Below are 69,232 nucleotides of genomic sequence, written 5' to 3'. Positions count from 1 at the left end.
ATATATATATATATAAACACCACCATGATAGATTTTAATTATCTGTCAGGTACCGTTTCATAAAATTTTATCGATTTAACACCTTTTGTGGAATGGGTGTTAAATCTATAAATGTGTTTGAATCTATGCCTGAAAAGTAATTAATTTCTATTAGAATGATTTTTGTGTAAAAACGTCACGAAATATTAAGGAAATAGTTGTGTTTTGTTTGTTGGAAAAAAAGATAAAATTTAATTAGCTAATTATTTTTATTTCCTGTCTTCTGAAAATTAAGTCATATGACAATAAAGAAAATCACGTGCCTTTCACACTTATTATTTTCTTCAAATAATTGTTTTTCTTTTTTAAATAAATTTTTTCATTAAATCATGGAAATAAGATAATAAAATATATCTTTTCTTCAATAATAATAATAATAATGAAAAATAATGTCAATTGTCTAATCTCTGGATTTTATCATTATTTAACCAACATTTTTGTGTTGAATACATTTTTAAATTTAATTGAGCTTCAAAGTTATTCTTAGATACGTTGAGATTATATATATATATATATATATATATATATATATATATATATATATATATATATATATATATATATATCGAGTATAAAATTATTATAAATATATATATTTTAATATGTTTCTGATACGCTGATTGAATGTATAATTAGTGAATTCTTATAAACCACTGCTGGTTTAAGGGGATACATTGTTTAAGAGGATGACACACATTTCATTGTTCACTAGCATGAGCTCATTAAATTTTTATTAATGTGTGATGTCAGTAAAAGAATACAAATTAATGACTCAATTATCAAAATAAAACGAATTATAATAAATTTTTGAAAAATCAATGATGAAAATAAGAATTATTTTTATTAGTGTCAAATATATTTTATTTTCATCATTGATTTTTCAAAAAAATATTTTTTATTATTATATTTTTAATTCGTTTTATTTTGATAATTGAGTCATTAATTTGTATTCTTTTACTGACATCACACATTAATAAAAAAATTAAAGAGTTCATGCTAGTGAACCTTTAAATGTGTGTCATCCCCTTAAACAATGTATCCCCTTAAACCAGCAGTGGTTTATAAGAATTCACTAATTATCCATTCAATCAGTGTATCAAAAACATATTAAAATATAGATTTATAAGAATTTTATACTCGATATATATATATTATCTCAACGTATATAAGAATAAATTTGAAGCTCAATTAAATTTTAAAACGTATTCAACACAAAAAGGTTTGTTAAATAATTACAAAATCAAGAGACGAGACAAATTTTATTGACACTATTTTTCATTATTATTATTATTATTATTGAAGAAAAAATATTTTATTATATTATTTTCAGAATTTAATGAAAAATTTTATTAAAAAAAGAAAAAATAATTATTTGAAGAAAATAATAAGTATGAGAGTCACATGATTTTTTTTATTGTGATAGGACTTAATTTTTCAGAAGATAGGAAATGATATTTTTTTTGTTAATTAAATTTTATATTTTTCCAACAAACAAAACACTACTACTTCTTTAATATTTCGTGGCGTTTTTACACAAAAATCACCATAACAGAAATTAATTACTTATCAGACACTATTTCAATTTTTTTTATTAAATCAACATAAGGCGTGATCATCATCGGCGTCTTTCTGCAAAAGGTACTAGATCAATAATTTTTTTTGAAATAATGTCTGACAGGTAATTAAAACATGTCAAGGCTATTTTTGAGTAAAAAAACCGATCAAGAAGCTTCTTTTAATGTAAATAATATATGAACAATTTTTAGTAAAAAATTTAAAAATTATTATTAAAATCCAAAAAGTGTTGAAGAATCGGGAAAAGTAAACGAAAGAATACAAGCATTTTAACGAGGTTAGGCAATGTGCTTACATCATCGGTGTCTAGGCGGCGCTAAAAATTTTATTCAATGTCTCATAGGTTTATGTTACATCTCTATTTATAATAGAAAACTCTGGTACATAATTACAAAATTAACCCTGTACCATATCGCGGGGGCTGCGCCAACGCACCCCCAACCCACATAATCGTAACCCCCACTAAGAGACTTTCTTTGTAAGGATAGTTGATGTTCGCTTCGCTCACTCCGCTCCATCCCCTGTCCTCTTTACCGGTATATTTATGAGCCATTCCTTACAAAAAGTAAAGAAAAAAACCTTGGAAAATAGATAAGAAAAAATTGTCCCAATATTTTACTCAATGTATTCAAGTATAAATAATATTATTAACTATTAATTGGTATAATGGAACGAGGTGTTAAAATTTTAAATTAAAGTTTTTTAATAGTCTAGAGTGACAATCTTTTTTTAACTAACGATAATGGACATATCTTATAAGTATAGTTATTCGAACAATACTCTTTTTAACCACTGAAATTATTGAATGGGTTCTTAAATACAGTGCTGTTAATGAAGAAATATAGTTAAGATTTTATTGTCAATATACTAATAAATCAATGAGGGAGGAGAAAGAAGAATTCTTCTTAGAATATGACCTGAGTGATGCCGTCATCACCGACAAATGAACTGAATTCTTGGAACGACACACAGACCTCGTAGGAGTGCGTTTTGTTGTAGTTTGAATTATGTGGTAGACATGAAATGTGGTTTAAGAGGATGACTGAGAAAATTTATTGTCGAGTTCAAAGAAAAATTATAAGAGACAGAGAAATGGGAACAAAGAGTACGGAAGCGGCAGCGACGACGAGAAAGGTACCTAAATTTGTTTGTTATTGATGATGTTGTTTGGTTGTAAGAGTAAAGTATACAGATGGACTCCAACTATATAATATTGTTTTATTAAGTTTCTCGACTATTAAAAGTTATAAAATAGTCTATGACTATAGAATGTTATTTTGTTGAGTTCCTAGATTACTAAAAGTTAAAAAAAAATGGTCATCCGACTATTCATTATATTCTAAACTCGTCCTTTTCCGTTAAAAAATATATGGTATTTTGAGCTGAAAGTTAACATGTTGATTGTTATATGATGAAATCTAATCCTAGAATCTCAAGTTTCTCAACTATCAAAAGTTACAAAATGATCCTTTGACTATAGAGTGTTGCTTTGTTGAGTTACTAGACTACTAAAAGATACAAAATTGTCACCCGACTATCAATGGAGGATCCATAAATTTAAGAATGGGGGTCTAAAATTTTAATTATCATTTCTTAAAAATAATGGGTATGCAAAAATTTTATTGTTTTTCTTTTTTCCTTAACACTTTAAGCTAAATTTAACCACTTTTCCAAAATAATGGGATGCACTTGGCCCCTATGGGGGCTTAGTATATCCGCCACTGCCGACTATTCATTATGTTATAAACTCATCATTTTTTGTTAAAAAATAGTCGGTATTTTGATCTGAAAGTTAACATGTTGACTGTGATATGATAAACTTAATCGTAGAATCTCAAACGACTATTATATCCCAATCATCATGTTGATCTCCAGCTTAAACAACCGCCAATTTTTTAATGAAAGTACGAGTTTGGAACAAAATGAATAGTCAAGTGAGCATTTTGTAACTTTTAATAGTCAAGGGACTTAACAAAACAATATTCTATAGCTAGAGGGACATTTTGTAACTTTTAATAGTCAAAAGACTTCATAAAGCAAGACCCTATAGTCAAGGGACCATTTTTGTACTTTACCCTAGTTGTAATTGGTATTATTTTCAAGTTTAATATGTGTTTTCCAGTTTAAAACTTGTGGAAGAGGATTCTAAACATTTAAGGTTAAAAAATTTGGAAAGCTTAAAGGTGAAATATGAGGGTTTTTTTTACAGGTGAAATATGAGTTTGAAGGAGATTCGGAAATCTTGTTTGTAAATAAGAATTGGTTTAAATTAGTTATTATTTAATTAAGTTTAAATATAATATTTTAAATGTTATTTTAAAAAATATATAAAAAAAGTATAGATGATAAAATGACACAACTTTCCCACCAATTTAATAGGTTTTATTTTATTTTATAGAAAAACATAAATGAGACAAAATACAAGTTTTAGTTAGAGGGTAATGTATAATTAAGTACATACATGGTGGCTTCACCATTCCCTGAACAAATTTTAGTTTAGAAGATCAAAATGCTCCACAAAAACAATCGATGTTAATTCACTAAAGATGCAACAGAGGGGACTGGGTCTGCTGGCACCTCCTTTTTGCTACCTCATCTACCTGTATTTAGTTTACGGTTCGGCTTGCCAGAGCTTCTTCATGCAGTTGTGTATGCCCAATTGTCCATCGAGTGAGACCTCTTACCGCTAACCGACCGGTAATACTCTTCCACTCCGTAAACTTTCCTGAACAATGGGAGCAGTAATACATGTCAGACACACCCAAAAGCAAATTACTTAGGCTGAAAGAGGTGAATGTAAAGTCGGGCCTACGCTAGATCTGCCAAATTTTCCTACTTGATCACAGCTTTTCCTTCTGGGCGTTCAAGGCAGGAGTAATGCACTATCATCTCCTTTAGCGTGTGCTTCGTGCTTTTAACATCATTATCCCATGATATGCTCTGAAATAACAAGTCCAAGAAACTTGTAAACTTGGTAACTCGGGAAAGTCCGATCCAATACCAGGATACGAAACTTGAGCAGCACGCTAGAAACCACAGATACAATATAAATTGACAAAACCTTAAGTGATGACCATTACTCTCAATCTCAAAAAGCATATGTTTATTTTTCGATTTCATATCATGTTTCAAGAGGAACTACAAAGCAAAATTTTAAGCTGTCTTACAGTTGAAGCTAAGAGAGACCTACCTTCCTAACGTACTCTCTGTTCACATCTTCCCAATCTGCTTTACCTTCAGGAGAGAAAATTGAAGCATAAGAGCACCTCTAGCTAGCAGCCATAACCGATGAAGCACCTTAAAGAAAAATATTATGAAATTGCACATATACACAGTACAAAAGCAAATTAAGAAACATTATGCGTTCTGCAACTGCCTTAAAGTTCAAAGAGCTTGGAATACAGTAGGAAACCATGCATTTGAAGATCTTTGCATAAAAGGCTGAAATAATTTGGCAGTGGATCGGGCAAGGAGGATATTAGACTGAGCTTCAGCCACTTAGAAAACCAGAAAAATATATACAATTCTCGATCAAAACTGCTTATCGGCTTCGAAATGGTCCCTCGATTTCAGTAGATCCTCGAGTTTGGAAATTGATTCATGGGTATAAGGGACTTCAAAAAAAATAAAATTTTCCTTTGTCGTGCTTGTTCTGAAAAACTCATGACCAATGCACAGCGTGTCTATCGTCACCTCACTGAGGATGCAAGCTGTCCAATTTGTGGTAATGTGTTGGAAACGACTTCTCATGTTTTCCGGGAGTGTCCGAGAACAAAAATAATATGGGCAGTTTATGTTCGAGCTGATCGTTTAGACGAATTATTGTCTATGGATTGGAAAGCATGGTTCGTCATGAATTTATCGGATGCATCGAGGTTTGTCACTAACGTTGTTGATTGGGATCTATTTTTTGGGGCGATTCTTTGGCACCTTTGGGTGGATAAGAATGGTTGGGTTTTCAATGGTGTGCTGAATGATCAAAGTAATGTACTAGTTCGGAGTGCTCGTCTACATAGAATCTGCTGTGATGCATAGCAGGAAGTGGAACGAATGAAAATAGCGTGTAATCCGCCTGCAGTGATGAATACCAGGGGGGAGCGATGGACTAAACCACCTCAAGGTTGGTTTAAATTAAATTCTGATGGAAGCAGAAATCTGAATGATGGGACATTCGGGATGATAATGGTTTATGGATATTGGGTTACTACAAATTTCTTGGTATTTGTTCGCTGGTTGAAGCGAAACTTTGGGGAGTTTTTATGTGATTAATAGCGGCTTTGGAACGGAGCTTTCGTAGGATTGAGGCAGAAGAGGATATCCTTCATGGTGCGTTTGGATCGGGGAATGTGAGATTTTCTCGGGAATGGAATCTACATTCACCGTTTGATTGGCCGTGAATATTTTATTACCAATAGTAAATTTTTTGGGGTATATTACCGAGAATGTCATTACCTCCATTCTCTTAGTTATTGTAACATTACCGGTGTTTTGGACTAAAATGTCCTTAAATTTTTATTTTTTTCAAAAACTATTCTTCTTCTGTCATTGAATAATAAAAATTCTACGAAGGTTCAATTACAAATTTATCCTTAAACTATTTTAGATTACAAAAAAAATCTATAATTAAAATTTTATATTAAGTTCAGGGGTTAAAATAAAATTTTACCATTTCATTAAACATTTTTTATATTTTTAATTTTGTAAAAAAATATATATAAATTTTATGAATTTAAATTTTTTAAAGAAAATATATAAATATTTTCCGACTTGTAATATTATACAAATATATAATAAGGACAATTTGATCAAATGTACATTCTAATAATCTTTTATTCCTTTAACCAAACACGGTAATCTTACATTCCTGCTAAACCAATCAAACATAAAATACAACATTCCCAGTAATCATATTTCCTGGTAATCTTTTATTCCCACTGATAATCTTACATTCCGTGAACCAAACACACCCTCATGTGTTTCGGCTTCTCCAACCTGATAGGATCGGGCAAGGAAATATGCCCATTCTAACGCATATTCATATTATGGTACAACGAAACTGTGGTGTCCGATTCTGTCATATCTCACGTCATGGTAACGAGGTTGCAGATTGATGATGATCTTGGAGTTCACTATTTGGAGAGGCCTCTACAAGAAGTCATGTATTTACTGCGGATTGACGATGCTAGATCGTCTAGTTGATTTGTTTTTTGTTGATTGTATTTGATTTTTTAAGGATTCAGATGTACTTTTTTCCTCTAATTCGGATTAGAGAGATTTTTAACGAGGCATCCACAATCCTTTCTGTGTATGATCTTCCTTGATCATACCGTTTTCACCAAAAATATATTTTAATCAAATTTCTACAAAATTATAAAATTTTTTCTGAATGGAAAATAAACTAACAAAAATACGAGCATTGTCGGCAACTAAAATAAATTATGAATATTTATTACTTTTAATCACTATACACTAATAAATAAATAAAAACAATTTGAAATTTGCATGATCAGGACTATTCAGATAAAAAAAAGGTTAATATATATCTTCCTCCAAGTTTGGAACGAATTGGTCCATCCATCATTAATTTGTATTTTATTTCCCCCACAAGTTGCAGAAACCACCTTCCTCTGAAGCAAACTCTCTTATTTCATTTGTATAAACCTAACAGTGTCTAGGAATCAGCTTATTTTCGATCATATCTTTTATACCTAACAAAAAAAAAAGAATAATTATATGAATATAAATTGAAAAAAGTAAATTTAAAGTTATGAATATAATAAAAAAATACACGATTCGACCGAACATGATATCATAAATAAATCTACAAATGTTCCATCAGTCTCAACCAAAAAGGAATGGCAATGCGTGCTTCCAAGTCTCTCTCACATATCGCCTCCCCTGGTTTCAATTATCCCAATCCTATTTATTATGTCAATATATGCGCCTCCTGTATTTTTTTTATTTTTTTAATATTCTAAAATGATTATAAAATATTATTTATTAATAATTTTTAATTAGAGAAAATTACATATTTTCTCACCGAATTTTATTCTATCTCATATTTTACTCATCATACTTTTAATTTTTCTATTTTGCTCACTAAACTTTTACAGATTGAATCATTTTACTCACTTTGCCGTTAACTTTCGAATCTTCTTCTTTCACCACCGTCGGCCACCGTTGACCATCGTAAATGATGGTCACTTAGTCTTAAAATTCATGGATCAGCTCGTCTTGACCCCTTAAGTCTGAATTCGGTGTATCTCAAAATCTGTGAATCTCGACTAAAATGTTTCGGCTTCCTCACTTTCAATCTCCAATTCATGGACTTCAGAGCAAGTTCCGACAAAATAAAGGTCGGATTTAGACTCAATGTGTCAAGGCGAAGCGATTCATGGAATTTGAGACCGAATGGTCACCATGGCCAACAGTGGCATCTAGCCACATTCTGTTTTTTCATAATTGAGTGAGCAAAATAAGAGAGAGAATAAAGTTCAGTGAAGAATGGTGTAATTTTTCCTTTATATTTTTAATTATTTTATATTAAATAATAATAAAAAATGATACATCATCACAAGAGAGATAATGGCAGATTGAGCAAAATGATTCAATTTATAAAGTTCAGTGAGCAAAATAAAAAATTTAAAAGTACAGTGAGTAAAATAGGAAAGTAAATTTCAACTAGAAATGGTTGTAATTTATTATTTTAATTATCGACAATGTATACATACCTTACATACGTATTACTCAAATTTAAGACTTTTATAAAGAACAATACATTTTTTAATAAGTGGACCACTTGATAAGTTTTATTTTTGGATATTTTATTTTCATTCATCACCTAAAATATGTATACATAATCTATATTAATAAGTGTATCGAATTTTTTAAACAAAATACCATACGTGCACGCAATTATTGTATATATGACAAATATTTATTTATATTGAGTGTAAATTTTTGTGTCTATCTACAAACTTGAAGCATTTTTCTTGGTTTAAATACTCATTTTGTACATGAATTATTCATAATATCTTAATATCATATAAATATATTTTTCACTATCAATTTCATACATGAATTTTTTCACTATTATTTATACGACATCGAGAAATTGAATATAATTCATGCATAAAAGAATCACTTTTTCGTCCATTTGTTCTTTTTAATTTCTGTTTCTCCTTTTTATATGTTTTTATTTAATTTACAATTTTTATTTTTATTTTTTGCACCCATTTATTGATCATAATGATCTGATCGACTCTGACAAATTAATCAACCACCACCAACATATATATTATATGTACTTTTTGTTTAACAGTAAAAGTTTTATCTTATATCGTATAAGTTTTGGTATTGTTTTTTTGTAAGATTTTATTTTTTATTTTAGGGTTAAATTTGTCGTCATTCTTCTAATTCATGAATGTTCGATTCTTATTTTATATATATGGATTTGGTGGGATGCTAATAAAATGATTCATTGTATTGCTAGAATAATCGTATCTCAAGCATATTACTTTAATTACAGAGTGAACTTCACCATTTATTAATGAGTTTTACTCTTTCTCCTATTTTACTAATTTTATTTTTAGTTTTTTTTAATTTAATTACTGAACTTTCAAATTGTTTATATTTTAATCATTCATAATTATTTTATCATTATTTTGATATGATATAACATTTATTATTACTATTTAATATAAAATACTTTAAAATATAAAATTAAATCTAGATAGTGGTTGATGTTGACAAAAAGGGACAATGATTATTTTAAATCATTTTAAATTTAATAATAATAAAAAATATTATTTTGTTATTTATTTTTTAAATTATTTTTATATGTAATAATATATAAAAAATGTCATGTCATAGAAGAATAATAATAAAATAATTTATAGTGACTAAAATAGAAGCAATTCGAAAGTCTAGTCAGTAAATTGAAAAAATTAAAAATATAATGAGTGAAATAGGAGAGAGGGTAAAGTTCAATGATGGCTGGTGTAGTTTACCCTTAATTAAAAAAATCTTTAAAAAGTAGATTTAGATATATTGGATAAGCTTAATAACTATGTATACACAAATAGGAGAGAGGGTAAAGTAGATTTGAAAATTTGATTCTATGCTTCCCCCCTACCCTAAGAATCTTAATTAACAAAAATAAATCACTCTGATACGATTAAAAAACAAAATTCCGTTGGCAAAAGGGCTTGACAATGATGGTTATGGATGATGAAGGATGTTGGCAAAATGTTTTGGATATTTATTTAAATTTTTTGAAAGATTTAGAAGTTTAAATCCATTTTTTTAATTTTTGAAACTTAATGAGATTTTTAAAAAAAAATTAAAAATCCAAAGAAATGAAAAATGAAAAATTTAAAATATATGAAGGAACTAGATTAAAATTTTTGAAAATTGAGATGTGAAATACTAATTTCCATTTTTCTGGGGGCACGGCACCTTGGGCCCATTAACGCCCGCCTCTGGTTATGGATGTGCTCAGCAGCTGTGGATACTTTTTTTTTTTCAGGTTAGTGCATGGATTTAGTTAGCCCCTTCCTCTATGTCATCTTTATTGTGTTCTTCCACAAATCAAGCATAACCGAAGTATGTTCATGTGAAGGGGGAAAAAAGGAAATTTATAGTGGGGGAAAATTTTGATTTATTTATTAATAAGTTAGGGTGATTATCAAGGATAAATGCATAATTTTATCTTAAGGGTGACGGAATTATAAAACTTTAAGGGGAGGCAAGCTTATAAAATTCCAGGGAACAAATTTTTAATAAAAAAATATCTAAAATATATAAAAATTTAAAATTTTTAGAGGAGACAACTGTCACCACCTGCCCCACATAGGTCCATCCCTTATGATTATAATGTATCTATTCAGAATTTTTAATCAATTAATAATAAACACACATTTTACAGATATAAAAGTTTAAATACAAGACTTCTAGAAAGAATATTATTTTCTTTTACCATTAAAACCACTTGAAGAGTTTAAAAACTCTTATTTAATTAAAATGTTATAGTAATCTATAAATTGTTAGGAAAAATGGATTAGTCGCTCTAATAATAGACGTATACAAAATTAAATTTAAATTAATCAATAAATTAAATAGTATATTTATTACATAATAACAAGATAAATTTTTATTTAATTTCTCTAAATTTTTATTTTGACCCTACGGAAATGTGTGACTTCACATAATGAATTTGAAATACTTTTGGTATAAACTTTATTAATTACTTTTTAACTTTATTTTATCTATTTTTCTTTTTTAACCAATCAAAGACGTGCATACTTTTATTATTGATTTAATCTTATCATTTTATGATTATAAGAAATAAAATTATAATAAAATCATTACAATATTTAATATAAATTATAAATATAAATAGTTTTTAATTATACATATTATACTTTTTTAAACACATATATTATGATATTTCAGTAATATTAACTATTTTACTTAGAATAATTTTTTTTTATTTCAATTCCAAAAAAAAAATCAATTTTTGACAAGACTTTAATTCTTATTAATTTTTGGCAGATATATTCAAACTGTTATTAATGGAAAGCGACGTGGAGCCTAGTGGCCACGTTCTTCTAGGAATTTTACCAAATATTGAAAGAAAAAAATAGTTCTTTTAACCCATTTTTTTCAATCACAATTTTTACGTGAGAATGAAGTAAATTCTGAATCGGTCGAACGGGAGAAAATGCAAATTAATTCCACAATTGCATAGAAACTTGAATACCATTAAAATATAGGATAAAGTATATAAATAATTTGTTAATATTTAATAACATTCATTGAAAGTTGTAACTGTTAGTGGGTTTGAGTGAGTCTTTAGAAATTAGTTATTTAATTGGTAGTGGAGTTAGTGGCTTAGTTGTGATGATAGAGTCGTGGGTGGTTAATATGTTATGATGTAAAGCCCATTTATAGGCTTCTTTTCTTTTATCAATATGAAGAAATAGTGAACTTTCTTACACTACACGTTTCAAGTTTTTCCACTTTGTAGCAGTTCTTTTCTTGACTTTTCTCTACTTTATTTCCATCAGTGGTATCAGAGCCAGGTTAAAAGCAAGAGAGAGAATTTTCAAATAGCATTGATGGCTTCAGACTCAAATTTTGTGCAGGCTGCGATCCCACGTTTTGATGGTCACTATGATCATTGGAGTATGCTAATGGAGAATTTTCTACGGTCCAAAGAGTATTGGCCGATTGAGAGCCAGGTTAAAAGCAAGAGAGAGAATTTCAAATAGCATTGATGGCTTCAGACTCAAATTTTGTGCAGGCTGCGATCCCACGTTTTGATGGTCACTATGATCATTGGAGTAGCTAATGGGAGAATTTTTACGGTCCAAAGAGTATTGGCCGATTGTTGAATCTGGAATTCAAGCAACAACACCTAATGCAGTCTTGACAGATGCCCAGAAAACAGAGTTGGAAGGGAGAAAACTCAAGGATTTGAAGGCAAAAAACTACCTCTTCCAGGCAATTGATCGTCCCATCTTGGAAACAATTCTTAGAAAAGAAACTTCCAAAGATATTTGGGATTCCATGAAGAAAAAATATGAAGGCTCTGCTAGAATGAAGCGTGCACAGCTTCAAACTTTGAGAAGAGATTTTGAGACTCTACAAATGAAGGATGGAGAATCGTCACAGCTACTGTGCCAGGACTATGGAGATTAGCAACAAAATGCGCTTTCATGGTGAGAAGATGGAAGATGTCACCATTGTTGAAAAGATATTGCGTTCCCTGACACCAAAGTTTGATTATGTCGTATGTTCGATTGAAGAATCGAAAGACATAGATACATTTTCTCTTGATGAATTACAGAGCTCCTTACTGGTCCATGAACCGAAGTTTAATTTCAGAGGAGCAAGCTTTGAAGGCTTCCACCTTTACTCATTTCTCAAACTCAAGAGGAAGGGGTAAAGGTAGAGGTCGAGGAGGCAGAAACAACAATGAACGTGGGAACCAACAACAAAGTCATCATCAGGAGAGTAAATTTCAAAGAAGAGGCAGAGGACGTGGAGGCCACCACTCGACAACTTATCGATCAAAGTCAGCAGATAAGTCCAATGTTGAATGTTTCAAATGCCATAGGTATGGCCATTATAAATCAGAATGCCAAATTGATTTGAATAAACAAAGTGGAGATCAAACTAATTTTGTAGAAAATGAAGAAGAGGTGTCTCTTTTAATGGTGTGTCACGTGAAAGAAGAAACTCAACAACAAATGTGGTTTTTAAACACTGGCTGCAGCAATCACATGTGTGGAGAGAAGGATTCATTTTCTGACTTGGATGAATCTTTTCGTAGCTCTGTTAAGTTTGGTGACAACTCCAAAATTTCTGTTATGGGAAAAGGAAAAGTAACAATTCAAACCAAAGGAAATTCCACTCACACTATAACTAATGTTTATTTTGTGCCAGATCTAAACCACTTGCTTAGTGTGGGTCAGTTACAAGAAAAGGATACGAGATTGTATCAAAGAGGAGTATGTCAAATTCAAGATACAAAGTTGGGGTTAATTGCTGAAGCTAACATGACGGCGAATCGTTTGTTCCCACTATATCTCCACAATACAACTCATACGTGCTTCTCAGCAAAATTAAAAGATGAGGCGTGGCTATGGCACTTTCGCTATGGGCATCTGAATTTTGGCGGATTGAAAATACTACAACAAAAGAACATGGTGACAGGGCTTCCTCAAATACAGTATCCTCTCAAGTTTGTGAAGAATGTGTTGTTAGCAAACAACACCGCAATCAATTCCCACAAGGAAAATCTTGGAGAGCGAAGAAAGCATTGGAGCTTGTTCATTCCGACATTTGTGGGCCAATAACACCACATTCTAATGGAGGTAAAAGATATATAATTAATTTCATTGATGATTATAGTCGTAAGATATGGTTTTATTTTTTGCAAGAAAAATCTGAAGCATTTGTAGCTTTTAAAAGCTATAAAGCACTTGTTGAGAAAGAAGTTGGCTGCCCAATAAAAGTTCTTCGCACAGATCGTGGTGCAAAATATAACTCACATGAATTTGCAAATTTTTGTGAGAACCATGGAATCAAGAGACAACTTACAGCAGCCTATACACCCCAACAGAATGGTGTATGCGAGAGGAAAAACCGTACTATTATGAATATGGTGCGAAGCCTTTTGACAACAAGTGGCATTCCAAAAAGTTTCTGGCCTGAAGCAGTGAATTGGAGCATTCATATATTGAACAGAAGTCCTACATTTGCTGTTCAAAATATGACACCAGAGGAAGCATGGAGCGAATGGAAACCTGCTGTAGATCATTTTCGGATTTTTGGGTGTATTGTCTATGCCCATATTCCAGATGAGAAGAGGAAGAAACTAGATAATAAGGGAGAAAAATGAATTTTTCTTGGTGTTAGTGATAAGTCAAAAACTTATAAATTATACAATCCTAACACCATGAAAATTGTCATTAGCCGTGATGTGATATTTGATGAAGAAGTCACTTGGTCATGGAATCAAAATGGTGTTAAAGAAAGTATTCCAGCAGATTTTGATGATGAGGAGAAAGGGCAGCAGCCTATGGAGGATGGGCAAGAAGCGAAAGTCACTCAAAATATTCCAATAGCTGAACAAAGCCCACTTGCAGCTGAATCACAAAGGTCTCAACATGTTCGAAGAAGACCAGCATGGATGCATGATTATGAGGTAGCTGGAATTGATCAATCTGAAAACCCACTCACCCACTTTTCCTTGTTTTCAGATTGTGATCCTACTAGTTTTGAAGTGGCTGTCACATAACCAAAATGGAGAAAGGCTATGGATGCTGAAATTGCAGCCATTGAAATAAATGATACATGGGAGCTATGTGATCTTCCAAATGGGCAGAAGACTATTGGCGTAAAGTGGGTATACAAGACAAAGCTGAAGGAGAATGGTGAGATTGACAAGCACAAGGCACGCTTGGTAGCTAAGGGTTACAAGCAGGAGTTTGGTGTTGATTATAAAGAATTTTTTGCTCCAGTTGCAAGGCATGATACAATCAGGTTGGTGATTGCTATGGCAGCTCAAAACTCATGGCCTATCTTTCAGTTGGACGTGAAATCAGCCTTCCTCCATGGAGATTTGAAAGAAGAGGTATTTATCGATCAACCTCCTGGTTATGAAAAAATTGGCAATGAACATAAAGTGTATAAGTTAAAGAAAGCTCTATATGGATTAAAACAAGCTCCACGGGCTTGGTATAATCGTATAGAAACTTATTTTTTAAAGGAAGGATTTCAAAAAATGTCCTCATGAATATACACTTTTTATAAAAATTGAAGATGGAGGGAAGATGTTCATTGTTTGCTTATATGTGGATGATTTAATCTATACTGGAAGTAATACAGTCATGTTTGAAAGCTTTAAGAAATCCATGATGGCTGAATTTGAAATGTCTGATCTTGGCATGATGCATTACTTTCTTGGCATAGAAGTGTTGCAATCCTCTGCTGGCATTTTTATTTCTCAAAAGAAGTATGTGGGAGAAATCTTGGACAAGTTTCAGATGAAGGATTGTAATCCTGTGAATACACCATCTGAGTTTGGTTTGAAGCTAAACAAGGATGAGGGAGGAAACGAGGTTAACAATACACTTTACAAGCAGATTGTGGGGAGCTTAATGTATTTGACTGCAACAAGGCCTGATATAATGCATGCTATAAGTGTCATTAGTAGATACATGGAGTGTCCAACAGAGATTCATCTTTTGGCTGCAAAAAGAATTCTTAGGTACTTGCAAGGTACTAAGGAGTTTGGGCTATTCTTTAAAAAGGGAGAAAAGTCAGATTTGTTTGGCTTTACAGATAATGATTATGCAGGAGATACTGATGATCGAAAAAAACACATCCGGGTATGTTTTCATGTTGGGAACAGGAGCTGTTTCATGGTCATCAAAGAAGCAGCCAATCATCACATTGTCAACCACTGAAGCTGAATTTGTTGCAACAACAACTTGTGCTTGTCAAGCTATTTGGCTAAAGAAGATTCTTGAAGAACTGCAGTTCAAAGAAGATGGGCCTACTCTTATTTACTGTGATAACAGTTCAGCAATAAAGCTCTCAAAGAATCCTGTTCTACATGGTCGAAGCAAGCATATAAATGTGAAGTATCATTTCTTAACGGATCTCACGAATGATGGAGTTATTAATTTGGTTTACTGCAGAAGTGAAGATCAGATTGCTGATATTCTAACAAAACCTCTTAAATTTCCAGCATTTCAAAAGCTCAGGGAGCTACTTGGAGTTTGTTCACGTGCTGCTCTAAAGGAGGATTTTGCAGACGATTAATTCTTCCTTGTTAAACTGATATATGCAGATTTCAGTTTAAGGGAGGGTGTTAATATTTAATAACATTCATTGAAAGTTGTAACTGTTAGTGGGTTTGAGTGAGTATTTAGAAATTAGTTATTTAATTGGTAGTGGAGTTAGTGGCTTAGTTGTGATAATAGAGTCGTGGGTGGTTAATATGTTATGATGTAAAGCCTATTTATAGGCTTCTTTTCTTTTATCAATATAAAGAAATAGTGAACTTTCCTACACTACACGTTTCAAGTTTTTCCACTTTGTAACAATTCTTTTCTTGACTTTTCTCTACTTTATTTCCATCATATTTTTCTTATTATAAGACGCTATTTTATTAAGTCTTTTAAATATTAAAAATTATTATAAAATTATACCTCGATTATATAATGATGTTTTGTTGAGCCTCTAATTAACAAAAGTTATAAAATTTTCACTCGATTATTCATATATTTTAAACTCGTTCTTTTTCGATTAAAAAATGATAGTTGTATATGCTGAACATTAACCTGTTGACTAAGATGTGACAAAATTATATTTTAAAAATATCTGCTGGCACCACCATTGCTTTCAGGTACTAACTCGACGACAAGATATTTACGTATTGACTCGATGACATAATCTAAACGGATATTTTGAAAATAACGTGAAGAGTAGTATATTTTTATTAAGGCACTGCTAGTACAATTTATAGGAAAGACTAAAACCTTAACATCACGCAAACTAAGCCAACTCACGTAACCAGCCCATAACAAATGATAACCACCCCGTACGTCATCAATTACACTTTCCTGATATATGTTAACATTCTCCCTATCAAGTCTAACTTTTAAGTTTCACAGAGCTTAACACATTAACCTACTGCCGAAAAATTGAACAATACGACTTGGTAAGGGGTTTTGTAAAACCATTTGTCACTTGACACGAGCCAGGAACATAGTTAACACACAACGAACCATCAGTAACATTTTCCATAACGAAGTGAATATCAAGCTCAATATATTTATATTGAGCGTGAAAAACTTAATTAGCACTCATAATCATTGTACTCATATTATCACACAACACAATAGGAATTGAATCACACATTACTCCTATCTCCGAAAGAAGAGAATGTAATCACATTAATTCAAACACAATATCGACGACACCATGATATTCAACTTCATTGATGGATCGAGAGACTAACTTCTATTTCTGTAAGCACCGTAAAATCATATTATCACCAAGATAAACACAATAACCATAACCATAAACAAATATTCTATCATCATAATTGCTTACCCAGTCAACATCCGAAAAGGTACGAAGAGCTAAAGAACTAGTAGAAGTATGAAATACTAAGTCAAAGTCCAACTTGCCACTTAAATGTATTTCACATCAAGCCAATGTAACTCATACGGTTGGTGCATCGTGTGTAGAAAAAGGCTATATTTAGGGCATTTTCATTTAAGTTATTGGATGTCCTAAGGTGTATGTAGGTTCATTTAGATGCATATAGGAGTATATAACTGCATTTGGTGGTTTGGTTTTGTTGTGGCATTTTAATTTGTAAATGGTGTTATTTTACGGGGAATGTTGTGCTTTTGCTAGTGATGTGCAGATCGATGAAGCATATGGTGAGCATAGAGAATTGTGGGAACATTATTTGATGACGAGCAAAGAGAATTGTTGAGGAAAATTGGGATAATTCCTTATGTAGAAAAAGACAAACATGAAGAAGATATTTTAATAGGAGTTGCCAACTGTCCAACACTCACGTGTTTTCTGTTGTTAACCACCTTGGAGGGGATCATTATCACATTTGCACTCTTATTCACGTGAAGGGAATGTACCTTAGGATACTATGGGAATTTGTGCACTAAAACCTAGGACATTCCCCTAGTATAAATAGAAAAGGTGGCCACACAATTAAGGAAATAATTATTGGAGGGAAATAGTGAGCTTAACAAGGCAGCTAGAAAGCTTCCAACTTTCTTTTCCCTTTCATATTTTCAAGGGTTTCCTCCATAGTCATGCTCAAGGGAGTGGAGAGCTAGGCCCCCAAGAGGAGTAAACTCGCTAAGGTACCATTCAAGGTGGTCCGAGGAGCAATCGACAGTGTGTGTTGGGAATGTCTTCCACCCTTATACTTTATTTTCCTTTTGATTTATTGTGTTGTATGGTTTGGAATATTTTCATGGATATTCTGAACCCCATCATAAACTAAACCTTATATGGTGTGGGTTTATATGGATGATTGAGTACTTACTTTAATGAGTGATTTGAGTTTTTATGTTTACCTATTTGCTTTGCTCATTGTGCTAAATTACTTAAGAGGAGAAATGAGAGTGTCCATTTCTTAAGTATATTGCTTAGTGTTAAAGAGAAACTAGGTTAAGGATCCTTAGTATTGGAGAGAAACTAAGGGATGATCTACGTGAGCAATGGGTTTTAACTGCTAACTAGAACCTAATCCACCTTAGAGATAAGGATAAGATTTCAATGACTAAAAAAAGTAGTGTTTATTCGATAGGTTCGATGTTACTGTTCACACCGAGAGGTATTACCGTGGCATTTGCATCTGTTAGGTTTCTTGACTTGAGAGAGCGTAAGGACACTCTTAGTAAACATTGTCGAGCAAATATACCATAGAAGCTTAAATCATTCTGAGAGGCAAGGGTTAGGATTCCTAGTAACTCCACAATTCTTTCCCATAGTAGCTTGTTGTGTGAGGATTATCAAGTCTGCTTACTTATTTTCGACTTGTCCACTCGCTTTGGATTGACATTTTCAGTTGTTTACATTTTAAGTATATCTTAATTTGCCACGACATTTTCATCTGCCTTATTGCCATCACATCTCATTTTGCCATCACATTTCCACAATACCATTGACATTCACTCCATTTTACCACTACACTCTCACTTGTAAATATCATCACTAATTATACTTAGATAATTTAGTGTTCGTGCTTTAACTTAACTTGTAATTCCCTCAAATCCTCGTGGGAACGATATTCTCTCACTCTTTATTACTTGTGTGATTGTGTATACTTGTACATAATTTACGTCCAATTTATAGTACTTACAGCAAGCAACAAGTTTTTGGCGCTGTTACCAAGATTGTAATTGGAAGTTTTACAGTTTTGCTGTATCATTTTTCTTTTACTTCTTTATTTTTAGTATAATTTTACCTGTTATTTTATTTCTTTTTCTTTTTCAGGCTTTGCCAGTGCATGACCAGAAGGTCTGTTGAGGAACCTCTTTATCCTTTAGTACCTGAGATTGAACGTTATTTTCATAAAAGAATATATGCTCAATGTGCAAATAGAGTCATGAACATCGGTCAAACCAAGGAATATTGTAACTACAAGATCTTGCAGATCCAAATGTTGCGGTAAATCGAAATGCTGGAATTGTACCCCAACCGAGAGCTATTAGAGATCACTTAACTCCTATATTGGATGATCTAATCCTGGGATTATAACTCCCGAGATTTAGGCAGCTCATTTTAAGCTTAAACTAGTCATGTTCAATATGTTGAACTCGATAGGACAATTTAGTGGCATGCCTCATGAAGATGCCAGGCAAAACATTCGTGCTTTCTTGGAAGTTTGTGATTCATTTAAGCAAGAAGGAGTGCATGAAGATGTGTTGAAGCTTAAATTATTTTCATATTCTGTGTGACTGAGTGAGGGCTTAGTTGAGTGAGATCTCATCCGGCTCGATGGATTCATGGGTTGATCTATGTAAAAGCTTTTTACTGCGGTATAATCCTCTTAACATGAAAACTCAACTCATAAATGACATAACATCTTTCTGTCAAACTGATGACGTGTCTATGTATGAGTGTTGGGATTGTTATAAGGGATTGCTTCGCAAATGTACCAATCACAGATTTCAAGATTGGACTCAAGTGGTAATGTTCTACAATGGAGTCAATGCACCCACTAGGATGATGCTAGATGCCTCGACAAATTACACTTTGCTAGATAAATCTCCCGAAGAGACTTTTGATATTCTCGACAGGATTGTCAACAATGACTACCAATTTTCTTCTTCAATGCTTGGAACAGGGAAAAGGCACAAGAGACATTCGATGTAACATCCCAAGTTATGGGTTAGTGATCAAATTGTAAAGTTTCAGAATTTGGTGACTAAATTAGAAGAATGGAGTAGTTCAGTGATTTATTTGAAAGTATTTCCTAAAAGTTGTTAGTAATTATTAAAGGAGCTAAAGGGTAAAATGGTCATTTGATCATTTAAGGAATTAAAAATGTGATAGTGGGGGATATATATTTACACGTGGGAGTGTAGGAAACCAAAAACAATGTTTCCAAAATTCTCTTCTCCTCTTTTCTTCTTTGTGTGTGAAGCCCCTGCTCAAAGGTGAGTTTCTTAATTAGTTGGTTAATTGTTGAATTAAAAGTTGGGTTATGATTCTTAGGTGATACTTAAGCTTAAGGAAAACTTAAGTTATCTTAAAATCAAAAGATAAATGAGTTAGGGAAGATTAAAGATTTGGAGTTCTTGAGTGAAATCTTGAAATGGAGTTGATAAGTTGAATTTGAAGTTAAATTTGACTTGTCATCAGCTTAATTAAGAAGTATTAAGTGTTAGACTTGAATTTCAAACATGTGGAAAATAGGGTATGATTCTTGAAGTTCCTAAAGAGGAGAGGATATTAAGGTTAAAGATGAGTAAATGAATATAAATGAGTTTAAACATGTGTATGAGAGTTAGATATATTAAATGAGGTAAAAGATGAAGAGTTGAGATGAAGAAATAGTGAATTTCGTGCTTGCAATGGAATTTCTGGGTTGTGTACATCGATGCATCTTCAATGTGCATCGATGCACTCACAATTAAACAAACATCAAATGTCATTTATGCATTGATGCACAGGTAGTGCATCGATGCACCGATAGGGAATGCATCGATACACTGTATAGTGCATCGATGCATACCTTTATTAAAGATGAAAATAGCTTTCTTTTAGCCTAAGAAGTGACAATTTAGAAGATATCAATTAGTATACTGATATGTATCAATGTATTATTATGATGTAGATATAGAATGAAGCTTGTTCCATAACAATCTAAGGATTAAGATTGATTCAAAGCAAACAAGGCTAAGGTGAGTGCACATTATTTAGTATACGAGGTTCAATGGAAAATAAGACTTGCGATAAGTCTATTTCCAATAGTGAAAAGCATGAATTCATAGAAGTATGTGTTTGTTATGATTTATATGTGTGCATGAGTATATGTGTTATCGATATGAATATGGTAAGTAAAAGGGATTAATGATGACGATAAGAATAATAATAATAAGGATAATGAAATGATAGATATATGTGAATATATGTATTGATGTGTTTTTGTCTGTATTGTAAGATTATATGTTTATGTGATAACATGATAAGATGACAATGATTTACATATTATATGAACACATGAGAAATGTTATGAGCTATATGAAAGAGAAAGTATATGTGATACATGAGGGTGAATCCTATATTTATATGAATATGAACTCATATGAGAATTGACATGAACTACGTGATTACATGTATATGTGAATGAAACCATGAGTTTATATGAATATATAATATGGTTACATGAATATGTAAAAGGATATAAAAGATAATGCCCATGTTATTTGTCATGAGAGCTAGGGGTATAGTTGGCATGCCAAGGGTAGAGGGTCTACGCGGTCCTTCGGGATATATATATATTCTTTGGAACATGTGTGAAGTCTTGTGAGACACATACTTGATCCCTAGTCTATGTGTATGATTCTTAAGGAATGATATGTGGTTCTTATGGACATTATTATACGGCACTACGGTGCAATTCTACGTGGCACTTCAGTGCATTTATACAAGCTGTGGTGACAACATTAGTGCACAACCTCTATGTACTCGCATATCTTTAGTTCTCACATGTGTATCATGGGCTATTAAATAGATAATATTAATAAAAGTGATATGATAATATGTTTGTTTCCTTTTGGAATTTTATGTGTGATATTGATTGTACAAATGGTAACTTATAAGACCATATGATAAAAGGAATCAATGATAGTGATAAAATAAGAAAGAAATGAAGATGATAATATAGTTACTTGGGTGTACGTGTTTTAGGATAGTATATATATGGTTTACATGACATGATATATATATATATATATATGTGCAATTAGTTATGGTATATGTTATATGATATACATGAGTACATGTTAAAGTATATGTGAATGAGTATAATTGATTAAAATGGTGATATAATAATAAGTCTATAAGATATATGATATGGACATAAGAGATCATAGAAACATGAGATAAGAGATATGAATGATAATGACATATATGTATGCATATATTTGTTACATGTAAAAGTATGAGTTGTATGAAATGATAGTAGTAATTGTTTATGTATAATTATTAGTTACCGTTTACCTTATATGTTTATTGCCTCACTAAGTCTTTGACTTAGCGTGTAAGTGATTTTACACGTAGGTTTCGAGAAGAGTAAAGAGCAATGTGGAGCAAGGCATGTCAGTTCTCTTTACTAAAGGTCAGATCAGAAAAGAGGTGAATAATATCTATTTTAGTATATAAAGTTCTAGTTGGCATGTTTTCAACAGAATACATTGTTTAAGCTATGAACAATTTTATAAATGTTTTGAATAGTTATATGTAAATAAATAAGTGAAATATACACTCTCTGTTTGATTTTGTAATAATGAAAATGTTTTCTTTTATATAAATTAGTCATTTATATGTTATAAAAGTTTTAAATTACTCACTATTTTATACAAGTACATGTTTTGAAAGGTCAATGTGACACCTCGTATTCGTATCCGGGTCGGATACGGGTTGGGGTGTTACATTCGAGCTAGATGCTAAGGATTTCATGTCCGTTCAACTATCCACTATCACTAATATGTTGAAGAATATACTACGTTCCAACGAGGTGAAAGAAGTGAAGGTGGCCAACTCAGCATGTCTATTATGTCGTGTAAATCACCATGAGAGTGAATGCCCAGAAAATCTGGAATCCATCAACTACGTGGAGAATTACAACCGAAGTAATAATAACAACCCTTATTCCAACACGTATAACCCAGGATGGCGTCAATATCATAATTTTTCATGAGGAAATCAAGGAGCTAGTAATGATAATAATCCCGCTCGATAGCAGAATGTAGATGAGCCCTCAAGATTTCAAAAAAATATGCCTTGGCATAATTCTAACAAGGAGGCAATGTCTTAATCGAATACAAGTTCTCTGGAAGATACTATGTAGGAATTTATAGGAAGCACAAAGACAATGTTGCAAGAACATTATACAACTACCAAGAATCAAGGAACATCACTGTAAAGCCACAGTGCATCGCTGAGAACTTTGGAGGGTCATGTTAGCGAAATTACTATGACATTATAAGAACGCCAGCTAGGTCGATTACCAAGTGACACTAAGGTCACTAAACCTAATGAAAATGAGCAATATAGTGCACTTACATTATGGAGTGGTACCCAAATCAATCAAAATGATACGTTTGAGGAAAATAAGAAAGATGAATCTACCTCAACGAATGAGCAAGAAGAGATACTCGAGGAGAATGACAATGATGAGGGCTCAACAAGTGAGCCTGCTGATGGGACAAATAGAAATGCCATGGTAAAAGTTGTTCCCACACCATCAGTAGCAAAAGTCAGACCCCCACTACCTTTCCTACAAAGACTGATGAAGCATAATGATGGTGAGCAATTCAAAAAGTTTGTTCACATTCTGGACCAGTTGTACATTAATGTTCCACTCTTGTAGGTCATTGATCAGATGCCTAGCTATACCAGATTTCTCAAGGAAATTGTTACCAAGAAGAGAAAAGTCGAGAAGTTTGAAATAATTACCACGGTAAAAGAGTACTGCTCTTCCTTGAGCAAGCTACAATCATATGCCCAAGTCGATATTTTTGAAGCTTGGGATGGGCAATGCGAGACCCATATTCATTTTTTTTGCAATTAGCCAATCGTTCATATGTTTGTCCTGAGGGGAAGATTGAGGATGTCATAGTACGTGAGGATAAATTTGTGTTTCCAACCAATTTTCTTATAATTGATTGTGAGGTCGACAGAACTGCACCCATAATTTTGGGAAGGCATTTTCTAGCCACGAGTCACATTCTTATTGAGTGTGAGAAGGGTAGGCTCATAATGCGAATAGCTGACCAGAGTGTGACCGTGAATGTCTTTCGTTCTCTTAAGTATGTGGATGATTCTGACGAATGCCAGAGCATTTCAGAAACAAACTCAATGGTAGAAGAAGAAGCTGATCACTTTTGCTAGAGCAATTTTATATAGTTGGTTGATTATGAAGAGCTTGTGGAAGAGGACAACAATGAGGAGGCTGAGGAATTTCCATTAGAGGTACATCAGTCTAGCTTACTCTTAGTTACCAGGTCCGTTCTTTGAACCTCTTGATTTCGATGAATTTACTTCTCCTAAGCCCTCATTACAGCATGCACCCAAGTTGGAACTGAAAACTTTGCCACAACATCTCAAATATGCTTACTTAGGTGATAATGAAACATTTTCAGTAATTATCTCCTCAAGACTTAATCCTGACCAAGAACGTAGTTTGCTAACCATTTTGTCACAGTATAAGAAAGTGTTAGGATGGACCATTGACATATTTGAAGGAGATAAGTCTGACCATTTATATGAACAAAATTCAACTGGAGGAATGTCATGGCAATTCTATTGAGCCACAAAGGATACTAAATCCTATTGTGATGAAGGTGGCCATGAAAGAGATTATCAAATTCTTTGATGATAGAGTCATTTACCCAATATCTGATAGTTTCTTGGGTGAGCCCGGTACAATGCGTCCCCAAAAAATGAGGGTTAACCGTGGTGAGCAATGACGACAATAAACTTTTACCTACGCGTATCGTCACTAGATAGAGGATTTGTATGGATTACCATAAGCTCAACAAGGATACCAATAAGGACCATTTTCCTCTACCTTTCATCGATTAAATGCTTGATCGATTGGCGGGCAAGGCATACTATTACTTTCTATATGGATATTCGGGGTAAAACCAAATTGCCATAGCACTAGAGGACTAAGAAAAACAACATTCACATGTCCTTATGGCACTTATGCTTTTCGTAGGATGCACTTTGGTATATACAATGCACCGACAACTTTTCAACACTGCATGCAAGCTATTTTCTCTGACATGATTGAGGATTTCTTGGAAATATTCATGAACGATTTCTCTGTCTCTGGAGATAGTTTTGAAAAATGAGTTGGCAATATGACAAAGGTTATGAAGCGCTGTGAGGAGGTTGACCTTGTGCTGAATTGGGAAAAGTGTCAATTCAGGTGACTAAAGGTATTGTGCTAGGCCATAAAATTTCACACAAGAGTATTGAGGTGGATAAAGCTAAGATTGAAGTGATTGAGAAATTATCTGCACCGACCACTATCAAGGGCATTAGGAGTTTTCTTGGACACGCGAGTTTCTATAGAAGGTTTATCAAAGACTTCTCCAAAATTTCCAAGCCCTTGTGCACCTTACTGCAGTAAAATCAACCTTTTGTGTTCGATAAATTTTGTCACGACACATTCACAGAGCTGAAGCAGAGCCTCATTTCAGCGCTGATTGTAGTTCTTCCCAACTAGACGTTGTCATTTGAGCTGATATACGATGCAAGTGACTATACCGTAAGAGTTGTACTTGGACAATGCCGAGGTAAAATCTTTCATGTTATTTATTATGCTAGCCGCACATTCAATGATGCACAACTTAACTATACTACTACTGAGAAAGAATTACTTACTGTGGTATTTGTATTTGATAAATTTAGGGCATACTTGATAGGCACCAAATTTATTGTTCACACTGATCACTTAGCCATCAAATACTTAGTGAATAAGAAGGATGTCAAACCTATACTTATTAGGTGGATACTATTCTTGCAAGAATTTGACGTAGAAGTTGTAAATAGGAAAGGTACTGAGAACCAAGTTGGTGGTCATCTCTTTAGGCTAGAAAATAATTCAGAATGTCATCACAATTTGAAAATTAAAGAAGAATTCCCTAATGAGAAAATCTTATATGCCATGGTAACTTCGTGGTACACTAACATTATTAATTTTCTTATTAGTGGTATTTTGCCTTATGACATGACAAGAAAAGAGGAACTTCAGGCATGATGCAAGATGAGCCATACTTATTCAAGCGATGTGCATACTAGATAATCCGAAGGTGTGTCCCCGAAGAGAAGTAAAGAGAAATCTTACATCATCGTCACACGGGTCCATGTGGAGACCACTTTGGAGGTGATAGGATGGTTGTAAAGGTCATTCAATTAGGTTTTATTGGCATACCCTTTTTAAGGATGCCCATACATTTTACAAGTCTTGCGACTGATGGCAAGGCGCATGAAACGTCTTCAGGCAACATGAAATGCCGTTGCAAAATATCTCAGAGATAGAACTTTTTGATGTGTGGGTCATCGACTTCATGAGACCCTTCCCATATTCATTTGGAGACTTATATATCTTGTTGGCAGTGGACTATAAGTCCAAGTGGGTTGAAGAAATTGCCACACCGAGGAATGATTCAAAGATGATACTTATGTTCCTTCACAAGTACATCTTCACAATATTTGGCGCACATCGAGCTATCATCAGTGACGAAGGTACCCACTTTGACAACAAGTTAATTGCCAAGGAAATACAGAGGTATGGGGGTACGACACAAAATTACCATGGCATATCACCCCCAAACCAATAGGCAAACCAAAGTATATAATTGCGAGATCAAGCATATTCTAGTAAAAGTGGTGAAACCCAAGAAGAAATACTGGTCACCAAAGCTTGATGAAGCATTGTGGGCCTATCGTACATCATTTAAGACTCTGTTGGAAATGTCACCATTTAAATTGGTGTATAGAAAAATGTGCCATCTCCTGGTTGAGTTGGAGCAAAAGCTTATTGAGATATAAAAAATCAATTTTGATGCCTAATTAGCTGATGAACGAAGATTATTAGAGCTCAATGAGATAAATGAGTTAAGGGCGCAGGCATATGAAATTGCCAAGCTGTACATGGAAAAGACTAAGAAGTGGCATGATCAGACTATTTTGCCACAAAAATTTTCATATTGGTCAATAGGTGCTCCTTTACAACTTAAGATTGAAACTTTTCCCGGGAAAACTTAAGTCAAGATGGTCTGGACCATTTGAGGTGCACCAAGTTTATCCCCATAGAGCTGTGGACATCAAAAATCTTGATGATGTGACAATTTTCAAGGTCAATGTCCAACGCTTGAAGGCATACACTGAGCCATCATCATGCGCGACAAGTTGACGCTTTACTTGCAAGATGTCTGAGTTTGAAATTGCCTTGACATTTTGTTTTTACTCCTGTTCATAAATAACAAGTTTTCTTTATTTTATTTTCATTACTTTATTTTATTTTAATTATTTTCCATGTGGTCTCCTAGGTGAATATTTTATTCCACCCATGCAAAGTGATGGCTGAAGGGATACATGGACAAAAGAAAGACAAAAACCTTATTTTATTGGTTTTGTGTGGCAAAAGACAAAAGGAGATGGAAACATTGTTTTTAATTTTCAAAAATCCCTTTTAACTTTTTATTTAATTTCTCTCTCTCCACCTTTTTCGATACTCATCATTGCTTTTAACACCCTCTACGTGTTTTCTTCATTAAAACCCCTATTGTTTTTTTATTATTTTCTCTATCTCTTCTTTTGTTATCTTTCATCTCTTCACCTCATTCTCTTTTTTTACAACCAAAAAACCTTATAACTAAAGCTTCAAACTTTTTTCTTTCTTCATTGTCTATTCAAGCAGCCATGGTACCTTATCGTCCTCCCGGTTTCACCCCACCTTTTCTTCAGCTATTCAAAGATGATGAGGCCAAAGAACAATTCCAAAGCATCAAGAACTGAAAGCTTTTCTTTGAGAAAGGGTTTATCTTCTCCGATGGTGACCTAAGGTCGGATGTCTGGAAGTCGTTAACTGACAAAAATGAGAAAAATTTGTATCAGATCCCTGTAATATAAATGCCTCCATTGTTTGAGAGTTCTACACTAACATCTCTGACCCAAATCAGAGATCGATTTATGTTAGAGGTAAAAATGTTTATTTTCATCTACTGCCATTAACCGTTACGTTAAAATTTCAAAGGTTGTTGATAAACATACAATATTTGAGGAGGATGTTGATTTTTGAGACTTATCTTAGTGTTGAGGAATATTTATGTTTTGTAAACTATGTATAAAATTGTGTTCAAGCTAATCGTCGCACGATGAATCGGGCGATGCTTCAACCATGGGCGAAGTTATAAAACCATTTTATAAAGTATAAGATGATGCCCACCGCCCACAACATCACTGTCTTGTTGCCCCATTTAATGTTGTTACACTCGATACTCACATAATGATCGATTGATATGAGGAAGATCAATGTGGAGCAAACCCATACATGTTTGAAGCGACCGGTAAGTGCCCTTATTTTTCAAAGTCTAATCACGACACTATGCCAAAAAAAGGTCATAGAGGATGAATATGATGAAATCCTTTCATGGTTGAAGGGAATCATTGCAGATAAGCTGTCGATGTTATTGGTGTTCGATGAGGATAAGCCTGAGGTGATTCTAGAGACTGCTGCAAAGTTAAATGTCGCGACAAAACTAACTGCTATTGAGAAATCATCACGATTGAATAGTGAACAAGTTTAGGCTTTATCGGGTGATCTCTAAATATTCTTTGCTAATTTCAAGCAAAGAGACTCAATGATTCAGTCTTACTTCAGAAAAATACTTCCCTAACTGGCCCACGAACTTCCAACTTTCCCTAATTCAATATTGCTTGAATTTAATGATACCTCGGCATTTCCTGATCCCCCAACACTTGAACCACGAGATGATACCCAGAATAACATGGATCCTGAGAATGAAGACCAAGAAAAAGAGCCCCAATCACTAACCCAAGTTGAACCAGAACAACACATGCCAACACTCAATACCACTAAAAAGCCCCGTGGGGAGTTATTCGGGCAGCCATAAATACCTCAACACTCCTCATATGTAGGACCAAACGTTGTCTAAAGAGGTTCACAAGGCGAAAAGAGAGCCCAATCGCTGAGAAACCTGTACAAATTTTAGTCCCGCAAGCTGAACCTACTTTAGACTCAGAACCGAGCCCTTCCCTGTTGAAAAGGCACACCATGAGCAACATAATAGCATATGAGTGAATGAAAGTAGGCACAGGATGACTCTACACCTTTTCCTTGCGTTGCATTGCCTGGATACCACGTTTTAATAAATGAAAACAATATCATGAGTGAAAGGTAGTTGTGATAGATTAACTCCCCTCATAGAAGTGTTTAAAAAAATAAATTAATTAAGTGTTAAGGAAATAAGAGTAATGAACTTGTGTTGAAACTTGAAAACATTCTATGGCATAATAATAGATTTTCTTTAGAATTTTTCTAATTTGACTAAGCATAGATTGGATACAGTCATGCACACACGCTTGAAAAAGACCTTGCGTTTTAATAAATGGCAGCAATAGCATATGAGTGAATGAAAGTAGTCACGGGATGACTCTACACCTCTGCCTTGCGTTACATTGCCTGGATACCACGTTATAATAAATGGCAACAATAACATGAGTGAAAGGTAGTTATGATAGGTTGACTCCCCTCGTAGCAGTGTTTAAAAAAATTAAATTAATTAAGTGTTAAGGAAATGAGAGTAATGAACTTGTGCTGAAACATGAAAACATGCTATGACATAATAGTATACTTTCTTTAGAATTTTTCTAACTTGACTAAGCATAGATTGGATACAGTCATGCACACACACTTGCAAAATACCTTGTGTCCTAGGGTAGTATCCTTGAAATATTCACTTGTCTAACGTGTTGATGGAGATGCATTTCTGAGGATTGAAACTCTATTACACCTGGTTGTCCTAAAACTGAACTTTGCCATGACATTTTTCTTTTGCTAACTACTGTCCATTGCTTGATGACAATCAATAATTTAAGTTTTAGGGTGTGATAGCTCCGTAAAAAGGCTATATTTAAGGCCTTTTCACTTAAGTTATTGGTTGTCTTAAGGTGCATGTAGGTTCATTTAGATGCATATAGGAGCATATAACTGCATTTGGTGGTTTGGATTTGTCGTGGTATTTTAATTTGTAAATGGTGTTATTTTACGGGGAAGGTTGTGCTTTGTTGGTGATGTGCAGGTCGATGAAGCAGAGGGTATTTATTGAGAATTACCGTAACATTCTTGTATGGTGAGCAAGGAGAATTACCGACGCAAATTGGGACAACTCTTGTATACAGAAAAAGACAAAAATGAAGAAGATATTTTCATAGAAATTGTCAGCTGTCCAACACTCACGTGTTTTCTGCTGCTAACCACCTTGGAGGGGACCACTACTACCTTTGTACCGTTATTCACTTGAAGAGAATGTACCTTAGAGTACTATGGAATTTTTTCACTAAAACCTAAGACATTCCCCTAGTATAAATAGAAAAGGTGGCCATATGATTAAGGAGATGATTCTTGGAGAGAAATAATGAGCTAAGCAAGGTGGCTAGAAAGCTTCCAACTTTCTTTCCCCTTTCATATTTTCAAGGGTTTCCTCTATAGTCAAGCTCAAGGGAGTGGTGAGCTAGTCGTCCGAGATGAGCTAGCTCGATAATGTGCCGTTGTGGTGGTCTGAGGAGCAACCGACATCGTGCTTTGGGAGTGTCCTCCACCCTTATGCTTTATTTTCCTTTTGATTTATTGGGTTGTATAGTTTGGAATATTTTCATGGATATTCTGAACCCCACCATGAACTAAACCTTATATGGTGTGGGTTTTTATGGATGATTGAGTACTTACTTTAATGAATAATTTGAGTTTTTATGTTTACTTATTTGCTTTACTCATTTTGCTAGATTACTTAAGATTATAGGAGGCACGAGAGTGTTTATTTCTTAATTATATTGTTTAATGTTCGAGAGAAACTAGGTTAAAGATCCTTAGTGTTCGAGAGAAACTAATGAATGATCTACGTGAGCAATGGGTTTTAGCTGCTAACTAGAACCTAATCCACCTTAGAGATAATAATAGGATTTCAACGACTAAAAGGAGTAGTGCTTATTCGATAGGTTCAATATTACTATTCATGTCGAGAGGTATTACCGTGGCATTTGCATCTGTTAGGTTCTTTGACTTGAGAGAGCATAGGGACACTCTTAGTAAACTTTATTGAGCGAATATACCATAAAAGCTTGAATCATTATGAGGGGTATGGCTTAGGATTCCTTAATAACTCCACTATTCATTCCTATAGTAGTTTTTTGTGTGAGGATTATCAAGTCTGCTTACTTATTTCCGAATTCTCCGCTCGTTTTGGATTGACGTTTTCAGTTGTTTACATTTCAAGTACATCTTGATTTTCCACGACATTTCCATCTGTCATATTTCCATCACATCTCATTTTGCCATCACATTTCCATAATACCATTGACATCCACTCTATTTTGCCACTACACTCTCACTTGTAAATATCATCACTATTTATACTTAGATAATTTAGTATTCATTCTTTAACTTAACTTGCAATTTTCTACAATCCTCGTGGGAACGATACTCACTCACTCTTTATTACTTGTGCGATTGTGTATACTTGCACATAATTTGCGTCTAATTTATAATACTCATAGTACGCAATAGTAAGTCTAGAAGTGGAGATCATTAGAGTATGAGCTGAACGAGCTCCATCCATATTAGACATTCCAATATCTCCCTAATGTATTTATGCTGACTCAATAACAAAACACCATCTCATCTATCAACTTCAAGCCCAAGAAAAAAACTTAACTCTCTAAGATCTTTCAAAGAAAACTGTTGGCCAAATAAGGAAATTACCTCCTTAATCAAGTCCGTAGAGTTTCCCATAACCACAATATCATTAACATGGACCAACATATACACACATTAAACTCCATCACGTCGAACAAACTCTGTTTGTGTTCCAATAAACCCAATACAAAGCAAAAATGATCGATGCTTAGAATACCAATTCTTCGGAGCTTGCTTCAACCCGTAAAGATCTTTTTCACTTGCGCTGGTAGTAGGAGCATTGCAAATCTCTTTCACTTGTGAAATATAGGATCACATAAAGGAATCACCTTTTCACACTAGCTTCAACTTATAATGGAGATTCATGATCATGGTAGGGAATTTGCTCGCAAAAAATGTCGTAATCTTGGACCAAATCTCAGCTGTCGTCTCAGCTCCGACAAGATGAAGGGGGAAACAATGAACTAACGGTCGACAAGAGCTAGGAAGTTAGAGCACTATCCTGAGCAACGAACACCTCATGCTTATCGTTACCAACCACAGAGCCATCTTCAAGAGTCATTGTCGCATTCGACGGTCGAACATCTCCTTTGAAAAGCTTATATAACCGGTGACTTCTCATAGCGAGAAATATTTAGTATTTCTACAGAAATAGTTAAACTCGTCTATGGTAACACTCACCCTTTTGTTGGTGAACATTGTGTCACGGTTGAGCCCCACAGACCTTGAACCACCGCGAGTACCACCGGACAGAGGAGAAAAAGACAACGATATTAGAAAGAAAAAGGAATCCCAGGAGCCCCTCTGAAACTGATACCATGTTAAAAATAATGTGAAAAGTAGTATCTTTTTATTAAGGCATTGCTAATACAATTTATATGAAAGACCAAACCCTTAATAAAATGCAAACTAAGCCAGCTCATGTAATTAACCCATAACAAAATGATAACCACTCCATACGTAAGCAATCACACTTTCTTAATATATGTTAACACCATCACTAATTTTTTAAAAGAAAATGATGATTTTAAAATATATGAATATTCATGTGATCATTTTATAACTTTTGATAGTCGGGGATTCAACAAAGTAGCACTCTATAGTCAAAATAGCTTTTCATAATTTTTAATAATCGAGAGACTCATCAAAATAATATTATATAATGAGAGAACCATTTATGTACCATACTCAAAAATATAATTATAATATGATATTAATTTTTTTTAAATATGAACATATGTACATTAGAAATATTTATAATTAGATCATATATACTAAATGCCAATCGGTCCCAGACTTCCAATTGCCTAGTTAGATCCACCGATTTTGCTGAATTTTGGAACAATATTTGAAGTGAACATTGCCGTTCATCGTCAACTGGGTGAAAGTATGAACCGCAGGTGGGGACCATGTTAATTAATCAATATTAAAAAATAATTAATCTCCAAAAAAGTCAAATCAAAATTTCACTTGGTTGCGGGAAAAAGGAAATTTGACAAATAAAATAATGACTGACATCAGCAGGAGGCTAAACATCGGATGGTTTCCGAGAATAGACTGATGACGTGGCGACATCATTGGTGGCTGTACTTTGATCATGTCAGAATAATAACGGCTGGCATGGGCGTGATGACACAAACCTTCTTTGAATCTTGACAGGCGAGGGATTTGTTCTTGTACAACAGAGCGTTGTTAATCCCTCGGAATCTGATTGTGAAAAACGGCGCTGATTTCAAGGCAGGTTTTTGTCAGCAAACGTTCTTTGACACTATTTAAAATTGCGTATTATCAATGACAGAATTTTACTCAATACAATTGATCTTATAAACATTAATTCAACGAACATACTGGAAATTAAGCCCATGACATTAATTCATTGAGATTTCTCTCTAATTTGTAGCGCATTTTCATTTTCCAAACCCAGCTGAATTCCCTGGTTTTACCCATCTTTAATCCTGTTTGAAATGGAGTTTTTGAGAATTTCACCTTTTAAAGCCTTGACAGAGATAGGATTTAACCATGGTGAACTCTAACTCTATCCTCTAGTAACCCCACAACCTCCACTGAACCCTTTAAATTGGACTGCTCCCTCCTCTTTGTTTCCCATCTATCTTCTAGCTCCAGCTTCAACTTTCTTCTTTTCCTTTCACTACCAGCTCTCAAAATCTCTGGTATAGTTTTCAGTTTTGTTTATTTTTTATTTGTCTGTACGGTATTAAAATTGATTGTGGAAGGCTTACTCTATTTGTCTATTGTCGTTTTTAGAGAGAAGGTATGGCGACAAATGGAGTGCCGATGCCAAGGAGTCCTTTGGCGAGGATTCTGACGGACAAGAAGGGAGACGGGATCTGTCACGATGACAGTGGGAAAGCCGTTAGGGCTCAGACGATCGACGAGCTTCACTCTTTGCAAAAGAAGAGATCCGCGCCAACTACGCCTCTGGAAGGGGCCCAAGGTGTCTTCGCTACCTTGTCCGAGGACGAACGCCAGAGGCAGCAGCTACAGTCCATCAGGTACACATTGCAAGTGCAGCACCGATTATTAAATAATAAACATAATCGTCCGGTGACGATGATCATAATAATCAATTAATATGAATTTCATCATTTTTGTTGGATTTTGATGTGGGACCCACTGTTTGAATGTCGTGAAACGGATGCGGTACCTTCAGAAGCGTTTTCCGTTCTTCCTTCCTCTGTTGATTTCCCTCCAGAATCCGACGATCCAAATACGAAATTATCGTTGCAATTTGTAAAATTATAGTTTCAACAAGGGTTTATCTGTCAGTCACATGAAAAAACCCGTAGGAGATTTTTTGTCCGGCAGATAGTGATTAGTGATTTTTTTAATTGATCTTTAAACAGTGCATCTTTGGCGTCGTTGACGAGAGGGACGGGGCCAAAGCTGGTAAGAGGAGATCCGGCAGCGAAGAGCGCTCAAGCAGTTTCGCATGTGGCGCACCACCACCATGTGGAGGCGCCTACCATTAGCGTTAGTGATAGTTCACTGAAATTCACCCATGTCCTCTACAACCTCTCCTCTGCAGGTAACACAGTTCATAATTAATGTAATTTTTATGAAATTATACGTATGAATGAATATCTGGGTATTTTATGGGTGCAGAGTTGTACGAGCTGGCTATAAAGTATGAGAAAGGGTCCTTTATTACATCGTCCGGTGCGCTAGCCACCATGTCAGGAGCCAAGACCGGGCGGTCTCCCAGAGACAAGAGGGTTGTTATCGATGAAACCACCCAGGATGAGCTTTGGTGGGGAAAGTAAGTGTGCATAACACTAATAATTTATTTTATGAATTATAGTGGGAAATTAAATTGACAATTGGGGGAATTGCTTGGTAGGGGCTCACCAAACATTGAAATGGACGAGCACACCTTCATGGTGAACAGGGAAAGAGCTGTTGATTACTTGAATTCCCTGGACAAGGTGAATTTCTTTTAAGACGTTGCTTTCACGACGTTTATTTATCATAATCTAAAATATTAATTAATAATAAAGAGATCCAAAAGTATTTTTTATGAACCATAAAACATAAAATATCACCCTTTCCAGCTTACCCTCTGTTCCTGTTGTGAAGTATCTACATATATAGGCTGCTAAGCTCTCTCTCTAAACAGAAGAAAATAATGTAGATATGAAATTGTCCTAATGGTAGAATAGTAAATTAGCCCGATATCAATTTCTTCTTCTAGTCACCTTTGACTTTGCCTACCTAAATGTTTGTTTGTCGTAAAGTTAGGTGAGTGGAAACGAGGCTCCATTTAAGGATCACGCAATCCTCAGGTCCTCTAGTTTTTTTTATATTTATTTTTCAAAAAAAAAAAACTTAAATTACTAGATTTCATCTTACTTCCTTGTTCAAATTCGGGTCGCGAAAGAAATAAATCACCTTAAATTATTGGCACCACTAAATAAATTCTAACTTTTTATATTGACGAATTAAGAGTTTTTGAATAAAAATACTATATTCAAAAAGAATTTTAAAAAATAAAAAGAGGCTGAGTTTTATTCTTCTGTCGATTTATTTTCCAAACATATAGTATTTTGTATTACTTTATATACATATAGTTTAGATTCTTTCCTTGCTTTGTTTTTGAGGCAGGCAGGTCAAGGGAGAAAATGGAATAACATCTTTGTTTGATAGTTTGCAGTTAATTATTATATACATAATAATGATGTGTGGATCCTAGTTGTAATACTGTAACATATTCCTTTCAATATTACATTATTTAACCCGGATTAATTAGTTAAAGATTAGATACCAATAATTATATAAAAAGTAAAATCATGAACTATTTAAGATTACTTGGCCCATGAACAATCGTCTATGTGGTTATTTATTGATCATCTTTTGATGAATTCGGATCAGTGGTAATTGGATGTAAATGATTTTCCAGGTTTTTGTGAATGATCAATTCTTGAACTGGGATCCACAGAACAGAATTAAAGTCCGGATTGTCTCTGCTAGAGCTTATCATTCACTGTTTATGCACAACATGTAAGTAAAAGCTAAGCAATCTGAAAATGTCCTATATCTTCCGGTCTTGTTTGTGTTTTCACAGGTCTTAGCCTAGCCCAGATAAGTTTCTTTATCGTTGTCATGATGTTAATAATTATATGCATAATTTGTTGAGCTTTATCATCCCCATAAAAATCCATGGAGGAATTAAGATAAAAAAAGACTGGTAAAAAAACCTTTAGTGTACAAAATGGATGAATTGTGGGTGGGTGGCAGGTGTATCCGACCCACTCTTGAAGAGCTGGAGAATTTCGGTACTCCGGACTTCACTATATACAATGCTGGACAGTTCCCTTGTAATCGTTATACACACTATATGACATCCTCCACTAGCATAGACCTAAATCTTGCTAGGAGGGAAATGGTCATCCTCGGCACACAATACGCCGGGGAAATGAAGAAGGGTCTTTTCGGTGTTATGCATTATCTCATGCCTAAGCGTCAAATCCTCTCCTTGCATTCTGGCTGCAATATGGGAAAAGATGGAGATGTTGCCCTCTTCTTTGGACTGTCAGGTATAGTATCGTCGGATCGAGGTCATCGATGTGGTGTTAGTCCCCAAAACGATATGTGTCCTCTTACTTTGTTGTTGGAGCCTTAATAAAATTGTTTGGAAAAGGATTTATGTCCTTTTTCTTACCTTGGTTTTGCATTTCTTTTTTCTAATGCGTGTACTTCAATAACTTTGTTAATAGGTACCGGCAAGACTACGCTGTCTACCGATCACAATCGGTTTCTGATTGGAGATGATGAGCACTGTTGGAGTGACAATGGTGTGTCAAACATTGAAGGTGGTTGCTATGCTAAGTGCATTGATCTTTCAAGGGAGAAGGAGCCTGATATCTGGAATGCCATTAAGTTCGGCACAGGTGAAAATTCCGTTCTTCGATTTTTTTAGATTGATTTTTACGTGGAATCCAATCATAATGCTTGGTTTAATTTCTTAATTTTTTTTTTTGGTTCTGCAGTGTTGGAAAACGTAGTGTTTGATGAGTATACAAGAGAGGTTGATTATGGAGAAAAATCAGTTACAGGTATAAATTATCAAGACACGTCAGAAGAAAAATAGATCATAAATAAGGTTTCAATGCCAAATTCGTTGATGTCAACAATTTGGTAGAGATGAATGACCATGAAATCAGGATGGAGTGGGGAGATATAATAATATGCCCAACATTCGACAGTGAATCATTCTTACACATGATATTCACCATGGTTTTCTTTGCTTGCAGAGAACACTCGAGCAGCCTACCCTATTGAATACATTCCCAACGCCAAGATACCATGCGTTGCACCGCACCCTAAGAATGTCATCCTTTTGGCATGTGATGCCTTCGGTGTCCTTCCGCCTGTGAGCAAGCTGAGCCTGGCACAAACCATGTACCATTTCATTAGTGGCTACACCGCGCTGGTATGTTCCTATGTCCAATTAGAAAATGGTTTTTGATGCCTTTTTTTTCTTTTCCGTGACTTAATTGCTCATACAAGTTTTGGGGTTCTTGCATCTAGGTGGCTGGCACAGAAGATGGTATTAAGGAGCCAACAGCAACATTCTCAGCTTGCTTTGGCGCAGCATTTATCATGTTGCATCCTACAAAGTATGCAGCAATGCTTGCCGAGAAAATGCAGAAGCATGGGGCAACTGGATGGCTTGTCAACACTGGCTGGTCTGGTGGAAGGTAACAACTTGTTAGAGCAAGCTCCTTTTTGGAATATCATTCAACACTTTTCCTGGAAATATTGAATCAACTGCTCTGCAGCTATGGCACCGGAAACCGTATCAAATTAGCATACACCCGGAAAATAATCGATGCCATCCACTCAGGTAGCCTATTGAATGCAACTTACGAGAAAACCGAGGTGTTTGGGCTAGAGATCCCAACTGAGATCGAAGGAGTGCCTTCGGAACTTCTGCGTCCAGAGAACACTGTAAGCTTAATTTGGTCCATTCTCATTCATTATCAGGGTTGCTCGAATTATCTCCCGATATTAACGTATTAGACTCTTGGATTGCAGTGGGATGACAAACATGCATACAAGAACACACTGTCGAAACTGGCTTGTCTGTTTAAGAACAACTTTGAGACCTTCACTAATTACAAGATCGGCAAGGGCAACAAGCTCACTGAAGATATCCTAGCAGCCGGACCAAACTTTTAATTCAGGAATCAATGACGTTGCGAATAAACCAATGGAATGTGAGAGAAATAAGGGTTGTGTTTGTAACGTACATGCAGACATTAGAGTTAAATTTCATATGTAAAATGGTTTCTTATTATGTAACTCAATGTTCAGCCTTTGATGCTGAAACATTAGTGTTGTTTGCTCTGAAAAAATAGTGTTTCATAATTTTAATGTGAAATTTACTGAAATTCATTTTAAAGATATAAAAGATAAGAAATTCAAGCGTGAAAAAAACAGAAAAGAAAACGTTGCGTTGTGTTGAGAAATGATTGCGTAACCTACGAACAAAAAGATAAACTATAAACAGAAGATCTTTGTTTTAATGTTTTATAATGGCGTTAACAGGTTCCAGAGAAGAAAGCTCTGTTGCTCTACCAGAAGAAATGGCTCCTTCCTCCACCCCAAGGATCCTCCTCCTCCCTGGTTCACTCCCAAACGGTAGTTTTTTATTTTTGAAAAAAAAATCAAATCTTTATTCAAATGTTTTATACTAAAATTATGCTCTCTTTTCTTTTCTTTTTTTCAAAATTTTGCTGAATTTGAATTGCTTAATTAGGGTTAATGAAAGAAAATTGAGGTGGAGATTATTGATTATATATATTTTGGTTTTTCTTTTTGTAGGTTTTTGATTGTAATTTGTGTGATTAACATGATAAATTATGTGGATCTAGGATTCATAGCGAGTAATGGTGTGAATGGGAGTAATAGGACTTGTGATGACAAGGGAATTTGCACACCGGGTAGTGGAATTCAGTAAGATTTTACTCAAATTTGTTTGTTTGATATTTTGGTGCTTCAATTTGGTTTTCATTACAAATGCTTCTTTGATTTCTTAGTATTAGCTTTAATTGTCTTACTGGAAGATGTTCGCTTGCAGGGGGGAGTTTGACTTGACTAATTTTCAAGATGGTCTCTTATCGTCCGCATTTATGGTCGGACTTCTTGTGGCGTCCCCAATATTTGCTTCATTAGCAAAGAGGTGAATTGCATTTCATGGCACTTCTTCTTTGTACTTCTCGAAATTTAAAGTTTTTTCAGACTGCTTTTTTTTTGTACACTGCCATGTTAAATACCAAGTAAATCGTATTATTTTGATTTTTTAGCTACTGCTATATGTTTGGCTGTTAATTTACATATCAAATTGGTTTACATTGTTAGTTGATTTTCCATGACTGCAGCCACAATCATTTTAGGCTTATTGGAGTTGGATCATCTGTCTGGACCTTTACCACAGCTGGATGTGGTAGTGCATTTTCTTTTTGGTTTATTGCATTATGCCGCATATAAGTATAGCATTCTCGGTAGTACACTCTGGGAGTGGATTGTAGTTCAATCTCACTGAACTAGTTTCTTGTGCTACGTTGTTTTCATTTGTATGTGTGTCTGCGTTTGTTGATTATGGCTGTCTTTGATGTTTTAGGCTGGTTGGTGCTGGGGAAGCTTCTTTCATGAGTCTTGCATCTCCATTTATCGGCGACAATGGTCCTGTTTCTCAGGTTCATTTGTTTTGTTTATTCTTTAACTTGACAACTTACATTGTAATATTCATGCTAATTCATTACAATATTCCAGAAAACAGTCTGGCTTGCTATGTTTTATATGTGCATACCTACTGGAATTGCTCTTGGATGTGTTTATGGTGGATTTGTAAGTTTGTAATCCCTTTCTTTCTTTCTCACTATAAATCGCGCGGTGAATCTCTCTGTACTATCTAGATATCCTCTGCAGGGATGCTTGATGAATCCATAAACTGTGTTTGCTTATCATACAGGTCGGTTGCCATTTTCATTGGCGCTATCTTTTCTGGGGAGAGTCATTGTTAATGCTTCCATTCGCTGCTTTTGGCTTTGTGATGAAACCTTGGCAATTGAAAGGTAATTGTTTTTATTGCCATCTTCACTCAAAGTTTTCTGTCTTATGATCACACAACAATTTAAGTACTGAAAATCGGTGTGACTGAACTTTAAACAATAGGTTTCTCTCTTGTTGGATCAAAGTGTTGAGACGGTTTCTTCTTTAATTGACGGTACATGTTCCTTATCATTCTTCTTGTATTAATTTGTCACTGGTTCCACTATTTAGGGCGAAGTTGTGGGTGAGACGCACGTGCTATGTATATATGCTGTATGCATGTCAAACGTAAAAGGTATTGAATAAGAATTGAAGGACTAGAAAGAAAGTGTTAGGTTATCCCTTTTAGCCTAAATTAGATTATTTTTATTAACCTTGTGCAACTCACCCTGTTTCTATTATGAATGTAGTACGTAAGTGATTCAGCGTGTATCTAGGGATGCATTCAAATAGATGTAATTCCTGGACCCTGCTGTAAGACAAATATCATTATTCTCCACGTTCCATAATTAATCTCTGGATATGCTGTAGAAGTTGTGTGTATTTAGGTTTTTTCTTTTTTGGGTATACTCCTGTTCTTACACCCCTACTTTGTTCCTAATGAAGCTGTTACTAAATCTTTAAACCAGTGTGCATCTTATATAATTGCTACGGCAAATGTGGCGGTTCTAAGGGATTCAAATGTGTTGGGTTGGTTCACCCTCTTGCCAACTGAAATCAAACACAATGTAGTCAGTTTTGAATGAAATTAGGCAAAATAGTGGGTTTCTAAACCCATACAGAACCCAACCAAAACTTCTGGTTTCCTGGTTTGAGACAAAACTGGACCAGAAAATTTCACATGCACTACAAGCGTAGAATTTAACCAAAAAAAGGTTCACAAGTTCGTTTCTTGTACTAAGCTGGCCTGCCAGCTGGTAAAGTTCCCTTTTTTACGTCTAAATATCTCTTGTTATTTTAAGTCTAACTTATCTTAGTTGCAGATTCAGAGGCATCAAAACTAGATGATCCTATTTTGGTTGGGGCTGACGGCATCAGTGCGGATGAATTGAAGAAAACTTCCAAGTGAGTGGTTAACTCATGACTTTTATGGCGGCAGTATTCCTTATGGTATGGCAAGCTGCTTCAAAACAATGCTTACTCTTTACTCAGAGACCTTAATCGTGGTTAGATATTGTATGGAAGAAAAGGGAAAGAGTAATCAAATCAGAAAGATTAAAAGGAATGCTAATTAGTTGGGCTTTAGGACTCCAGTTGAATTAAGAATGTTACACACATTTGGGTCACCACTCTTCTGTATAATGTACCCAACAGTCTTATTAACAATAGGCCTCTAGTCAGAAAGTGGGAAAAGTAGGAATGACTGCTATGACTTGGGAGATAATGACGATTGGCACATGTAAAATGCACAAAACAAGGAAAAGTTAAAGATAATTGGGTAATAGCCAATCTTTGATTGAGTTCTTAATCTATGGTATCCTATCACTTGGCTGTAGGGAATAGACTGGTGTTTGGTTTGTGTCCTTGGTTGAAACAACTATATTGCAGCCTGTTTCGGTGATGTTAAAAAGACATGTAAAACTGGATTAGTTTTACGGCTATGTAAAAACTCTTCCTTTATAATTTTAATGTTTATAATTCATTTCATTCCATATCCTGATTTAGGACTGAAACATTTTATTTGCAGGCCAGATAACATTCACAACATATTGAATCAGGTTTCTCTATTTGCAGAAGATATGAAAGCGCTTTTTGTTGACAAAGTTTATATCGTAAATATTTTTGGTATTTTCTTGACACTCTTCATATCCATTTCAGTAAATGCAGCGAGAAACAAATGCTACATGCGTTTTTTTATTTTTTTTTTCACACAATTGCATATCAAATTTTCTTAAATTTTGTCTGGCAGGTTACATTGCATACAACTAGGTCATTGGAGCATACTCATATTGGGGGCCAAAGGCCGATTCTAATATTTATCATATGGTACAATTTCTGACAAATTACTTGCATTCTGTTTTCTATCAAAAACTTTTCCTTTTAGCATTTTCTTTCTAACACCATAAAGAACCACATGACTACCTCATGTTTTGGAATTGTACTTTGCAGAACAATGCAAACATTTTGTTTGGAGGGATTACGATAGTTTGTGGGATTTTAGGAACATTATCCAGTGGCTTTATACTAGATCGCATGAGTGCTACAATATCTAATGCTTTTATTGTGAGTTTTGTTTCTCTTTGATGATGTTTTATGTATTTTTTTTAATAACATGCTTATTGGGAACAAAATGTTCCATTTGGTTAGGGCAAAATAAGTTGATAAAAAGTGCAAGTTTCTTAGAGAAATTAAACTAAAAGTGGTATTCACTGTTATTTTGCCTAATGCAACCTCTGAGTTAATAAACAACGGATGGATATAGCCATATACGATTCTGTTAATGTAAAACTACCTTCCTCCCTATCACTTTCTTTAAATCCAAACAGCTGAAGAAAGATTGCAACCAGATAATAGAAGGAAAAAAAATTGCAACCATATATCGGGTACCTTACTCTATTTCCAGTTGAAACTAACAATTAGCTATGAATTTTGGTCAGAAATTATCTTCTTTCGGTCGCTGTCTATAGCATTATTTATGGGTTATTTCTTTTATGACAGCTTCTTTCAGGGGCTACCTTTCTGGGTGCAATATTTTGCTTTATTGCTTTCTGTCTCGGGAGCTTGTATGGTTTCATAGTTCTTTTTGCAGTGGGAGAATTAATTTTTTTTGCAACACAGGTAAAATAGAAAAATAGTGTGCTAGATTTATGATCTTGTGTTTTCCCCCCAAATAATTTTATGTACTTGTATTTGTAGATGAGTAGGAACTCTCGCCCTTTTTCAGTTAGCTTCATTTGGTAAAAGATGCAGAGGAAGATCTAATTTCAAGTTATGCCATGTGTTTTATCAAATTGCTTCACAGAAGCTGTAGCATATTATTTTGTAGAAATTGAACCACACTTTTCATTTGATAATGGAAAATGTGTTTCTGGTTCAGATCTGACTTTGTAGTGAATACATTGGCTCTTGAGTGATATTTTATGATTTTAGACTAATATCATGTTATACAATTTTAATAGTGTTTCTCATCATACATTGATTTGCAGGCTCCGGTGAATTATGTAAGTCTCCATTGTGTCAAACAAAGTTTGAGACCATTATCTATGGCTATCTCTACCGTCAAAATTCACATATTTGGTGATGTGCCTTCCTCGCCACTCGTTGGGGGTCCTCCAGGATATCATCAACAACTGGAGGGAAAGTGCTCTTATTCTGACTTCTATTCTCTTTCTTGCTGCTGGAATATGGCTTATAGGTGAGTAATTGTAAGTTGTTGATAATATTTCCGGAAAAAACAAGTATCTCTTATATTTCTTTTCTGTTCCTTTCCAAATTAGTGGAAGCCCTCCTTTAAGCCACCGACAGTGTGACAGCATCATTATAGTATTCGAATTAGTAAAATGTTTCCATTTGTTACTGGATTAAGAGAGAGATGATTTGTGTACCATAGAGATAAAGCATGATGCAACTATATTTCCTGCACTGAATCCTGATGCGGCACGATGATAGCCTGATCATGGTGGTTCTTTGGCAGGTGTTATTGTACACAGGGCGGATAAATATCACGACGAAAGTGAGAGTCAAGTCTCAACGGAAACAATAGACAGTCAAATGCCACTGCTTAAGGATGAAAGCTCTTGCGAAACTTAAAGCTCAGACCTTGATGCTAAAAAGAACTTGTAAGCCACCAGATGCAAAGAAAAAAAATGTTTCTTTTTTCTACTTTTATTTTTCCTAGAAGTTTGAAACTTTATTTAGTTTACACAAGATAAATTAGTTTATCACAATCTGTCTTAATCCATCTTCATTTATCTTATTTTATTAAAAAATGTTAATTAAAGGTTCAGACCAATTGTGTCACAATCATAAATATTTAATTAAGGACGAGGTAATAATATAAACACTTTTATTTTTTTTCAGATTTTTAAAACTTCATGTCATCTTCCTGGTTTACAAAAGTCATATACACCACTAAATTAGAAGGAATACTAAGAATTCTAGAAATCTAAAGCCAAGACCCTGGAAACAACATTGGAATTTAACAAGAAATAATATATACAAATGATAAATTATTAGATTCGAGATCACTTATCAATTAACATAAAGATTTTGTACATTTTTTATACAGAAAAAGTGGCAACATAAAACTAAAAAGAAGAAGATGTTTTTATGAAATTCGCTAATTTAAAACAATTTATAATCCTATCTGAATAATAATACATTAAATTTTTTAAAAAATAACCAAATTAATAATAAAATAATATTAAAAATATATAGTTAAACACGAACCAAGTAATTTTAGTGGTTAAGGGATTCATTATTATCTCTAGAGGTCTCAGTTCAAACACTGTGTATGTACGAGCTCGTATTTGAGCATGGGCAATAGGGACACTTGCCCATGCCCTCTTCATGCCCGAGGGCAAAAATTATAGAGTTCATATATAATTAAAAAATAATAAATTATTTATTTATTCAATAAGCTATCATTTTATTTTTGTTTTTGGTCATTGAATTATTAATTTTTTTTAAAATTATACTTAACGTTACATTTTAATATTTTTTATTATCCATCATTAAAAAATCAACAGTGATGTCGATGTGATATTTTTAAATTATTATTCACTTTCCATTTAATTATATTTTAATTAGTTTTTTTGGCAAATTAAAGAAAGTTAAAAGAGGGTCATGCTTATTTTGTGTGAATAGTTGAGCGTTTAATAAAATTTCTTGATTTTTTTTATTTAAAAATTTGATGTATTTATTAGATAGTTTATTAAACTCAATGAAGAAAATAGTTTACAAACAAATTTATTTATTTTTTCTTACTCTTACAATTTAATTTTTTCCTATACTCTTATTATGGGACTGGGCCACTAAAATCTCAGAAACGGGTTTATGTATGTAGAGGTATATGTTAGCGTGCATATCAACTGCTGCAGTATGTACATTAGCAGTACATTCAAGATGTTTCCTGTAGGTGAAGCTGGTATAACAACCTTGGTTGTTAGCAAATTGGTTTTGTCAGTTTTGGTTAGTTGTGCAGTTAAGGTAGTTGTATTAGCAGTTGATACAGCTGAGAATTGTTGTATATAAGGAGCACCAGTCTTGTACTCAATTCACTGATTTTCACAATAACAATATCCAGTCTATACTCCTCTGTTATTCATATTTCCAGTATGGTATCAATCGCCATCAATCTTGGGATCGTACCTTCCTGCTTTCGTGTGTGATCTATGCCTTGTTGAATTTCTACTTTTCCATGGATTTCGCTGCCAGCTCTTCTCGAGGATTCACCAACAAGAAGGTAAATGTGGTCCTTGATGAGACCAACTTCTTGTTGTGGAAACAACAAATTCTGCTCACAGTTAGGAGCCATCGATTGGAACGGTTGCTGACTGGAGGTGTTTCTACTCAACCTATGATGACTCTTGATGCAAACGGTGAACTTCAGGCGAATGAAGCATATGAAGATTTCATCGCACAAGATAGTGCTCTAGCATCTTGGCTCTTGTCTACGGTGAGCACACATCTTTTACCTCAATTCGTGGGTGCTGAAACAGCTGTTGCAGTGTGAGAAACTGTCCTCAAGTTTTTTGCAAATCGTTCAACCATGTCCGTTATGAGCTTACATTACAAGTTACAATCTATACGAAAATGGAATGACAACATGCAAATGTACCTAACACGCATCAAAGAAGTTTGTGATGCCCTTGCTTCCTGTGGGAGTAATGTTCCTCCTGTTGAACAAATAGTTAGCATTCTTCGAGGTCTTCCTAGGGAGTATTAGCCATTCATGGCTGTTGTTTCAACAATGAAAGATGCACTCTCTATTGATAACATCCATACAATGTTATTAGATGCTGAGGTTCAACTTGATGGATTTGATGAACAGCAAGATAGTCTACCCATCAGTGCCAATTATGCCCATGGTGATATTGATCGTGGGTCTTCTAATCGTCAAGAGAATAGATCGGGTTGTGGTTCATCTGGTGGAAGGAATGGTGGGCGAGGACGAGGCCGAAAACGTGTTCAGTGCCAACTCTGTGGAAAGCTAGGACACTTGGTTGATCGTTGCTGGCACAGGTTTGATGAGGACTTCACTTGTGTTTCGGTTAATAGTTATCCTTCCTCCAAGGACAGCACCTCAAGCAGTTACTCCTCGGGTACTTCCAACTCTGCCAGCACTAGCCAGGGATGTGAGTATTGTTCTCGTGTAAAAACGGACTCTCAAGCAAACGTTGCAACTGCAACTTCTGAGCGATGGGTGGTGGACTCGGGTGCCACTCATCATGTCACCCCTGACAGAACAAATCTAGGAAACTCTACTGATTTTCATGGCCCAGGTAAACTCAAAGTTGGTAATGGCAATTCCCTTGACATTCATCTTATTGGTAATACAACTTTACCTACTGCATCCAAAGCATTAATGTTGCATGATCTGTTACATATCCCGCATATAACAAAAAACTTGCTTTCGGTCTCGAAGCTTGCTAGGGACAACAACGTTTTCGTTGAGTTTCATGCCAGGAGCTGTTGTGTGTGAGATGAGACTACTAAGCAGGTGTTGTTGACTGGTGAAGAGTCTGAAAGACTGTACTCATTTGTTACCAATAAATCTACAGAAACTGCTGCGTGTATTGCGGCTTTTGCTACATCCACTGAGGTTGAAGAGTTGTGGCATCGATGACTTGGCCACCCCTCTAGTAACACACTAAAACAGATTACAAAAATGCTTGATGTAACAATTACCTCTGATGTAAACAAGACTTGTAGTGCTTGTCATATGGGCAAAAGTCACAAATTACCATTTGAGCAATCGAATACAGCTTATAATACTCCATTTCAGCTTGTCTTTACTGATTTATAGGGACCTCCCCATGTGTCATCAAACGGTTTTAGATTTTATGCTTCCTTTGTCGATGCATGCACGCGACACACTTGGGTTTACCTATTAAGATATAAGTCTCAAGCTGTTGAAGCCTTCTTGCTGTTTCAAAAAATGGTAGCAACCCAATTTAATGCCTCCATCAAAGCAGTACAAAGCGACTGGGGAGGCGAGTTTCGCAGCCTCTCACCACTGCTAGCCAAAGCTGGAATTGTACATAGGTTGTCATGTCCTCATACCTCCGAGCAGAATGTCATTGTTGAAAGGAAGCACAGACACCTGGTTGAAATGGCACTAGTGTTGCTCGCACAAGCCTCATTACCCATGAAATATTGGTCATATGCTATTATCTCTGTTGTTCAACTAATTAATAAATTACCTACTAAGGTTTTGCAGGGAATCTCTCCCAGTGAGAAGCTGCTCGGGAAGAAACCAAACTATAATGATCTGAAGGTGTTTGGTTGTCAATGCTACCCTCATCTACGCCCGTTTCAAGTTCACAAGCTTGCATATTGATCACAATCATGCACATATATTGGTGTCAGCCCCCAGCATAGAGGGTTTCAATGCCTCGCTGCTGATGGAAGGGTCTATATTTCCAGGCATGTTTTCTTCAATGAAACTACTTTTCCTTTTGCAGGCAGGCCGTCCTCATGCAACGCTCAGGAGCTCAGAAATCGACAGCCGCAAACTTTACAAATCGTGACTAGCATGCATCACCAACCTGCTCAACTCTTAGCACAACCAGCAACTCAAGGCAGCGTTGAGTCAGTTCCCACTGGATCTCATGATATCGAACATGTGAATATCGAAGGAGATGAAGGTGAATCATCAAGTGTGGCTATGCCACCTGGAACAACTCTTGAACCTAGCCTTGAAAATGCACCTGGAAATAGAGAGGCTGGGCAAATCTCACCTAATCCTCATGGTGTCCCACCTAGCGTTGAAATTTCGCCTATTGATACAACACGGGTGAACAATCACAACAGCCCAGCTGAGTCGAACAGTGATGTTGTCCCATCTAGTGTTGAAATCTTGCCTACTGGCACATCACGGGTGAACAATCACCCCATGCTCACGAGAAGCAAGTGTGGAATTTTTAAACCGAAAGCTCTCTCATGCCACTTTGATGAGGAAGTCCCCTCAAATGTTACTGAGGCGCTTCAATCTCCAGCATGGACTGCTGCGGTTCAAGAAGAATTCGATGCACTTCAAAGAAATGGGACCTGGACGCTTGTCAAGCTCCCCCCTGGACGAGTTGCAGTAGGCTGTAAATGGTTGTTCAAAGTGAAACGCAATCCTGATGGCTCGGTTCATAGATACAAGGCTCGGCTCGTTGCAAAAGGATTTTCTCAAGTGTCTGGGCAGGACTACCTTGATACATTTAGCCCTGTTGTGAAATTTACAACTCTCGATGTGATCCTATCTGTTGTAGTGGCTAACAACTGGGACCTGAGGCATGTTGACATCAATAATGCCTTTCTCAATGGAGACTTAAAAGAGGCAGTGTTTATGAAACAAACTCCAGGCTTTGAACAGACAGCAGCTGATGGTGAACCCCTGGTTTGCCAACTGCAAAAAGCCTTATATGGTTTGAAGCAAGCACCTCGTAATTGGCATGCAAAGCTTAAGGACGTGTTACTACGAATTGGGTTCCAAGTGTCCCGAGCTGATACTTCACTATTTTTTACAAACACAGGCGCTGAACGAGTTTACCTTCTGGTCTATGTAGATGACATAGTCATCACAAGCTCCTCTACTACCAGCATTGCTAATATTGTTCGTATGCTTCAGGACACGTTCTCCCTTAAGGATTTGGGACCTCTTAGCTATTTCCTGGGTATTGAAGTAAAACGTAACAATGGCTCCCTGATGCTAAGTCAAAAGAAATTTATCTTGGATCTTCTTAAAAAAGATGGCATGGAGAATGCTTCCACATGTGCAACTCCTATGATTTTGGGTTCCAAGTTAGCCGAGGATGGTGATTTAATAAAGGGCGCGACTATGTATAGATCTATTGTTGGGTCTCTACTGTATGTGTGTCATACCAGGCCTGAACTTGCCTTCAGTGTAGGCAAGGTTGCTCAATTCATGCATGCTCCTCGAGAAAGTCATCTAGTGGCGGTAAAATGAATATTGAGGTATCTGGCAGGTACTGTGGAATATGGCTTGGTGTACCTGCCATCGAAATCAAGGTTTATAGTCTCAGCATTTGCTGATGCTGATTGGGGTGCCAACATAACAGATCGAAGGTCCATCTCAGGCTATGGGGTATTCCTTGGCAATCATCTAGTTGCTTGGAGTTCGAAGAAACAGAAATCTGTCTCACGCTCGACGATGGAGGCTGAGTACAAAAGCCTTGCGGATGCCACTGCTGAGGTTACATGGGTGAGTACCTTACTCGCTGAGCTTGGGTTGCAGCAACATGGACGATCAGTGATATGGTGTGACAATACTGGAGCTGTGGCAATGAGTGCCAACCCAGTTTATCATGCTCAATCGAAACATGTTGACCTTGATGTGCATTTCATCCGCGAGAAGGTGGCTGCTCAACCACTAAGCGTGAATTACGTACCTACAGCTCATCAACTGGCTGATGGTTTCACTAAACCGTTGTCTAAAGCAGCGTTTGAAATGTTTCGTGACAATATTGGAGTACAAGTGAGTTCACGATCAGAAGAGGAGAAGAAGAAGAAGTAGAGGGAATGTTAGCGTGCATATCAACTGCTGCAGTATGTACATTAGCAGTGCATTCAAGATGTTTCCTGTAGGTGAAGCTGGTATAACAACCTTGGTTATTAGCAAATTAGTTTTGTCAGTTTTGGTTAGTTGTGCAGTTAAGGTAATTGTATTAGCAGCTGATACAGCTGAGAATTGTTGTATATAAGGAGCACCAGTCTTGTACTCAATTCACTGATTTTCACAATAACAATATCCAGTCTATACTCCTCTGTTATTCATATTTCCAGTAGTATAACTTAAGAGTGTTCATCGTCAATGAGCTAAAATTCTTTAAACATAGATTACCTTATATTTATTATGAATTTATAAAAAAATGTATAGTTAAAAAATCCCTAGAATTTGAAATTAGAAAAGCAAAACAACATTGATACAATCAAAGCCTTAAATAAATTAAATTTCATAATTTTTAAAAATATTAATTGAATTATTATCTCATGTAATATTCAAAATATTTATTGGTACAACTAGTATAATGAAACCCCACGTAATACATGGAACAAAGATGACGCGATCAAATAATAAATGTTTAGGTACGTTTAATTATCTGATACTTTTAATATTAAATCCATTAATGAGAGGAAGTCAAAGAAACAGAGCGTTCAAATGAAGAGTGAAAGAAAAGACGGAGGTATCTGAGTTCACACCTGTTTTATTAAATATAGGTGTAGATTGATTGATTCCTCCCGGCGATTTGGAAGCGAATCAATCTGAACACCGCCAAAGTTAAAGCTTTCATTTTCAACTCCCAACTAAAAGAACTTTACAAGGAGAGAGTCTCCCCAGGTATAGATTGATAGATTGTTGTTTTACCCTCTGGGATTTCATTTCTGGGTTTCTCTCTTCTTTGTAAGCTGTTCTTTCTTTCCTCTCTCAACCAAAGATGAATATTTTGTTTGGATTTTCTCATGATGTTTAATCTTTAATCCAGGTTGACCTCTTTAATGGAAGTTGGTTCTGGTAAATGGTTATCTGAACTGGTACGTTTTGAAGATTGTTCCCACAATATCAGCTGGAAGAAATTGTTTTTCTTACATGAAAATTGATTTGCAGGAAATGGAGGATCCCACGCTATTCCCACACCAATACCAAACGATGAACCCTTTTGACTATTCATCTCATGATATAAATTTCAACCCTTTCTCTCCTGAAAACTATGCATGCAATCCATGTATCAATGATAGTTTATTCGTTGGAGCTTCTAATGAGATGGACGACGACGACTTTAAAAGGCCAATGAAACAACTCAAGACCAACAGTTGGAGCTCTTGCATTACAGAAAATCAAATCCCACCACCGCCACCAACAAAGGCAGCATCGTCGTCGTCTTCTTCCCATATAATCTCCTTCGGCAACTCGAATTCGTCGCCGGCGGCTATATCTCGGCAATTCTATGATGTGGAACCCAAAACTGAGGCGGGTAATTATTGGGATGGAAACATGGGATACAGGAGGGAGCAGTATTGTTCAAGTAAATCTGGGCAGGTTTCGAGGTCAAGGAGTCCAATACATGCTCAAGATCATGTAATTGCTGAACGAAAACGCCGTGAAAAGCTTAGCCAGAGTTTCATTTCTCTTGCGGCACTTATTCCTGGCCTCAAAAAGGTATATTATATACCACTTTATAATCAAAGATTTCCGTTTTCGAAATTGAGAAACATGTTTCGATTATGTTTTATATGCAGACAGACAAGGCCTCGGTTCTTGGAGACGCTATCAAGCACTTGAAACAACTTCAAGATCGAGTTAATGTGCTTGAGAAACAAGTTGCTAACAAAACAATGGAATCAGTGATCTCTGTAAGGAAAACCCAGATTTATGCAGATGATGAGACGATATCTTCGTCCAATGAGAATTCCGATGGCCGATCTAACGACGTCTTCCCTGAGATTGAAGCGAGAGTTTCGGACAAGGACGTGTTGATTAGGATCCAATGTAAGAACAACAAAGGGTGCATACCAAACATCATAGGCGAGGTCGAAAAGCTTCATCTCTTTGTGCTCAATACCAGTGTCTTGCCCTTTGGACAAGACACTCGTGACATAACTATTACTGCTCAGGTAATTTTATTTCCAAAAAGTAATTATATTTTTATGTCGCGATGATTTTGAAAAACATTACGATGTGACCATTATACTAGGTTACAGCTGTAATTTAGTTAACAATCCTAAACCATTTGAGTCTTAATTTCATGGTTATTATTGCAGATGGAAGCTGAATTTTCGATGACAGCGAAGGATCTTGTGAAAAGCATACGACTAGCTTTGCTCAAGTTCATCAAGTGATGAAACTGCAACACCATGTTCACACTGAGTAGAAGATTGGAAGAGTGGCTCAATTTTACTATGTAAAATAAAATCCAATCAAAATAAAATCTCGATATGGTTCAATATCACCAACTTCACTTTGAATGGATACACTACAATATGCTCTCGTTATGTTATATAAAATCAAACTAAATTTAAAAATATACGAATATTACTGATTTAAGTAACGTATGGTGATTTTATTGTCATAAGTTTACATGTTAAACTCTTAAACTCAATCAAATTTACACTATCTCAACCAAATATTCTCAGCTAAATTTTCATTATGAACTAAATATTTAGATAATACTTTTGAAAAATAATATTTAAAATATCAAAAATACAATACTAAATAAAAAAATTTTAAATATTAAAGAACTATTTAAATGTGTGTAGCATTATTTAAATATTAAACTAATATAAAATAATAAATTTGCATCTTAAATAGTTAGCTATATAGTTAAAAAAACATGCAATAAATAGATCAATATAAAGAAGATTCATTGTTTTAAGGACAATTTTATTTAAAACAATATGAATTGATAAATATGAATATAATTCTCGAAATCTTAACAAAAAAATATAATTGTTCATAATATATATTTTTTTGGATAAAAATATGATAAATAAAAATTTGGATTCCAAAAAACAATTATCATCTTTGATAATGATTTTTTTTTTTGTAAATTTTAACACAACTTAAATTGTACAAATCAACTTACATAAATAGTTAAAAGAATTATTGTTCTTTCTAGAGATTATGAGTTCGAGTATCAGCCACTGCAGTAGGGTGATTGAGCGTTTATAATCAAATAATTAATAGTATTTAGAACATATACTATTTTATAATCATCTTAATTTAATAAAAAAAACAGCCTAAATTAGTTTGTGGGATGAAATTGTTTTAAAGAAGCCTAATTTCAACTTGAGTACAAGACTACACACCTTGGTGATTAATTAAGGCGACATGTAGCAATTAATGGATGATAGAGGTAGATGAAACTAAACCAAACCTGAAACCAACCAAGTAGACGGCATTTGGGAAGGCCAAAACATTGCAATGAAAAGGAAAGTTTGGTTTTTTGTTCGAAAATTTCGAGGATCCTTCACAACAGAAACAGTATAGTGAAAGTCGGGAAACAACGTGTAGATGTGTAATTGCCACGACTTTTGACCCAAAATAACTGTCGGTGCTGCAATTATTGTGCCCGTATGACTATGAGCTGAAGAACAGTTGACGAATAAATGCAACTCTAATTAAACTACACTATTTCAATCCCCCTTTTCAGTGCTTCTGCTTCTCTCTCTGTCCAATCCAATAAATCAGGAGTTTCTCCACCTAAACATTGCAATGGAGACCGGAATCATACAATAAAAGCAAAGGCATTATTAAATAAAAAAATCATTTTTTATTATTTTGTTAAAAAAAAAGCCAAACAACATTAATTGAAAAAACTCTTTAATCTTGGCATTGAATAAAGTGTAAAAATAAGTTCTAAAATGGAACATAATTACATAAAATCTAGTCATTAATATTTGTTTTACGAAGGTATCCATCCAACATGATTATCATTTGATTTTATAGATTTTTTTTAAAAATCTCGCGCCTTCCATAATTTGAGACCCTTGACATGTCAAATTAAATAGTATTATCATGTCAGGAATCTATGCGGACATCACAGGACCTCACGTTTTGCATAACGCGAAGTTCCTTCTAGGTCAGGAATCTCAATGAAAAACATGTTGTGCATAGCGCGAGGGCGTTGCCTATTTAAACTTTCCTCTTCTGCTAGTATTTTAAATTTTAACGCGGGGTATCTACTTACAAGTGGTTTCTCTTCTGGTGGCACGACTTGGCACGAAACATAGAGATCCTTATATCAATATTGGTGGTATAAGTAATGCCACCCAAAGAGAATGCCTTTTATAAGGAAATCACCCTTTGAGTTTCTTCCGTCAAACATAGCCTTCTCAAGAAAATTCTTGTTTCATCAAAACCGCTTTTCTCATCAAACCCACAATATTTAAAAGGCATCCTCTTACGGTTGTATCCTCTTCAAATTGTCTTTCGTATGATATATTTGTAAAATCTATTAAATAATTCATAGAATCGGTTGTCTTGTCATGAACATTCTTCAACACGAGTAACCTAATCTTCTTGAGAAACTTATCGTTTCTAAAAATGCATTCTCTTCTGGTGGCATCATCTACTTATTGCTCGTGACGTTGATTTGACAAATGACACACCTTCACTTAAGAACTTAAGGCTTCCTTCGTAGATAGAATTCGGGAAACTTTTCGAAATATTTCTAAAAAGGCATCCTCTTCTGTTGGAGTCATCTTCTTCCATTAAACCGACTGTTAATCCAAATAAACAAGTCATTTGAGGGTGCCTAATGCTATTGCAGTCGTGGGCATGATTTTCAAATTCTATTTTATGCCCAATTCACTCTTCATCAAAACCACCGGTCTTACTCGAGAAACTTATCATTTCTAAAAATACACCCTCTAATATTGAAATTTATGTTATTTTAATTTATGGTATTATATTTATTTTTATGTTATTTTATGTTATTTTAATTATGTGACTAGGATTTATTGTGATGAAGATTTAGTCGAACATAGAGAGAATTGGAGAGCCAAAATTATGTTTTACTTTTGTATTTAACAAAATATATTCATTAGTTTTTAATTTCTTTTGGTTTTAAGCCATTTTGAACTTGATTTTTACACCGCTTAAAATGTCTTGTATGTGTCAATACAAGCCTTAATTGAAACATAAGTACCAATACTACACATCTAATCTTATAAATTACAAAAATTTTCATATTAACTTCCCAAAAATACTTCCTAAACATGCCTATCAAACCATTTTAGCTTATTTTTCACGCACAAAACCAAACTTTGGAACCATTTTGAATGTGATTTTTACCCAACTTGCAATGTCTCATTTATGCCGATGTTACCCTCATTTGAAAGATAAGTTACAATACTATGACTTTAATCTTATAAATTGCGAAAATTTTTAGATACTACCTGAAAATGTCCTTTTAATATGCCTATAAAACCATTTTAGCTTTTTCTTCATACACAAAACAAACTTTGTAACCATTTTCAATGAGATTTTTAACTTGCTTATAATATCTCGTGTGTGTTGTTATTGGCCTCAACTGAAAAGATAAATTCCTATACTACGCCTCTAATCTTATAAATTATGAAAACTTTTAGACTTCCCAAAAATACCCCTCGAACGTGCCTATAAACACTTGCGATTTGTGCTGGTTCATAACTCGCTTTCTATAGAACGCGAGGACTACTGACGAATGCATGTACATCCCAGGGTGGGAACGGGTTTCTTTATACTAGTTGTTAATTTTATTGAAGGTGCCAACCCTAAAATTTTATTGTACCCACCTGTAATTCATATTTCTTTATATTAGTTGTTTATTTTACTGCCTAAAATTTTATTTATGTCTGCCCCATACAATTTATTATTATTATTATTAATAGATATGTCCCACCCTAAAAAATATTTCTAGATCCGCTACTGACAAGGACGGTTAAATACCACACATGATAAATTACCGAGGCGTTTCAATATTTTGGGGAACTCGTGTTAAGCAGAATGCAAAGTCTTTTCTTTGAATTAAATTACATTATCTTAAAAGTGTTTTCACGTTGAAAGAATCTCGTATTTATTACACACGATACCTTGACACGTGTTTTGTAGGACGAGATGTAGTCTGAATGTGCATTTTGAGGCTATTTTTTCAGTTAATGTTGTTTGGAGTTACTGTTTCAATAAATGATTTTTTCTTTGGTTTTTTAATTTAATAGCGCCAAAAGTAAATAAAGCTATTGCTGCCTTTTGGGAGGAGTCGGTAAAAGTTTGTTGTTGCTAATGATGTGATTCGCCAAAAGTTTCAAAATTTGCGATTTCTTTTAACTTATTATATATTTTCTGTTCAATTATTTCTAATCATGTCAATATATAACAATTCATGTCCTCGATTTTCAATGATTTTGTACGGTTGTACCTCTATTTCTAAATTACATTATTGCCAAGAATGAGTCAAATATGATTTTTGTATAGGTTAAAGTAGTGTTGTTTTACATAGAATATTACGTGGGTCTATATTCATAGGGAGGATCCTTCTAGACTTGATATAAGTAAGTTTATGGGATTATCATCAACTCATAACTCCAGGGGTTTGTCTAATTAGTAAACACATAGGCTTTATCGATTTTTTTACAAGTAATACTTTACTTTAAAATAAATTTATTTTTTATTGTAATATTTTGAAAATAGAATTCTTGGGCCACCCCTTGAATATGCCTCGTACAGCAAAAGGGGCATGCAAAAAATGCCACGTCAAAGGAGTCGGAGTAAATTAGATTGGGCAGTTGAGTTCATAAATGTTGAATTACATATGTAAACATGCATTTATCCAAAAAGTGATTGAATAATTAGCACCATAAGTTTGACTAATTAATTCGAAAGTCTCTTCGATTCCATCTCCATGCAAATCGATTCAAAGATAGCTTTACTATGTAAAATGGTCATTGAAAAAGCAAAACTGATTTGAAAAAGAAGGATGCGGCCGATTTGAAAATGAAAGCGTTTTACATTTCTTATTCGGTACACGAGACGACAACATTATGCCTACTACTCAAGATACCATCATATTCCATATGCCTTGATTTATTGCATTCGCTATTCAAAATAAATTTGGGTAAATTACACTGGTCACTACTTTTATTTTATTCTGTTTTATTTTGGTCATCAATTTTGAAAAATTATGTTCTTATCACCTTAGTTTAATCTGTTTTATTTTCATCACTAGATCGTTTACTCTCGTTCATAGGGCTGTTCAAAATCGGGTACTAGTATTTTCGGATACTTGAAGTACCAGGTACCCGGTTCTTTGGGTAGTATATTTGTCGGCCCGTGACCTGGTCCGTTAAGCATGGGTACTTGGTAGTCGGGTACCCATAAAAATTTAAAAATTCATAATATTCAATTCATACACAAAAGTTAGTGATTTGAAATTAGTTTTAAGGATATATATAAAAGTTTATTTTCAAAAGAAAACACATAAAATATTAAAATCGGTCGTGATTTTTTTCTTTCGAATCCCATATTGATAAATTAATAAAAGCCTTTTTGAAAAATTCAAAGCTTAAAAGTACATTATATAAACCTAAGAAAACTTTAGGGATTTAAATTTAATTTTAAGATAAATAAATTAAGTAGCATAAAATAAAAAATATATAATTTAAATTCTCTCTCCATATATATATATATATATTAAAATTACCGGGTCAGGTCGGGTACCCAGTTATAAATTTTTTTGACCCAGATCCGACCCAACTACCCGCGAAAAATCACGAATCAATTACACGAACCAGTCAGGTAATTTTTTTAGAGAATTACCCAGTTTTTTAGGTTCGGGTCGACATGATGAATCAACCGAATCGGGTATTTTTGAACATCCATATTCGTTAATTAATGACATGATGATTATTAAAAATGGTTACGTTTTAACTTGACCATTGAATTTTAGACACGCACTACAAGAAATTTCTATTATTGCAACAAAATTATTTATAACTAAAAAGAGTAAATTTGTCACGATATACTTATTACGACGGATTTTGTTCGTAACCAAGTTTGTTAGAACAACCTCGTCATGTAAAGTATATTGTAATGATTTTTTTGTTACCATTTTATACTATTTATCATAACAATGAAATTTTGTTACTATAATTAACTTATCACGACAAAATATTTTTCACAATCCATTAAGCATTTCGTTACAAGAAGAATGTTTTGTCACAACTAACTTATATTTTAACATCAAATATAATGAGTTTTTGTGACAAAAATATATATAGCAAAAAAAAAATCTCATTACTTCTATTTCTTCAGTAAATTTAACTTACAAAGATAAAATATTTATTTTATTATATACAAAAAAAATAAATTTCTCCTTACTTTAATTTCATCAGTAAATATTACTTACAAAGACACAATATTTGATAAAATAAAATATTTATTTTTTCAGTACAAAACTTTTTAGAATTTACCATGAAGGACAAAACTTTTAATAAATTAAAATAAAATACAAAACTTTTATAAATAAAATAAATACAAAACTATTTATAAATACATCAAAAAAACAAAACTATTTATAAATTACAATAAAGTACAAAACTTCTTGTGCAATGATACCAGCAACAGCCGCAAGAGAATCAGTAAGAGTCAAATTTCCTGCATATCACAAACCCTTAATCAGATATGAAACCAACAAAATCAACAGTTCACAACAACATAATAACTTATATTAAAATTTTCAATCATCAAAGACTGAAAACACTTTCATCGTAACAAACTAAACTAAAATCCATTTTATAACTAATCTAGCATAACTTTAATACAAGCTAAATGCTCATATATTATTATCACTATCTTTCAAAAACCTCACAATGACACTCTGACATAAACCACATCATCAGAGTACAAATTTACTCAAATAAGTTTGATCTGTGACATCAGATTATGTGAAAATAAACATGAATTTAAACGCATACCATGATCGACATGGGCAATAACAGACATATTATGGATGTTGTGCTTGCGGTCCATAATAGAACCAAGATCCTCAGCTGTAAACTTCACCTGTAACACATCCAACAAATATCAAATAAAAAAAGTAACAGAAAAACTTAAACTAAAGACTAAACAAAAACCACCACAAGAAGAAACACATAATGTATTCTCTAACTCACCATCATGACTTGTCTTTAAATCACATTGAAGGATCAAAACCTACCCAGGAAACAAAAAATAGAGTTCTAAATCTTCAAAATAGATTACCAAGAAGCAAAGTAACATCGAATCAGAACATATTCAAAAACCCAAAGCTCATCCAATGAAATAACTTAATATTTCAAGATCTGAATTCACATTAGCTGAATGTAATCAATACCCAGAAAATATATATAAACAAAGACCATACAATACAAGTATAAGCCTTAATTTCCTAAAAGTTATGTGACTACATAATCTACTAGTAAACATATTCAATATGAAAATTAAAACATGATCTAATATTAAAAACCAAGAAGAAATGCATAGATAAGGATCTAATGGAAATGAAGGGGAAAAGAACAAACCTTAAGTGATAGACGGCGAGAGAAGAAAAAGAGATGAAGATTATAAGAGAAATCAATATGTTACTAATCGTAAATTCTTGAAATCATATTTTTCTGAAATAAAGAAATAATAGTAAACTATTAACATACTAGAAATGCTTTCTAAATAAACAAATAAAAAATACTTATGCGTTAACTGTTCCACTTTAAACAACTTGAATTTTTTTTAATTATATAAAGATATTTTTTCCAAAATCAAAAATAAATAAATAAACCTAATATAATAAACAATTAAAAGTAAGAGGCATAACTCTATTTTAGCCTGTAAAATTTGAAATTTCACGAGCAATTGCGTCTAGCAAAGTGCAGTAACCTAGTAACAACTTCATGTTCAAAAAATCTTGTTAACGGTGAAACGAAGTAATACATGCAGAGGCATTGAATATGTTGAAAGGTCCCAGACCTTAAAATGTTTTATGAGCTATCCTTTCACCACTACCTACTTCCCACAACATGATATCACCAATGTTTGTTCCGAATGAAAACATAAAATTAATAAAAATATAGAGAATACAATTAGAACACAACATGAAAGGGAAGTAAAAACTAGAATATAAACAGGCATGAAAACTTTTATGTGCCAGTGGGTTGGCTCATCAAGAAGTAGGATTTGTTGCACTTGATGGAAATCCGTGGTTTTGACAGAAGACCCCTGACTTAGAGACATAATAGCAGTCTTAGGAAAGTCATCAAGAGAGTAAGAACTCTGACCATGGGTCTGGGCATATGGAACATGTAAAATATTTATCGATAGATTATTGAACTGGTGAAGGAGCAGTTGATTAGATACCCTTCATTCATAAATATCATTTCAAAGAAAGAATGAAAAAATTTGTACCCTTCATTCATAAATATCGATAGATTATTTGTACGCTACTAAATAATGGCAGAAAACCTTTAAGGTGATTTACGAGATAACTAAAACTCACAGAAGTGTCAAAATTGTATATTTACCTTTTTTTTTCTCTTTTCAAGTGATAAAGATAAATCAAACACGAGGACTTCATGACAGGAAATAAAGTGACTTAAGAATGGAACTTAGAGACCAAGCAAAGCAAATAAAATTTTATTACTACTATAATGCATTTCCCTCATTACCCATCATTTAGGTCACAAAGGGGAAGCAGAAAAGCCTTTTGCTATTAATTAACAAAGATTTTCAACCTAGTGATTAATTAATTCATTTCAAAGCCATACTACTTGAAGAATATGGAAAATAGATATATGCATGTGTGACACAGAGGTCATGAGATAAATCTAATTGTAAAAAAGAACAAAGAGTATTATAAGTAAGTGATACCTCCTCTGGCATTTTGAAGAGCCTTTATTTCTTCAAAACATGTTCAGAATAAACTTATTGATAGTCCAGAGCAGGGTTATTAGTGTCCGCAATCTTCAATTCTTCAGGGTAGGAAACTGAAGTTTATCACGGAGAAGGGGGTTAGCCTCCTAGAAACAGAAACAACCGGCGAGAGGAAAAAATTAAATGACGATGGCTGTGCAAAATTGACTCCTGGAGATTGTTCGAAACTAAGAAGATGAAAACCCTTTTATCACTGTAGCGGTAGAAGAGGGAATATGATCACTCTCCATAATAAACAAAATGGTTTAACTCCCTAGCAAGTCATCAAATTTTCCAAAATTTATAGTACTCTTTCCCAAATATTTACAATTATCCAAATTAATTTTCCAAGACAATTCTTTTTTCGAATAGGATTACTCTCCATAATAAACAAAATGTTTTAACTCCCTAGAAAGTCATCAAATTTTCCAAAATTTATACATTGCTTCCCAAATATTTACAATTATCCAAATTAATTTTTCAAGACACAATTCTTTTGCAAATTAGCCCCTTAATAACTAAATCCTTCCAATTTAGTCCACCATAATTCGAATATCACTTAAACAATTATAAAAAGACTTTGAAGTTTCCAATCCTGGATTAGGGATGTGACAGAGAGTGACGGATTAAAAAAGAATAGAAGGGTTTCTAATGAAATTTAGGTTTTTTAGGTTATATACTAAACACGGTTGCTCAACAGATCTGGTCCATTAGAACCCTAGAATCTGCACCCTTATTTCCTTTTTGAGTGAATCCCGCGAGTGGTCCCTTAGCCTTTAGAAACATTTAGGTCCTCAATCCATTAAATATGTTAGAAATCAAGCTTTATAATTTTTGTTTTCAAAGTGTTTTAATCCCTGATTAATTAGTTTAGATTAAACTTAGCATTTACTTGCTTAATTGGATTAATAATCAATCATATCTCATAAAATTTATTAATTAAATTCCAACATTGGATTTATAATTTGATTAGTTAATTATTGGACTCTCACATTTTCAACATTTTTGGTTAATTACAGCTTCAGATCGCTTTAGTTTGTAGAAATTCTAAATTAATCCCTAATTTGCATGCTAAATTACTATTTTGACCATTATTCTTTTTTGTTTGGTAATTTAGTCATAATTGTTTTACTATTTATTATTTTAAGTTTTATCATTATATTATTTTTATTATTATTGAGATCAAATCTTAACCACACAAATTCATTGATAAAATATTTGTATCGTACTCAATTATAGAGAACTCACGCTATAACTAAATTGTCTCATAAATTTTTTTTTATATTTTTCTATTTTTCTATATTGTCTCATAAGAAACATCAACAAATGACGTATACATATGTATATCGACGTCTGAATATTGATTCTGAGAATCAACCATCATAACAACATCGTCATCGTTGGAGAGTTTGAACACTGTATAAGTTAACAGAAATACTGGCGTTGAAATATGTATTGAACTGAGGACAGTCTTCTAGTACTTCCAACATGAACCTTTCTTGAAATTTTAGTTATCAGCTCCTCAAGAGTGATGTTTCTCTTGAAGGATATTCTGACAAAATGATTTGATGCGAAGACAACGCCGATTTCATCTTCCCAAATTTCTCCATCATAATAAACAATAGCTGAAATACGTGTCATTTTGAGAGTTTAAAAAATTGAAAGTCTTATATATGCAAAAACAATAGCTGAAATATGCCTAATTAAATAAATAGTATATGAATTAAAATATAAACTAATCCAAAAAAATTAAAAAATCAAAATAATTTAAATAACACAATTTCATATTGTTACCGTATCGATAAAATGTCTCGAGGTGATCCCGTCTTCCAATTTTACAACCGCAAAAAATAATACAAAATAATTAGTACAATAAAATTTGTTCAAATAATTAATATAAAATAAATATAATATAATAAAAAATAGTTTTACATTATAAAAACAATAACAAAATCTACTTGATAGAAAAATTGCTAGAAGTGAGAATATACAAGTAATTTTGGTGTGGTGATGTTTGCATTAAGAGGGGTTATTTATATGGGAGGAGGATTGTTAAAAAAGCCGAGTTTTTAGGCTTCAGTAATAATGTAATACCCAATAATTAAACGTACATAATGGAATGCGCAGATCATGTTAGACATTTAGCGAAGGGGCGGATGACCATTCACATATTTCCTTACGTAGCGTTAACTCGGATTGAACCCCACAAAGAATATTAGATGGATAATATTATAAGAGAAAATGTCTGACAGATAATTATTAAATCTAAAGGTGATAATTATTAAATCTAAATGTGATATTTCAGTAGAAACACCAGAAGATGAGAAGTGCATTTTTCATTTTCCTCCAGGTTTTGATCGGTGGGATTAATTCCATCCTTTTTATTTATTTCGATCCAATCAAAGTCAAAAGTGAAAACTCTTGTAATAAACAACAGAAAAAGGAGGAGGAATAATATATAGCAAACTTTGCGTGGCTGAATGGTAAAGACGTCAAGCAAAACCCACCAGCTTCGAAGAAACAGTAAGAAAAAGGAAAAAAACCTCAGAATCATTTTCAGAAACTGCGTATATAAACCATCCACTATAATTTTCTTTTAGATAAACTACGTGGTAATTTTTATTTCATTTTTATAATGTATGATTACTCATTTTAAAAAAGTTAATACGTGATCATTTTTGTTTTATTTAAATTAAGATGTGCACACTTAACATATCGGCCTTTAAATATTTAATTATTGAGACTTTAACTGCCGTTAAACCATTAACGAATTGATGACTTGATACGTTAATAAAAGTATTAACTTTTATTTTAACTCTTGAACTTTAAGTAAAATATTAATTATGAGTTATTTTGTAAATCAAAAATATTTTAGGGTTATATTTTAATTTACTCCTTTTTTCTTTTCTTCAACTTGCACATTTCCTTCGGTGAATTTTGTTTGTTATAGCCGGCTTGTGAAATACACTAATCTCTGTAAAAACGTCACTCACTATTATATTACTTGCAACGATTTTATATAATTGCATAGATTTACGTGTCACAACACAATATATTTAAATGCGATCATGTGGCTCCCTCATGAGGAAGCTTTTGTTTGACGGATTTTTCATAAAAAAGTTGGGACTTAATAGGGATATTCAAACGGTTAAAACAGTCACCGACCGAATTGAATTACCATTAGCCTAATTTTTTTCTTTAATTGTTAACCGAATCGATTTTTTTGTTGAAAATAACCGAATAAAGTTAGGTTATTTTGGTCATTAACCGAATTAACAATTTTTTTAATAATTTTTCTAATTAAATTGATTTGAATATAATAGAAGTATTTTTTTTAATTTGGGTTAAAAATTAATTAGGAATTAATAATTTAATGAGTCTAGTGTGATTAAAAAATAATTGGATCTTAATTCTTAATGGGTTTGAGCTTAAAATATGTATTTAATATATATACTATATTTAATATTTAATAATTTTGGTTAATTTGATTAATTCGGTTAATTAACCGATTTTGAACCAAATTAACCGTTAACCGAATATAGAAAAAATATTAACCGTTTTTTGATTGAACTAATTTGGTGGCCGACAGAATTAACTGAACCAATTCGGTTAAAACCGAAAAATGAACACCCCTAGGAGTTAAAGTTGAGTTGTTGAAGCGTGGAGTTCCTAGGATTGTGGACAGTCTTTGCGCTCTTTGTGGTTTGGCCCCGGAAATGGTCTCTCATTTGTTTGTGTCTTGTTCGATAGTTTGGAGGTTATGGTCTAATTTCTTGAAGATGTGGGATGTATCTTTTATTGTACCGAAAATCCTGCTGATCACATTTCTGTTTGGATGATTTTGGTGCCTCGTTTGAGCATTTGGTTGTTTATTCCATGGGCGATATTATATTTTTCATAACAAGATACACATTAGTTACTTGGTTCTGGCAAATTTTCCTAGTGTCCCTATCCTTATCCTTTTCAATTGTATTGTTGGAAATCCTTCTTTGGCTGATTACTGGGTGAACAGTAAGAAACCCCCCTTTGGTTCTTTGACTTAGTGCTCTCCTCCAAAGGGTTTCTTCAAAATGAATGTTAATGGGGAAATGGATAAGGATTGGAGGAATGAGTGGGGAAATGGATAAGGATTGGAGGAATGAGTGGCTTATTAAGGGATGAAGATGGTACGGTGTTGGGGGACTTTTTCTGAAAGCATTGGATTGGGTCCTATTTTGGTTGAGCTTTTGGAAATTAAAGAGGGTTTAACATTTTTCATGGAATCAGATTGGGGCTCAATGGGAAGACATATTTTGAAGAGTGATTGCATCAAAGCCTTAGAACAAATTAAGAGTTCGGGTTCTAATTCTGTTTTATTTAATTCGATAGTGAAGGAAATAGTGTCCATTGTAGTAGATAGGAATGTTACTGTAAGGCATGTTAAAAGAGTTGTGAATTGTGAGACGGATGAACTAGCTAAGTTAGGAATTGGATAAGGTTGAGTTATGTTTTCAGGTTCTTTAGGAGGTTGTTGTTCTGATGAAGGGTGTTTATGGTTGTGTAGGACCCATTGTACTGTTTGGTTTTGTGGATTATTAATAAAATTTTGAGGTACATTTTTTTCTTCTTCCAATGTCTGTCGAGATATTTCGATATTTTGAATGTTATGAAGAGGGTTTTAATGAGGCATCTCTCTCTTATAAAAAAATCCATATAAAGTATTATGTTAAGAAAGTAAAATAAAATTATGAAAATTTATTTGTACTTTGAATAATAGGATATCGATGTTATTTTTAATAAGAGGAGAGGACTATATTGAATCTTGAATAATAATATATGAATGTTACTTTAAATACATGCATTCACTTGTAGGGTTGATTCGGCAGGCAAAGGTGAGAACTGCAATGGCTAGCTATCTAGCTAGGGTGGCTACTCAACAGCAAAAGAGTCTCAAAACATGGAGATAGAAGAAAGTGCCCTGGATTGCTTGATTCCAAAACAATCATAGAATCAACCCCACAGAAATCAATGCATGCAACTTTTGATCAAAAAAATACTACTGTTTCAATGCAAATTTGTATACAGTTTGTATGGGAGACATCTAGATTGATGTTGCTAGGAAAAAGCAAAAAAGAAACTAGGTCATTCATGTGAATTACTTTTGAGATTTTCAACAAGAAAAAATTGCAGCCTTGTAAAGCAAAAAAATTGGACCTTTATCACTAAATTTTCCAGCCATTTTTTTTCCTTTTTTGGCAACAAAGTCGAACACGAGTAATAATAAGTGTGGGAGCTGTGGGGTGTCCAACTCATTCATATGCATCAATAAAGCAACCTTTACCCCGAAGTCCACTCTACTTATTAAATTATTTATTACTACAATATTTTCAAACCTGTTCCCTCTGCTGTTTGCGCTTTTAAGAAGTAGAAAAGAACTTTAAATGGGCAACTCATTGCATAAAATAACATTAAAATGTTATGGAAAAAACTTGTGGGGATCTGAAACTTTGGACATGGGGGATGATGAATTTAATAACGTAGCAGTAGCATGGAATTGCTATCATGTGATCTCTATACAGCATCTATTGTCCATACTCCAAAAGCCAGACCAATTTCAGCATACAAACACGTTTCTCTCATAATTATCTTTCCTTTTTGTTTGAATTGATGGACAAAATGGCTTTTACATTATCAGTCATAGTGATACTGGTTAAAGTAATATTTTGAAAATGATGTCAAATATCAGAGAAATGGCTTTTACTTTCTTATTCCTAGAAACTTCAGTTTATCAGAGAAATGGAATACGGATACAGTGTTTCCAAGGGGAAACCAAGTTATCAGCTACCCGTATTTATTTGTTGACAAATGAAATCCCCTTTTGAATGCTAGCTACAAGCCCCTCTGCCCTCTCCAAGCCGACCCTGTTGATCAATCATTGGGATTTTCATAGTGAGATTTAAATAAAATATTAGACAGTGAGATATTTTATTATTTCTAACAAAGATGGTTACTGTTATAGACCTCTTATACTGGTTGATTGGGCCGAGAGGGTGTATTTCCTCAGCTCCAGAACGACCCAGTCTTACCTTGGATGCGAAGAAAGGTAATTCAGTTACCTGCAAAAGGAAATGTATTAGTTGTTAAAAAACCTAGAACAAAAAGAGAGAGATATTCAAGCGTAGGTGGACATGTATAACATACATGAGATGCAACAAATGCACATTCGACAATTCTGGCATCTTCTCTTAAGCCTCGGAGACATGCATCAGCAGATTTAACAGCAGTGTATGCCTGCACTTTCATTTATGTTTTGTGATATGCATTAAGCTCCAGCTAAAATCATGTCCAACACAGAAAACAACAAAGTATATGTGCTTAGTGGTTGAGGGAGAGAGTGATAGGGAATACAGACACACATATAACCATTGATAGTGTTGCAGATCCAGCACCGGCCTTTGCCCGCAAGAAATTGCACATAATGGGTCACGCACCAGACTTCAAGTATGTATACATCACGATGGGAACAGAACACCGGAATAAATAAGTTTCCAGAACCTAGACAATGATGCTAACATGAAGTAACTTAAGTGGATAACTTCAGAATAACTGACAGAATGAGTGGCGCATGGAGTACAAATGTGGTGTGCTCAACTTTTTGTCTTACCGTTAAAATTAAATCCATTGATGTATTGAAGAATATAATCACTGCTAACAGTAAGTTACAAGTCCATTAAGAAAAACAGAAATGCAAAGCTCTCGATTCATCCTTATCGTTAAAAGCTCAGCCGTGGATTAGATGACATGGCTAGGTTTATTTGTAGGACTACCCGAAAATTTTAAAGGCAGCTAGTTGCATTATATCAAATAACACTTAATCCCCGAGCATCATCCTTTTACTGGTTAAATTCAGAACAATTATTCTTTAATCATTAAATCATGCCTTAATTCATAAACCCTGTATGGTTACTTTCTCAGAGCATTTTGTTTCAATTGATCCATGATAATCTCTTCCACCCCATAACGTATCCTTTTTTTCAATCCCCGGATGCAACTTGTAATGTTTCTATATAGATCAAGTTACTGGATTACAAGATGGAAAATGCAGACTCCATCAGAAATGGCCCATTGAAAGCTAACTAGTAGGTGTGTTATATGCTTGGATATAATAACTTTTAGATCACCAAGGCATTTCAAGCCATTTGAGTTTTCAGTCAAGGAAAAAAATATGCTTTACCTCAACGACCTCTATACCACCATTCTGAATACAATCTGTCAGATAATCAATTCCCCTTGCAGTGAAAGAGCATGGGGGTTTAACCTGTATACAGGGATCGTTACATAGAATGTCATTTTATTTTAAATTGGCGAGCCCGTTAATGTTTGGAAACAGGTCCCTTGAACCTGAGATAGAAGAGGTAAAATAGTAACCACTGCATGTCCCCCGGCAACTGGGACATCAACCTCTCGTGGATCCAGACCCAAAACTTCCTCCTATAAAGAAACCAAAACAATGGGGCAATAGTTATTAGTGAATATCGGTACACAACAATGAAGACAGCTAGGCTGCAAACGTTTAGCTTCATCACAGATAGACTAAATTTTCTGCTATATGCCTATGCCATGTGAAAATGATTATGAAAGAAGGTTATCCAACATTGTCTAACAAAACCACCATTGACTAATCAACAATGGAAAAATCTGTAGTTACCATGAAAGTAATGTCAGTAACAATCTAGAGTTGGCTAATCAACAACGAAGAAGAACAAATCAATATGAAAAGATTCGTATTTACCACAAAAGCATTTGCTCTAACAACATCAAGCATTGTGACTCCCAAGAGTCACTTCGGGTCAAAGGTGCCAGCTTTCTTAAAAACTTCGGCAGCAATGGGCACTGTGGAATTAACAGGATTACTAATCAAATAGACAATAGCTTTGGGACAACACTTTGCAAAGAGTCTTAACAATTCCAGCATTGATGTTGCAAAAAAATCATCTCTTGTCATTCCAGGTTTCCTAGGAACTCCAGCTGGAATAATTACAAGGTCCATTCCTGTTAGAGTCTCCTCCAATTGCCATTGTCCCAGAAATCCACGTACCTAAAGATTCAACAAATATTGCTAAAATTCTTAGTGAATACATCCAACAAAACGCGAACTGTCTCATCCGTAACATTTGTGAAAAAGAAGCATTTTGGTAAATTAAGTTCGGTCAGTAAACAGCAACGCAAAATCAAGTATAAAACTT

The 69,232-nt window shown here is 34.1% G+C and overlaps 2 protein-coding genes, 1 long non-coding RNA gene and 2 pseudogenes across 3 annotated transcripts; 3 read left to right on the top strand and 2 right to left on the bottom strand.

Annotated features, from left to right (window-relative positions):
* Positions 1-4,151: 4,151 nt before the first annotated feature.
* Positions 4,152-5,204, bottom strand: LOC120138119. The gene is made up of 3 exons (XR_005517493.1): positions 4,805-5,204; positions 4,427-4,554; positions 4,152-4,339 (listed from the first exon to the last, which is right to left on the bottom strand). It is a non-coding gene; the product is annotated as an uncharacterized LOC120138119 (long non-coding RNA).
* Positions 5,205-33,941: 28,737 nt separating this feature from the next.
* LOC120138129 (phosphoenolpyruvate carboxykinase (ATP) 1-like) lies at positions 33,942-38,695 on the top strand. The gene is made up of 13 exons (XM_039153717.1): positions 33,942-34,020; positions 34,115-34,362; positions 34,714-34,895; positions 34,973-35,126; positions 35,208-35,292; positions 36,264-36,364; positions 36,602-36,900; positions 37,081-37,254; positions 37,354-37,419; positions 37,618-37,796; positions 37,895-38,064; positions 38,146-38,314; positions 38,402-38,695. Exons 2-13 carry the CDS (start codon positions 34,124-34,126, stop codon positions 38,543-38,545), a joined length of 1,962 nt encoding a protein of 653 aa, XP_039009648.1. The 5' UTR covers positions 33,942-34,020; positions 34,115-34,123; the 3' UTR covers positions 38,546-38,695.
* Positions 38,696-38,703: 8 nt separating this feature from the next.
* Positions 38,704-44,205, top strand: LOC120138130 (annotated as a pseudogene).
* A 6,829-nt stretch (positions 44,206-51,034) lies between these two features.
* On the top strand, positions 51,035-52,473 carry LOC120138066 (transcription factor bHLH18-like). Its single transcript, XM_039153671.1, has 4 exons — positions 51,035-51,124; positions 51,198-51,749; positions 51,830-52,204; positions 52,352-52,473. Exons 1-4 carry the CDS (start codon positions 51,089-51,091, stop codon positions 52,427-52,429), a joined length of 1,041 nt encoding a protein of 346 aa, XP_039009602.1. The 5' UTR covers positions 51,035-51,088; the 3' UTR covers positions 52,430-52,473.
* Positions 52,474-66,738: 14,265 nt separating this feature from the next.
* Positions 66,739-69,232, bottom strand: part of LOC120138149 — a 3,109-nt pseudogene continuing 615 nt past the window's right edge.

Source organism: Hibiscus syriacus, unplaced genomic scaffold (assembly GCF_006381635.1).
Source record: "Hibiscus syriacus cultivar Baekdansim isolate YM2019G1 unplaced genomic scaffold, ASM638163v2 tig00110678_pilon, whole genome shotgun sequence".
Lineage (NCBI taxonomy): Eukaryota > Viridiplantae > Streptophyta > Magnoliopsida > Malvales > Malvaceae > Hibiscus > Hibiscus syriacus.
Note: the sequence above shows the minus strand (reverse complement) of the source record. Positions and strands in the feature narration are given on the sequence as shown.

Excerpts from the sequence above, each read along its gene's own strand:
- LOC120138129 (XM_039153717.1), top strand. The coding sequence starts at position 34,124 with ATGGCGACAAATGGAGTGCCGATGCCAAGGAGTCCTTTGGCGAGGATT. Across the intron at positions 37,797-37,894 it reads TTAGTGGCTACACCGCGCTG|GTGGCTGGCACAGAAGATGG; the intron begins GTATGTTCCTAT and ends TCTTGCATCTAG. Across the intron at positions 38,065-38,145 it reads ACTGGCTGGTCTGGTGGAAG|CTATGGCACCGGAAACCGTA; the intron begins GTAACAACTTGT and ends ACTGCTCTGCAG.
- LOC120138066 (XM_039153671.1), top strand. The coding sequence starts at position 51,089 with ATGGAAGTTGGTTCTGGTAAATGGTTATCTGAACTG. Across the intron at positions 51,125-51,197 it reads GTAAATGGTTATCTGAACTG|GAAATGGAGGATCCCACGCT; the intron begins GTACGTTTTGAA and ends ATTGATTTGCAG. Across the intron at positions 52,205-52,351 it reads ACATAACTATTACTGCTCAG|ATGGAAGCTGAATTTTCGAT; the intron begins GTAATTTTATTT and ends TTATTATTGCAG.